Genomic DNA, 72,089 nt, shown 5'->3' with positions numbered 1-72,089 from the left:
CATTCCTTTGTGGCATTGTCATCTCTATTGTTAAATTAACCACTTTTAGTGTATGACTGGATTAATTTGTGAGAACTGGTGATTGTCTAATGGCCCTCAGCCTCCGTATCCCACTCCTGTCCTGAATAAGGAGCTTTGTATCTAGGATTTTCTTTCCTATACCTGGTTGAAGGACTTATGTCAAGCATTTTTACCCCCACCTGAAGTTTCTGGTCTGTGCATCCCAAATTTTCTACTCTTAGCCTCCATCATTTAGTTATAAACTCTCAATCTTGGTCTGTGTGCATGTTTATGAGTCTGTCATTGTATAAAGTTTCATTTCCTCCAGATGTCATTACTAAATCAGTTTATAAAATCTCTTAAAAGAGTTCTGTTTGGTTTAGTTTATAGTGAGTCTTATGCAATTTCTAAAGTTCCCAGATACGTAGGAAATTGATTTTCTAATAGTTTCATTGGGGACACACACACACACACACACCCCACACACAAATATATTTACCTAAATAATGTGGACTTAAATTCACATTTTATCTATAGATCTCTATGTATATACAGATTTATCTATATATAAAATCTATATAGATAGATAGAGATCTATCTATATATTTATGTCAATCAACTCTAATGGTTTAAGAATTTCAGTTCACATTATTTAGTTATGTCTTTGGCACATAAGACTAGTTTAATAGTGCTGCTTTTTTTTTAAAGATTTATTTGTTTATGCATACAAGAACTGGGGTACAGGCCAGAGGTATGGGGGGGTGAGAGGTTTCACCAAAGGCAGAGTGGGGAACAGAACAGGCAGATTGTCTGAAATTCACTAATGAGGGGAGCAATGGGCGAGTCAGGAGAGGTTTGCTGTGCCATGTGGGTATCTCCCTGGCCGGCCAGGGATCAAACTCATGCTGCAGTGGTTGTGGACTGCTTCATAGGCTGCATCTTAACCCCTTGCGCCACCAGGGAGGCCCAGTGCTGTGTCGTTTAATAAAAATGGCTATGTCTTCTGAGTTGTTAATCTTAAGTATAATACTAGCATATATTTTTATTCTAACTGAGCATGTTTTTCCTAAACTTACATAGATTTGCTGATTAAATAAGTTAGCATACATCTACTAGATGTTTAAGATTATGAAAAATGTAAATTTGTGCTTAACCAAATTGAATGATTATTCTGGTAAACTGCATTCAACAATATTATGTTCTGTAGTATGTCAGCTGGAAAATTGTTTCTAAGATATTTCAATAAAAGCGTGTACTCTAAATTGAGTTAAGTAGTGGATATTCATTAGATACCAAGATCATTTCCAAATAGGAGAGGAAACTGAAATATTAAATTGCAAAGCATAATTTTAAGCTTAGGTAATTCTTGTATACTTTTTGCCTTTCAATTTCATATGATACAAAGAGGGTATGTATTTGGATCTGTTCATGAATGCACTGAGTTTTGCAACTTTGAGATCTTGCAAAATCTCAGCTGAGCGACTGAGACCAGCAGTACCTGGGGAACCAGAAAGGCTGAGACACGGGACAGTGATTTTAAACAATATAGGAACAGAAGGAACAAAACAGCTTCCAGAATAATAGAAGTGTTTTACTGAAATGTTGCTGAGCTAGCCACCACCTAGAGTAAGATCCGGTTACAAGATAATTAGGGAACAGAAAAACAACCACCATGAAATTTCCTGACCCCTAGTGCCTAATCAATAGTTAGGCACATTGGGCAACAGGAAGTCTGACAGTAAACAGTCACGGACAGGGCTGGAGTAAACGGGCTTCCTCCCTTGGACACCCTCCCTCTGTCAGTTCTTTCTTCTTGCTTCAGGAAATCCACACTTGCTTGCTCTCATGAATGGTGTGCAGCTATTATTCATCAACCGGCGCACACACCCAGACCCACGAGCTTCCGTTCTCCTAATGATATGGCTATAAAAAGTTCTGAGATGTCTGTAAACTCTGCTAGTCTGTTAAAATGTACATGCATTACAAATGATTGCAATTATCTAACTTCTGTGTTTTTCTGTAACGTAGAAGAGACTGTGGCTAAAAACTATAACCAATATGTGAGTGAGATGCTACTCAGAGCAATAGTGGCAGAGGGGAGTTACTAGGAAGCAAGGTAGGTAGGATGGGCTTTTGTTTACCAAAAAAGTAGGTTAGTGCTAGAGTACAATGGTTATACATTGCAGGTAATGGATAGATACGGAAACTCTGTTTTCTCTGGTGGCTAGTAACATGATTTCCTCCTTCTCTGGCAGAAAAACCAGTTTTGATGCCTACCTGTAATTTGGACTGAATCCTGTTACCTTGCAGAAATCATTTAACACTTTACAAATGTTTAATTCTTCCAGATTCCTTCAATATCTGAGTATAACTCTATAAACTAAGTTTTTCAAATTTTGTCCCTCCTGCTTGACTCAGCACCATCAAGAGCCAGCTGAACACAGAGCTGCAGATCCCTTTCCTGTGCTGCTCTGGCTCATCCCTGCCCTCCAACTGTAACAGGTGGTCCCCAGGAAAGGGGGAGGTTCCAGGTTCCCTGCCCCACCCAAGGGAGGGTGGAGCTGAGCAGGAGAGAAGAAGCTGCAGAGGAGACTGAGGAAGGAAGCAGGATGGAGCCAGAAGGAGACCTGGAGGAGGCGTGTGGAGCCTAGAGACATGTGAAGAAACTGCGCTTGTCTTTTTGGTCGTGGACTGGGTGACACAGATGTGGGTGAGACCCGTGGGGAGGTGACAATGGCAGCTTTTATCTTGATTTTGATTTTGCTCTTTTCCTTCTGGGCTTGTCTGGTTGTTTCTGGCCCTTTTCTGTGGGTCCCCACTGGAAGATGCTTTAGACTTGTGGCAGGCTTTGGGGCCTTGTTCTGGGCCAATCCCATATGGATGGACTTTTACCCATGAGGGGACGGGTAACTTTGGGTGCTTCATTTAGAAACTAGATTCTTTGCCTTTTCTGTATTGTTTCTAGTTTTATTAAAGTTCCTTCCCATTGAAGTCTCATATGTTTTGTGTTGATGTGGTGGATGGCAGAACCCTATATATAGAATAGGCAGGTTTGTGGGGTTTGGGCTGCCCCTCTCCTTGCCCTGTAACACAACCCCAGGAGCTCAAGGTGCCTTGTGAGCTAAAATGACTTCATATCAAGCTGAAGGACTCAATGACTCAGACTCATCACCATAGCAAACCATGCAAGGGGGGGATTTTTCCTTAGACAAGTTTCTGTCTGGCCAGGGAGGAAGCTTGGCAAAATACTGCATCCTGGATGCCTTTACATGAGAGGTTCCAAAGACTGGACAGCACTTCCAACATAATCAGCTTCAAGGAACTTAGTGGGTTCCACCTTCTTGTCACTCACCGGACAGGTTCAACTCCTGAGTCTATTTGTTTTGGTATGGATTTCATATTGTTGCTTGCAAATAAAATCTCACAAATAGTAAGATAAAGAGTTTGTTAGAAAATTAAAGTGAGAATTCAAACCCAGGAAGCAACTGACAGATTTTACTGTGTGAGGACTGTTCCATCTGAAAGGGAACCGCTAAGAAAAAGAAATCTTCCCTGTTAAAGAGTCATAGACCTGAAAATGTAAAGTAAATAATAAGTTTGCTTCCTTAATAAACATATCTAAACAAGGTCTGGCAGCCTGCTAGGCTGATTGATCTCCCAGGCCATCCTGGAAGATCTGTATCCTTTCCCTTTTCCTGTGTCAAGAATTTGTATGCTGGGGCCTCCCCGGTGGTGCAGCGGTTGAGCGCTGGGTTGCGAAGCTGCCCGCAGCCTCTGCAGCGCCTGTTCGATCCCCGGCTGCTCCCGCCCACCAGAGGAAGGTCCCACATGGCGCGCAGACCTCTCCTGCCGCCCGCTGCTCCCCTCAGCAGTGTACTTCCGTCCTTCTGCCTGCTCTGCTCCCCGCTCTGGCTCTGGTGAATTCTTTCACCCTCCCTCGCTTCTGACTGTACCCAGTGATTAAACAAACAAACAAACAAACAAATAAATAAATAGAATTTGTATGCTAACTAACCAACTTTATCAATGTAAAGTGGTTGAGTATAAAAGAAACTCTTTGTTTCTAGACCAGTGCTCAGACCGTATGGGACTACCCAGGTCTGAGACCTCATGCGTGAGTAATAAAGCTTTCCTGACCTCACCATTCCTGAAGTACCACTTGTTCTTCCCCTGCCTGGGTAAAAGGCAAGAATTTATTTCTGCAACACAACAAACAGGAATTTGCCTTTAGTTTATGTAGGTAGGAACAGTGAGTCATTGACATGACAACTGTAATTAGAATTTTTTTTTTGGCGTAAAAGAACTGGGGTGTAGGCCAGAGTTGGGGGCAGGGCTGAGAAGATTCACCAGAGAAAGAGTAGGGAGCAGGACAGGAGGGCACACTGAAATACACTGCTAAAGGGAGAAATGGGTGAGACAGGAGAGGTCTGCTGTGGCATGTGAAGGTTAGCTCCCGGGCCAGATAGAAGTCAAGCTGTAGCTGTGTGATAGCGCTAAGACTTAACCCCTAGGCCACCAGGGAGGCCCAAATTATTCTTAACAGAAGGGATCTCTAGTTCTAAGTTGTACTGATCTAAAGATATGTTGATATTATCTATGCAAAATCAAGCAATGCAGATTGAAATTTCTTTTTCAAAAATGCTCTGTAGATATGCAAAGGCTGGACATCCAATGCTAAATCTTCTTTATCTGGCTCCTGGGTCAACAGTGGGGGTGAAAAAGACTGGTTTTACCATGGGCATTAGATTTTGTATAGCTGCTTTAGACTTCAAGTCTGTCTAGATGGTCTTGCTCTTCTGTCTGCCTGAGTGGACTGGTTAATTTTCAGCGCATATTACAGTTAAGTTCACAGTATTAATATTTCCCTTTTTCATTTCAGGCATTCCTTTATTAAGATATCTAATACCCAAAACTTTAAAATAACTGAACTTTTCCTTTCACTTCTCCATAAATTATTCAACTTTTCAGTAACAGTGGCCAAAAGAATGCTTAAGAGATTATTTTTTAGACTGCTTGACCCTACTCTGGAAGTTTATTCTCACCAATGAGTTGTTTAGTAAAAAATAATGTTTATCTTTTAAAAAAAAGATTTATTTATTTATGCATACAAGAGCTGGGGTACAGGCCAGAGATGTGGGGGTGAGAGAATTCACCAGAGACAGAGTGGGGAGCAGAACAGGCAGATGTACTGAAATACACTGTTCAGGGGAGCAGTGGGTGAATCAGGAGAGGTCTGCTGCACCTTGTGGGTAGCTCCCTGGTCGGGGATTGAACTTGTGCTGCAGTGGCTGCAGATAGCTTTAAAGTGCTGTGTCTTAATCCCTTGCACCACTAGGGAGGCCCCATATTTGTTTATCTTGAATAAAAGCCTGACAATGTTGAACTTTACCTGAGCCCTGTGCTTTTAGAGCAAGTTAATAAATCCCCCAAACTTTCGTGTTCCATAAAACAACTTACTGCAAAGAAGCCCCCTTCTCCATATGACATACAGAAGACTGTCCACTCTTTTTTCAGGACTCCCAAATGAAATGTCCATGCAGGAGGCCGGAATGCAAAATCCACCAGGGAACAGGAATGCGGAAGCCTGCCTAGAGGATTCAGACAATGAACCTCACCCCCCCACAAATCTTCTCAGACAAAGAAACTCTCCCCGTCCTACAGGTCCTACAGACTTTTTCCCACTATATGAACCCAGTCTCCCACCTGACCTCTCCTCACCCTATAAAAGCCTGCATCCCCCTGACAACGTGTGCGTGGCTTCACTGACCCCCACCTTGGGTCCACGAGGTTCGCCCGGGGTGCAATAAGTTTTCCCTGCCTTTGAGAAATTTAGCCTGGCTCTCCTTTTCTTTACCACGCCGAACCTTTCACCAAAAGAATACAGGAAAACTCCAAGGATTTATACTGTCAACCTTCATCCTCCAAGGCCAAACATCTACCTTTCCCTTTCTATTTATTTATTTGTTTGTTTGTTTTTTGTTTATACAAGCACTGGGTACAGTCAGAAGTGCGGGAGGGTGAGAGAATTCACCAGAGCCAGAGCGGGGAGCAGAGCAGGCAGAAGGACCGAAGTACACTGCTGAGGGGAGCAGCGGGCGACAGGAGAGGTCTGCGCGCCATGTGGGACCCTCCTTTGGTGGCCGGCAAGCAGCCGGGGATCGAACCGGCGTCGCAGAGGCTGCAGGCAGCTTTGCAACCCAAAGCTCAACCGCTGCGCCACCAGGGAGGCCCTACCTTTCCCTTTTTATATAAACCTGCTGAGAAGGCCAAAGAGATCCCTCTACTTTTTGTTTTATGATTGATGTAACTGAGATCAGAACTGTTTGTCCCTGCAACTCTCTGTAGAGTTTATTGTATGATGTGGCCACCAAGGGAATCAGCAATAGTGTTACAGGGCAGGGAGAGGGTTGCCTAGACCCCACAAACCTGCCTGCTCTAAATCGGTTCTGCCATCCGCCGCAACAACACAAAACCTATGAGACTTTAATGGGAAGGAACTTTAACACAATTAGGAAGCAATACAGGAAAGGCAAAGAATATAGTTTCTAAATGAAGCACCCAAAGTTACCCGTCCCCTCATGGGTAAAAAAGTCCATCCATATGGGATCGGCCCAGAGCAAGGCCCCAAAGCCTGCCACAAGTCTAAAGCATCTTCCAGTGGGGACCCACAGAAAAGGGTCAGAAACTACCAGACAAGCCCGGAAGGAAAAGAACAAAATCAAGACAAAAACCGGGGCTTCCCCGGTGGCGCAGTGGTTGAGCGCTGGGTTGCGAAGCTGCCCGCAGCCTCTGCAGCATCGGTTCGATCCCCGGCTGCTCCCCGGCTACGGGAGGAGGGTCCCGCAAGGCGCGCAGACCTCTCCTGCAGCCCACTGCTCCCCTCAGCAGTGTACTTCGGTCCTTCTGCCTGCTCTGCTCCCCGCTCTGGCTCTGGTGAATTCTCTCACCCTCCCGCACTTCTGACTGTACCCAGTGCTTGTATAAACAAAACAAAACAAACAAACAAACAAATAAATAAATAAAAAACATGCCTCTATTAAAAAAAAAAAAAAAGACAAAAACCGCCATTGTCACCTCCCCACTGGTCTCTCACCCACATCTGTGTCACCCAGTCCACGACCAAAAAGCAAGCGCAGTTTCTTCATATGTCTCTTCGCTCCATGTGCCTCCTCCAGGTCTCCTTCTGGCTCCATCCTGCTTCCTTCCTTCCTCAGTCTCCTCTGCAGCCTCATCTCTCCCTGCTCAGCTCCACCCTCCCTTGGGTGGGGCAGGAAATCTGGAACCCTCCCTTTTCCTGGGCACCACCCTGTTACAATAGGACCAGCTCCCCAGTAAAGTGGCTCCTTAAATGACCCAACGGTAGGAGTGCTTGATTATATAAGGGGGGAAGGAGTGTGAGGAACATGTGGGGGCTTCCCATTTCCAGATCCAAGGAGGATCTGGGAGCCTGAGTCAAGGAGTTTGACTTTTCCAGCAGGGTGTTTCTCAGCAATCAGATTTTTTTGTTGTTGTTGTTATTGATTTCCCCCCAATGCTGCTATCAACCTCAGAAGGCTACAGACAATTTTTTTAATTTTAATTTTATTATTATTATTTTTTACTTTTGTGTAGAAGAACTGGGGCATAGGCCAGAGGTGAGGAAGGTGAGAGGATTCACCAGAGACAGAGTGGGGAGCAGAACAGGTGGATTTATTGAATGAAATACATTGCTAAAGGGAGCAGCTGGTGACACAGAAGTCTGCTGTGTCATTTGTGGATTAGCTCCCTGACTGGGAATTGAAATCAGGCCATAGAGGTGATAAGCACTGAGATTTAACTCCTAGGCCACCAGGGAGCCCTAGAGAATTTTTATTAGGGAAGTAACACAATCAGTTTTTCCAAATTTCTGGAAATGTAGTTGGAGTAGACTATAAAGAGGGAGAAGGGAGTGCAAAGGGTCATAAAAATTTAATCTGATGATTTCTAGTTTTTGGTCTAGGGGAGTTCTTGCTGCAAAATGGAAGGGATCCAGCTACAATGGTAGATTTTATGTGTCAACTTGACTGGGCTGAGGTAAAACCTTTCTGGGGGTTTTTGTGAGGGTGTTTCAAAAGAGATTATCATTTGAATTGGTGAACTGGGTAAAATAGAGGCCCCTCCCCAAAGTGGCTGGGCCTGTGGGTGTCATTCACCCCGGGGTGGGTGTCATTCACCCAGTAGAACAAAAAGACATCTCTTCTTGAGATGACGGTTCCATCTTGTCCTGTTCTGAGACACTAGAACTCCTGCTTCTTTGGACTTTTGGTCTCAGAAGGGCACATTGCCCCCCTGAGTCTCACATTGCCCCCCTGGTGTTAGACTGAACCACACCACCAGTTTTTCTGGCTCTCCAACTTCTTGGCAGTAGAATGTGGGGCTTCTCTACTTCCATAACTACACAAGCCAATTTCTGTAATATCTCTCCTCTTACATGTCTATATAAAGCCTGTTGGTTAGCCCTATTATACTAAGTATCCACAGAGAAGAAAACACATTGTTTAGCTAACCAACCGAGACTTCCCTGCTTGCAAAACAAATCTGACTGTAAATTACTCCCTCTGCAACTTTCTCACAGCTTTTTTTTTTTTTTTTTTTTTTTTTTTGTGGGACCCTCGCTGATGGCCGGGGATCGAACTGGTGCTGCAGATGCTGTGGGCAGCCTTGCAACCCAGCACTCAACCGCTGCGTCACCAGGGTAGGCCCTCTCAACGACTTCTAATGCAAAACTGTGCTGAGATAATGCGTCCTTTGGATCTGAGTTGCTCACCCGCTTCCAAAATTGACTGTTAGAAAAGTATAAAATGATTGAGTTACTTTGTTAACAATAGGGAAGAGATTAACGTGATAAAGTTCATCAGATGGTTTAGATGTTTTAGAAAATCTTGAGAATAGTCTCCCATTCAACCCCTCCAGCTTCATAGTATTTTACAAGGAAAGTAACCCACATTCCTTTTACTTGATTTCCTACCCACCCTTAACTACAGGAAATTATTTGAGAACAGTGGGAATGTCATTTTTCTGATCCAAATTTTCTACACAGAAATACTTTGCCTCTTAATAATAGACATTGTTCTCCAAAGAGGTTTTATTCAATGGTGTTTGTTTTTTTTTCCTCCCAGATTATTACTATTTTCTCTTTATTGATTTAAAAAAACCTTCAATTTTCTCCTGAGTTAAAATTTCAATCTCATTTATTGTTGAACTAATAGGTATTAATTTTGGGTTTTGGTCTTGGTTCCTTCATTTTTTCTAAGTTTAAGTTATACCACATAATGTGATATATAGGAAATGATTAACACAATAAGGGATTTCTTGCCTATAAAGATGCACACCTGATGTTACTGATAAAGAGATTAATGAGGATTAGAAAAATCACTATAACATCAATAATGGTAAAGGAAGGATTGATAATTTCAGAAAACATTTTCCTAATTGGCACCATATTTTACTGGGTGGTTTGTTTAAAAAAATTTTATTTCTTTTAGACTAAATTACCTCATGGCAAAAGGAATTATTTGCTAATCCAATAAAATGATTGGGAAATTTGACTGGGAATATTTGGAAAGGCTTATATGAAGGTTAACAAGCCTGAATAGAAATGATTATGCTCAATATTGGTCCAAAAGGAAACTTACATTATGAGAAAATATTCGTCCATATTTTATAGTATAATTTTCGTTAAAAGTTACTATAAAGTTAGAGTAGAAATTTAAAGCCCATATGCTCTAATTTCTGCTGGCAAAGGCTCGAGTTAGACTAAATGTTGGTTCCACCTGGAGAACCATTCAACTAAGCACACGTGCCAGAGAGGGCTGGAGAGGGTCAGGGAAGTGAGTTGGACACACGCTGCCCCCTGGTGATGTTTCCTCCTCTCCTCTTGCCTGCAAATCCGCCAACTTCACCATCCCAAACACAACAGAAGTTTTCAAGAAACATGGAGTATAGAGCCCCAATGAAATCTTGGGGCGTGGGGTAATTGCTCATTGTCGGAGCCAACATTTTTGTTGCAGAGCTGAAGGGCTTGTCTCCAGCTCCAGTCAATGTTCCTATCATTGGCAGTGATGCTAGGAAGACCAGTATCCCCCCAATCTCCAGGGGCACAACCAAGGTGACTTAGTGCACAACCAAGGTCAAGGAAAAGCTGGAGCAGGCTCTTCCACCTGTCCACAGCCTATGCTGGAGCCAAGTTTGTCCTCTTCTTTGTGGATGCGATGAATAATGCAAAGAAGTCATTGAGTTGTCAAATGTTCCTTTGTGAAGTCCTGAGGAACATTGTGCCTACTTTTTTTTTTTTTAAGACTTATTTATTTATGCATACAAGAGCTGGGGTACAGGTCAGAGGTGCAGGAGCATGAGAGAATTCACCAGAGACAGAGCGGGGAGCAGAACAGGCAGACCGAAATATACTGCTGAGGGGAGAAGCGGGCAAGGCAGGAGAGGTCTGCTGCACCATGTGGGTATCTCCCTGGCTGGACAGGAATTGAACCCGTGCTGCAGAGGCTGCGTGCGGACAGCTTCACAGTGCTGCACTCAACCCGCTGCGCCACCAGACTGTGCCTACTTTTCTACACCACTGCTTCTGGGGATGAAGGGCTGGAGAAGAAACTTGATATGGGCAGTCTCCCCCTTTTAAGAGAAGATGACAACAAAGGCCATTCCTGAGCTGAAGGCCTCCATCAAGAAAGAAGAGAGGGCCTCCCTGGTGGAGCAAGGGGTTAAGCACCACACTATGAAGCAACTCTCAGCCTCTGCAGCACAAGTTTGATGCCTGGCCGGTCAGAGAGAAACCCATATGGCGAAGCAGACCTCTCCTGTCTTGCCCGCTGCTCCCCTTAGCAATATGTATTTCAGTCAGTCTGCCTGTTCTGCTCCCCACTCTGTCTCTGGTGAATCCTGTCTCCCTCCGCATCACTGGCCTGTACCCCAGCTCTTGTATGCATAAATAAATGAATCTTAAAAAAAAAAAGAAAGGAGAAGTTTGTGAAGAACGTGAAATGAGAAAGCAGTTCATGAGCAGTCCATGTCCCTAGCTTACTTAGGCATCACATCACTGTAAAGCCATTTCAGATATCTTTATTTTCTTGATGGTGGGTATTAATGTTACCAGGCCTTGGGGCCTCCCTGGTGGTGCTAAGGGTTAAGCACTGCACTATGAAGCTGTCCGTAGCCTCTGCAGCACGAATTGGATCCCCCGCTGGCCAGAGAGCAACCCACATGGCGAAGCAGACCTCTCCTGTCTCGCCCGCTGCTCCCCTCAGCAGTGTATTTCAGTCAGTCTGCCTGTTCTGTTCCCCGCTCTGTCTCTGGTGAATCCTCTCACCTCCCACATCTCTGGCCTGTACCCCAGCGCTTGTATGCATAAATACAATCTTTAAAAAAAAATGTTACCATGCCTTCTAAATCATGGTTCAGTCTATTGGTACAGCAATAACAGTAGTCTTTTTCTTAAAAAAGAAGTTTTAAAAAATACCAGGGGAGATGGTGGCACAGCGTTTGAGTGCTGGTCTGCGAGGATTTATTTATTTATACAAGCACTGGGTACAGGCAGAAGCGCGGGAGGGTGAGAGCACAACAGACTGACTGAGGTACACTGCTGAGGGAAGCAGTGAGCGCGGCAGGAGAGGTCTGTGTGCCATGTGGGACCCTCGCCTGGTGACTGGGGATCGAAAGGGCACTGTAGAGGCTGTGGGCAGCTTTGCAGCCCAGCGCTCAACCGTTGTGCCACCAGGGGAGGCCCTCTTCTTCCTCTTTACCTCCTTATGTCCTCAGAGATAAGCACCCAAATTAAGGAAGCCCTGAATAAAGGGTGATCATCATCGTGGACAAATCAGTTAATTGGTAAATAATGATACAGGAACAATCCATAGACATTTAAGAAAGATTTTTATTTTCTTGGCACACAGACAATAAAATAACATTTGCTCACTAGATAGAGCAGTTGAAGACATAAAAGAAATGGATGACAATCCACATAAGTTGTAATATTCCACGGTGATGACAGGCCTCATGTTTCCTGTATTATCTTTAAAATTTATTAAATTAACATAGCATACCAGTTAAAATGGCAAGCTTACTTCTCATGTTAGAGTAAGATTGATTATGATTATTGAAGAAGCAAGGCACAGAATCATAATTGAAATGTAATATAGGGATACCTCATCCAACAGCACTCAGGAATGAAGCATTCTTTGAATGTTCTTTAATTAAATGACACTTAACCCTCTAACTCTAAAACTATGTTTTTAACCTACCTCTGATGAATAATGTGTTACATGCCTTCTTAAGCTTTATAATAGACCATGCAGATTATAACAATATTCTTTCATCACTATTCCTTATTAGGAATATGAACCACTTCATTTTCTAGTACAACATGATATTCTAAAAAATTACTGAGGTGGGTAGTTGCTCTACTATAGATAACACATTATGGCAAGTTCAACTCTATCTATCTATCTATCTATCTATCTATCCATCTATCTATCAATCAACTATTCATCCATCCAACCACCCACCTAATTGCATTTGTCAGCCACTACTTCTTTCTCTTGTTAAATGTGCTGGTTTTCAGTCACTTTTCTTACCACCTTTAATACAGAAGTTAAAGCATAGCAACATAACTACATAAAACCTTGATGACCAATGGTTCTCTCTCTCAAGGAAGGTCATTCTTTTTAACTACACAGGCTTATACACACTGCAATGAAGGAAAAAGGAAAACTTGGACATCAATGTGTTTACTATAGTGGTCAGATTACTATCACAACTCTCCTTGAATTCGTGGGATTTAATCTGTTTTGATTTGAGAAACCAATAAAGCAAGCTAGCTGAAACTGCTTTATTAGTAGAATCAACTTCTCAAAGGGTGTGCAAGTCAACTTATGGTAAATTGAATGAGCTTTTAAGCATGGATATTTGACATCTGAACCATTAACATATTTTTGCTTGCCAGACCTTTTTAGTTTACTTTTCTTCTTTATTTTTCTTAATAGTTGGGTATGTGATCTCTAACTGAGAAAAATGTTGATGTACCATCATTTTATTAACTATAAACATACTAGTGAGTAACATTAAATAGTAAAGAAAGGATTTTTGCAACTATTTCCTTTCAACTAAAAGTAAAGTGAACCAATTTAAGTGTTTTTATGAGACAAAAAACAGTAGAAGCGTAAAAAACAATTTCATCTAAAAATAAGAACTATTTAAAAGTGTCAACTCATATAAATGTTATAAATCTTTTTCTTTTTATTACTTTTTCAGAATAAAGTGTCTTAAAATAACATGAAAACCTTTTTGAATAATTTTACTGAATTTAAGAAACTGCTGAATTCATGTATATATATTTATTATATAAAGATTGTTCTTAATGTTAAACTTTTCCATGTGGGTTTTATTAATAGGAAACCAGAATCTACTATGATCTACTAATACTTTTACACAGAAACTAAAAATAGTTGTAAATTTTAGAAAATTAAACAGTATTTTTAAATTAAGGTTCTCATAAATATGCCCAACAATTTGCATTATGAAATGTAAACATTTCATAATAGGAAAATGGAACTCAAGATTAACTTTATAAAACTGTTTTAAGGAAATAAACTCCTAATCCTTTGTGTTTTTTTTTTTAAACTGTCCTATGCATCATTAACACAAGTAAATTATGTTAAATATAATGTTGGCTTTCATTATATTAAAAAATATTAATATATCATAGAAGAAAATAAAAGCACATTATGAACACCTGTGCTACATTTATGAATATATATTGTAGGTGAACACTTCCATGATTCAATATCCATTTAATATTTGTTGAAGGCAATGTGAAAGATGCTAGGAATACTGCAGTAAAAGTTGAGACTATTAATTAACGACAGCCAATTTAGTATGTATTGTCCCTGAAGAAAATATATACCCTAATTTAAAGATTCTTTTAAATTTCTTTCATTATTATAGTCTTATATTTCATTTTTACTTATGTACAAGTAGATTACATGAGTTTTCTTTTTCAAATGCTGAATTTGAAATTCTTTATTTCTAGATATGTGAAATACTTCTGGAACACAAAAGAAAAAAGTTCCATTGGTGATAATTTTTTCTTTTGGATTCAAATCAAAAATTATTTCTGTACATTAAGAAAAAAAAGAAAATCAATGCTTTTAGAGTCTCATAATTGGGCATCTATATTATATGAATGAGATTTTAAAAATGTCTAGAGTCTGTGCATATAAAGCATTTACATTATATTATGAGTGCTCGCTTCAGCAGCACATATACATTATATTATGACCTTGGATTGCATAATACATGTGTGATTGCATACTTAATAGATATCGATGAACCAACTATAAGTCATAGAGTGTTTCAAGAATAGCACTAATTGACCAGGCTTGCGTTTCACAGCTGAAAGGACAATATTGGCCATTCTCGTTGGTCAGTTCTGGAAGTCCTTTCCAGGGGGATCTTCAAGGAAGAAGAGACATTTTATGAAATATAATCTAACACAGTCCTGTTTAGATTAACAAAACAGTCAACACAACTGGTGATTCTGACTTCTAATTTTGAAAAGTCATAATTTAGTTGTTTGCTACAAAATAAAAAGGATGTCCTAAAAATATATACTCATTGATATTCAATCTTTGTGATTTAAGACTTTGAAATACAAAGGGATTCCTTTATGTAATAATAACACAGAAGAAATTGCCATTCCAAGTAATACACCAATGTAGAGAAAAATATCTTGTCAGACTAGTTTTATTCCTTTTGGAATAAGTTTATATGACTCAAATTGTAATTATATAGATGTATTATGTTTGATCTTAACAAAATTATAAAACCAATATGAAAAATTAAGAAACACTAAGAACTATGCCTAGGAAAAAAGTGCAAATTAAAAACAATCTGAATTTCTACATCAATTTTTAATTCTATAGAATGATAATGCAGTTAGAATTTATTGTGCATTTGTTATGTTCTAATGTGCTTTTATAACATTATTTAATAGCATTATTTAATGCTCACAGTGAGCCTATATGGTGGATATCATAATCGTTCTGATTTAGAAAGTAGATAAGAAAGGTTTATAGAGGTTAGTGATTTGTTCTAGATCTCACTATCAGAACATAGCATTATTAGCTATTAAATTTATCCTTAATTTCATACTTAAGTCCCTAAGTATGAACCATTAATTAAAAAAAATTAAATACCAAATTCTGTGATTTTTATTTTTCAGGTTGTGTTGGGGGAACACATTTGTTTCATTATTATGCTTTGCAACTCTTGGTCATATTACATATACCTTGACAGGTATCAAATATTTCATAATAAAAATGGAAAAACAACTCCCTTAGCAAAATATGGAAATATTTTGGATAATAACTAATAGTAACAGCAGGTAGGTGCCCTATTTAAAAAACCTCCACAAAAGAAATGGAGTATATAGAAAACCTATTTTTCTAAGTGGCCAAGCTACTTCAGAGAAAAATGTCAAATTGCTGAAGTCAGGCATCACGGTGTCTGTAATGAGCTGAATTATGTCCCCCTCACAATTCAAATATGAAAGTCCTAAATCTCAATACCTAATAATGTGAATTAGTTTGGATAGACGGCTGTTGCAGTACAATTTGTTAAAATGAAGTCATAATGGAATAGGGTGGGCCTCTAATTCATTATGATAGGTGACCTTACAAAATGAGGAAATCTAGGCATAGACATGCATGTGGGGAAAAGGCCGTGGGAAGATGGGGGTTATGCTGCCAAACACAGTCCTGGAACTACCAGAAGTTAGAAAGAGGGCTGGCTAGAGATCCTTCCCACACACCTTCAGAAGGAGCGGTAGTTTTTAAGACATTGAACTTGAGGCAACAAAGAACAGAATCTCTCAGAAGCACTCATTATTATTCTCTTCTTCTGCTTACCTTTGATTTACTGTATTTATCTCTTTCTAGTTCCTAAGGTAGCTGCTGAGATCATTGACTTACAAGCACTCTTCTTTTCTAAATAGGTGCTTAGTGCTATAAATTTTCTACTTAGTGCTAAATAAGCAGTATTCCACAAATTCTGATATACTGGTTTTTTAACTCTGTTGAAAATACTTTCAGGATTCTGGCCTTCAGAACTGTGTGATAATAAATTGCTGTAGTTTAAATCACTGCTAATAATATCAAAATATATCAGCTAGATTTTAAAACTCAAGGACAATTCCACATATATAAAATCACATAATACCAAGTCTTCAAATTAAAATAAATGACAACCTAAAATAATTAAGGGAAGGTGAAAATTACATTACAGAAATTATGTTACAGAGTAAAGCTTTCACATTTCTTTGGGTTACTGGGAGAAAACAGAAATGAATTTTAAGGAAGTGTCATTTATTTAATATCTAATAAATTGACACTGCTTATGAAAATCACATGTCCCTTACAACTTACCTCTCAAGATGAACATAATGTCGGGAAAGAACATTTTTAACCAACAACATGGTCTTTGCATTAGTCTCTGGACCCATCAATTTGGAAAAATATAATTTTGCTCGAAGAAAATACCCAATGGGCCACAGCCACTCCTAAAAAGATGATTCAGTGAAAAAAAGCTGTAAATATTTAAAATTATTTGAAAAATAACTTTATCTGAAAACTTAGAAAAATAAAATTCTTACAGGTCCTTGGTGATAATTGAAACCTTTAGCAAGATTGTAGTTGTCATTGTCTAAGGCATTGTCATAAATTCCACAGTAAACCATATCACTGCAAAATGATTAAAATTTAGGTTAAAAAAGAGATCAGACATTATATAGAACACATTAGAAAATCTTCTCAATAGCAAAAGAGAAATATTCAAATTATTTTGTCGTCTAATCCACAGAATAAACTCATTTATTAAACCTTAAAATTAGTATACTCTGAGTTCAGAGGAACTTAACACAGTCATGCATTGCTTAATGATGGGGATATAGTCTAAAAATGTGTCCTTAGGAGATTTTTGTTATTGGATGAACATCCTGGAGTATAAATCTACAAACCTGGAAGTTATAATCTATTATACACTTAGGCTATAAGGTACAGCATTTCTGGGATCACCACCATATATGCTGTTGATCAAAAAACACTGTTACCTGAAGCATGACTAATGTACTAGGGAATAATTAACAAAAATTTACTGGCTAAAAAAAAAAAGTGTTCATGTATCTTGCCTTCAGTAAGTTAGCCTAACACTAAATACTGACTAGTTTACAGTCAATTATTTCATTAGATCTCTAATGTATTGTAATGATTAAAATATACACAGAAAAATTTGAATTAGTAAACACTATAAACTTTTATGAATTATTATATATTGGAAAGGCTGCTTTTAAAATTTCTCCATGAAGTTATTTTAAAACTTGTTAAAATTGGTACATTATCAGATTACAAATAGTAACTGAATATACACAAAATTTATACACACTTAGAAATGAAACAAAGAATTGCAATAGATAATAAAAAGATAGTGATCTATAGTGGGTTTAACTAAATTATTACTTTCAGTGTGACAGATAGAACTTGACACACAAGTAATATTTATGGGTTTTTCTTTTGAGCAGTGGTTCTAAATTCTTCTGAAAATGTGGAGGTCACCTCAGAATTCAGGTTAAGTACATGCATAGAAAATTTTGCATCTCAAGACTTAAAATGAGTATACAGAGTAAGTTAGAAGACCTACAAAGGTTCTGTAGACATAAGGTTCTGTCTTATATTGATATAGAAAACAATTTGATGAAAAGTATTTTAAAGAAAAACAGTCAAAGGAAAAAAAAAGGTTATTAGAAACTCAAGAAAGAACAAAAGTTGAAAAGAAAATATACAAATAAATATAAAATAAAAACAAAACTATTAGTTTAAATAAAAATAGTGGTAAAATTACATGGAAAGGAAGGAACAGGGTGGTGGTAAGGTGAGGATAGAGTTAAATCCTTAGTTGCTAGAAAAAAAATCATTACTCATTATTAAACGTAGGCTAAACTCAAGGGCACTGTACTTAAAATACTGTACTAAATGAAATCAGTTTGAATGCAATTTTAAGGAATTTATTGATAAGCAAATTATGGTTGATTCAATATAATGTCAACATTTTAAATACTTATATTCCAACTTACTCTGGATCCAAAGTTTTCATGCCAAGGGGACCAAGCAACTTTTTTTCTGCAATCTCCAAAGCTTTCCAAGCTTTTTCTGTAGTAAAGAGCTCAGGGGCCTAACAAATGCCAAAAACAAATACACAAACTTTTAAGGTCATAGAAGAACTAGGTTTACCCATACTGGAACATAAACTATTCAATATAAACTTGGAAAGAATGAAGACTATTTAAAAATACAGGATGGGTTGGAATTTGAGTGCAGACACCTAACCAGCTCGAAACTTGGATTCTTTGCGGTTACTTAGAAGCACTGTTCTTAGCACCAGAAATTAGGAAAGCTTTTTAGAGGTGAAGATTTCCTCATGCCATTTCAAGAAAGTATACTAGCTGCAAAAGGAAATTGCCACAGGTACAAAGAAAAACACATTCAAAAACACATTCACTCTTTATAGGATTTATACTAGCTTATTTTATATACATGTGTTACCCATTTTTTGCTTCTGGGATTATATAAAATATTGGAGAACTTATGCTTCAATAGCATGAATAAATTTACTTCTGATATGGAATAAGAAAGAAAAAAGCAATGGTGTCTAGGAATCTGTACTACATTTAATGGTTAAATGAAATCAGATGGACACTGACCCAAAACTACCTTCTTGTAGCTTTGCAATTTTAATTCTACTATAATTAAAAGTACTATGTTTAGTACTCTTTTTGACCTATTTTATTATGCTTGTAGTTTATTTTTAGACTAGCTGAAATTAGAATTCTTAGCTATATAGAAGTAATTACAGCAAAACAACAATGAAAATGCAAAGTAAGTATAAGTAAATATATTCACATTAGTTTACTAGTCCAGAGCTTTCCAGCCAGTATGCTGAGGCACTGGTCATGGCAAAGGTGCGCTGTAATACAGATGCTTTCCTTTCCTTTCTTTTTTTTTTAAATGATTTATTTTAATTTATTTATGTATAGAAGAATGGGGGTCCAGGCCAGAGATGTGGGGCGGTGGGAGAGAAGGTGTGTGTGATATGATTCTCTAGGGACAGAGTGGGGAGCAGACCAGGCAGATCTACTGAAATACACTGCTAAGGGGAGCCACAGGGGAGACAGGTGAGGTCTGCTGCACCATGTGGGTTAGCTCCCTGGTCGGATAGAACTCAGGCTGTAAGCGGTATGATAGCACTGAGACTTAACCCCTAGGCCACCAAGGAGGCCCTGGAATACAGATGCTTTCAAGTACAACATACTAGTTAAGCTAATTTGAAAACAAATGGGAATAAAGAACTTGATAAGCCCTATCACAATATCACTGAAGTTTGAAAATAACAAATCACTTACTACAACCATCGCTATGGTAAAATTAGGCCTGAGTTGGTAGTCACACCAAGGGCTTGAAGCTCCATAACTATCTTTGTATATGCCACGTTTGTGAACCAGATTAGGATGCTTTTCATTAAAATCTGAAGGGTCTTCTGACACATAAAATAGCTTTTCAAAGTTTTCTTGTATTCTTCTGTTCCACTCATCATATGAGACAGTCACAACCTTTCCTGAAACATGATAAAAAACTTGGTTATTTTAAGCATTTAACTACCTAACCCACATACATTTAGTTATAGCCAAAGATAAATACTTAGGCAATAAATTAATTACTTTTTTTAAAGTATCAGGGTCTTATGAAGAATACGAGTCTGAAACTAAAAACTGTCTGTCATTATATTACCCAAAGGATTATACTCTGGCAAAATATTCCAGATTTATCTTTGCATCACTCTTGGTAAAATTATCTTTTTTGAGCACTGAAAATGTGTCTAAACTGAAATGTGTATAAGTGTAACTAACATACACTGCATTTCAAAGATTTAGTACCCCCCACTAAAAAAAGGGTAAATTAACTCATAATACTTTTATCTTGACTGCATGTTGAAATAGTATTTTGCATATATTGTGTTAAAAATCCATTATCATTATTAATTTCTTCTGTTACTTTTTAAAATATGGATATGAGAAAGCTTAAAATTACGTCTGTAGCTTACATTATGTATTTATTAGGCAGCACTGTTGTAAAAAAAGAGATGTAAGATTTCAATTTTTCCAATAAAAATGCAATTTGCTCACTGTCACACTGAGGAAAAGAAAATACAACAAATCAGTAACTATGATGTTTTTCATATCTCGAAGTTTCTATAAAAATATAGTTAGTAACCAGATTTGTTATAACTTTCATGCCAGGAAATTATGGTCTTACTTTCCTCTTAATTTTAAAGGTTTTCTAATATCAGTTCATTGAGTCAAATGATGGTTACATGGTAGAGGGAGAGGGAAGGGAATAAAAAATGATGATTTACACAGACTAATCCTATACATAATACATTTGAAATTTCTCTGCAAATAAAATGAATAGCTTACCATGTCTTTTTATTGTGATTTCATGATAAGGGAAAATATTTTTTTGAGATAATTCCAGCAACCAACGAATGGCAGATTTACTCAAGCCCACAATTTCCACAGCAGACCCATCTCTAAAATTAAAAATAAATTAAAAAAAAACAATTTTTTTATGTTGTGAGTTGGGCCATTAAGTACTGCAGTAAACTAAATAAGCACTGAATAAACAATTTTGATGAATTACAGAACATGTATTATAGGACATGTATTATACAGACAATTATCTATAAAACAACCCCCTCACTTTATAGTAATGTATATTGCACAAGAAATCTCTCCTTGTACTCTTTTTATTTTTTTAAAGGTTTATTTATTTATGCACACAAGATCTGTGGCACAGGCCAGAGGTGGGGTGGTGGTGGTGAGAGGATTCACCAGAGACAGAGTGAGGAACAGAAAAGACAAACTGACTGAAACATACTGCTGAGGGGAGCAGTGGGTGAGACAGGAGAGGTCTGCTGTGCCATTTGGGTTGCTCCCTAGCCAGCCGGGGATCGAAGTCATGCTGCAGAGGCTGCAGATTACTTCATAGCGTGGTGCTTATCCCCTTGCGCCACCAGGGAGGCCCTCTCCTTGTACTCTTTTGCCACTGTTTATTAACATTTTCAAAAAATTCTATAAGTAGAAAGGGGGAACATGGAGTAAAAGGAGATGGCAGCTGGAAAAAGGTAGGAATAAGGAATCAGAGAATATTGAGATAGAGTGCCAGAGACAAGATAAACATAGAATGCAGCACTGGAGAAAGTCAGGGAAGATGAACATAATAATTTGAAAGTTTATTTTTAAGAAAAATGAAAGGGAAGTAGGGAAGTACAAAATCTAGCAAAATATCAAAATAAACAGGTTTTAAAAAGAATCTAAAGGGCCTCCCTGGTGGTGCAAGGGGTTAGGCACAGCACTACGAAGCAGTCTGCAGCCTCTGCAGCATGAGTTTGATCTCCAGCCAGCCAGGGAGCAACCCACATGGCGCAGCAGACCTCTCCTGTCTTTCCCGCTGCTCCCCTCAGCAGTGTACTTTGGTCAATCTGCCTGTTCTGTTCCCCACTCTGTCTCTGGTGCATCTTCTTACACACCCACCCCCACAACTCTGGTCTATACCCCAGTTCTTGTATGCATAAATAAATAAATCTTTTAAAAAAATAAAAATAAAAAGACTCTAAAGCATTTAAAAACAGCTACATTAATTCATATTTTCTTGATAACTGACTGAAAATAAGCTTAGAATAAGAAAATAGAGTCTCAAGACTTGATACTGTTCTAAGCATTTGAAATCATAGAAGGACATGATAGAATGAAAGATAAAAAAATTTATGGGAAAGAAAAGGTTCAGAAAGGATAGCATAAAAGAGAGGACAGTTGATTATCGTCCATATTTACAAAAGATGGGTATAAAACAATGCTCACTCTGAAAGCACTTCAGGTTATAAAAATGCCTTAACCACGGGATAATACAGAAACACATTTTCCTTTATGGTGTTTATAGAGAATCAACCCATGGGAACTCCCAGAAGAGAACAGACTAATATTTGATGACTATTACTAAAAGATTGTATATGCATATTAGGGGAGAGAGAAAGAGGGAAGGAAAGGAGGCAGATTTTGACTTCATGGTAACAGAATACAGGATTCCACAAGTACGTAGTTTTATAAAAAAAAGGTTTAGTTATATAAGAACTATAAACACTACCTTGGAGTGGCTGGGATTCCTCTGTTTCTAGCTTGGTCACTTTCTCCCATTTTATCCATCCATGTGCCACAGTTAAAACGATTTCCTCCATAAACAAAACCTGTTTCTTCATCAACCCCTGCAGTTATATTAAAGCCTAAAAATATAAAATAGAACGTTTATAAAATTTAAAAGAGATGAGATAAACTAGGATAACTGCTAAACAGCGTAATCTGGTAATTCCATAAAAGTTGAAGACGTGCATATTCTATCACACAGTAATTTCATTTCTAGATTTATTCCCTAGAGAAATCCTTGCCTACATGCCTATGGGGAGATGTATAAGAAGACTTTAGATAGGCCTGTTATGGATTATTTTTTTCAAAACAAAACAGAAAGATCCGAAGAAAATATGGCCAAATTTGTTAAACATCTGTCTAATTTCAGTACTAGGTTTTGAAGGAGCAATTTATATTATATTCTGTTAGTTGACATATTTTATTATTAAAATGAAAAACTAATATAACCTCACAAAAATGTGCATAAAATATAAAATCTATTTCTATTTATTTTTCTCTATGAAGGCTCAAATAAGTATCAGTGATTCATATCAGTTCAGGTGGGTATAAAATTTGTATATCACCACTACAAACAATAAACTAAAGAGAGCTTGAGTTATCATTTAAAATATAATTTAGAACATACAATAAGTAATTTAGATTTTTGAGTCTACATCAAAATTTGCCAAAGTTAGTGAGTATCTGAAATATCTAGAATCACTTAAAAAGCTTAAATTTTATGCTAAAAACGATAGTTTAAAAATAAAAGCAGAGCAAAAAAAGTCCATTATCCTATAACCCCAATGAAACTATTACATTTATGGATTCCTTTAGTCTTTTCACATAATAATAAAATTTTCATAAATATTTCAAATCCAATTATTTCTCATGTATTAGATGTGACAACTATATACTTTATTTTTTTTTTATAAATTTTATTGTTATATTCCCCATACAATTGCAGCCCCCCATTCTGACCCCAATCCCTCCCCTCCCGCCCCCGCCCCCCTAAAAGTGTCTCTGGTTCATAGTTTTTTGTTGATTTTGATTTTCACTTTCTTATAGTTATTCATTTTCCTGGTCCCTTATTTAAGTTTTCTAGATTCCTGCTATGAGTGAGACCATCCGGTATTTTTCTTTTTCTTTTTGGCTTATTTCGCTGAGCATGATCCCTTCCAGCGCCATCCATGTTGCAGCAAATTGCATGTTTTTATCTTTTTTGAATGCTGAGTAATATTCCATGGTATATATGTACTACATCTTCTTGATCCAGTCATCTATTTTTGGGCATTTGGGTTGTTTCCAAAGCTTAGCTATTGTAAACAGTGCTGCTATAAACATAGGGGTGCAGGTGTTCTTTGGAATTGATGTTTCTGTGTCCTTTGGGTAAATACCTAGGAGTGGAATTGCTGGATCATATGGAAGCTCTATGTTTAGTAGGTCCAGAAATCTCCACACAGCTCTCCATAGTGGTTGGACCAGTTTGCACTCCCACCAACAGTGCAGAAGAGTTCCTTTTTCTCCACACCCTCGCCAACATTTGTTGTTGCTAGTTTTTTTAATATGTGCCATTCTCACTGGTGTAAGATGGTATCTCATGGTAGTTTTGATTTGCATTTCCCTGATGACAAGTGATGTTGAACATTTTTTCATATGCCTGTTGGCCATTTGCATTTCCTCTTCAGAGAAGTTTCTTTTAAGCTCTTCTGCCCATTTTTTGACTGGATTATTTTCTTTGTTGTTGTTGAGTCTCATCAGCTCTTTGCAGATTTTTGTGATCAGTCCTTTATCATTAGTGTTGGGTGCAAAAATGTTCTCCCAGTTGGTGGGGTTTCTCTTTGTTTTTGTTATTGTCTCTTTTGCTGTGCAAAAGCTCTTTAATTTGATGTAGTCCCAGCTGTTTATCTTTGCCTTCACTATCACTGCTTTGGGTGATGTGTCTGTAAAGATGTCTTTGATGTGCAAATCACGTAGTGTTTCGCCTATATTTCCTTCTATATATTTTATGGTTTCAGGTCTTATGTCTATCACTATTTGCAGACGATATGATATTATACATAGAGAACCCCAAAAACTCCACAGAAAAGCTAATTCAACTCATCAATCAGTTCAGTAAAGTGGCAGGATACAAAATCAACACGCAAAAGTCAGTAGCCTTCCTATACACAAACAATAAATCTGAAGAAGAAGAAATCAAAAAGACCATCCCTTTTGTTATTGAAACAAAAAAAATCAAATATTTGGGAATAAATCTAACAAAAGAGGTAAAGGACCTATACAAAGAAAACTATAAAACACTGTTAAAAGAAATAGAAGAAGACACAAAGAAATGGAGAGACATCCCCTGCTCATGGATTGGAAGAATAAACATTATTAAAATGGCCATCCTTCCAAAAGCAATATACAGATTCAATGCTATTCCAATCAAAATTTCAATGTCATTCTTCAAAGAAATAGAACAATTATTGATGAAATTCATATGGAATCACAAAAAACCCCAAATAGCCAAAGCTCTCCTGAAAAAAAAAAGAAGGGAATGGAGGCATCAGACTCCCAGACTTCAAACTATACTACAAAGCCATAATCATCAAAACTGCATGGTATTGGAACAAGAACAGACATATAGACCAATGGAATCGAATAGAAAATCCAGAAATAAACCCACAGATTTATGGTCAACTAATCTTTGACAAAGGAGCAAAGAATATGCATTGGAGCAAAGAAAGTTTGTTCAATAAATGGTGCTGGGAAAACTGGGTCGCTACATGCAAAAGGATGAAGCTTGACCACTACCTCACACCATACACAAAAATCAACTCAAAATGGATTAAAGAACTATACTTTATTGTTTTTAATAGTTAGAATTTGTAGGGATTTCTAAATTCACTCCAGTTAATGTAAACATCTGTTAAACATACCAGTTGTTTCTTTTTTGTGATTACAAGCAATGTTATGATCAACATCATTATGTGATATGAATTTTTTTGGTATAATTTATTTCATTTCATGAACAATAACAGTGTTTTATATCTTATAAAATATGCTTGGATTCTTAGTCCAAATTGCCATAAAATACTAAATTTACATTTATAATGCTGTCAGTAATATATTCAAAACTAAAAACTGTCAATGTTACCATCTGTTTTGGGTTAAATTATATAATCGTCAAAACCTTATGTTGAAGTACTAACCCCTAACCTCCCCTAACTCAGAATGCTGAAGGTACAGCATAGATAAAGTTAGGGTGGGTGGCAGAAAAGGATTATGTAATGTCTAAAATTGACAATGGATGGACATCTACAATACATAAAGTATTCCTGGAAATAAATAAGAAAAATACAGGAATGCCAAAAAGACAAGTAAAGGCAAAGAACATGAACGAACAACTTATAGAAAACTTTCCCAAGAAGACAGTAAACATATAAATACTCATACTCAGCAGTGACAGGAGACTTACAGTTGCTTTATACCTTTGAGATTAGTGGATAATGCCAAATTTTGGCAGGCTCATGAGTATATAAAGACCTCTATGATTGTTAGAATATACACTGGTATAGTAATTCTGGAAAGAAATTTGCTTGTATTTAATCAAAGGCTGTAAAAGTATAGCATATGTGCTAGGTGGTGTGCTAACTACTTCACCTATGTTAATCCTTTTAACACTACCAAGAGCACTGGAGAAGACTTGAATTGTTTCCATTTTTATTGATAAAAAATAAGCAAAATAAACCAGATATAAAAAACCAAATATTATATAATTCTACTCACATGAAGTATCTTGAGTAGTCAAATTCATGAAGACAGAAATAAAATGATGGTTCCCGGGGCATAGGGGAGCAAGAATGAGGAGCTATTGTTCATTGAATACAGGTTTTCAGTTTGGGATGATGAAAAAGTTATAGAGATGGATAGTGATGATGGTTGCAAAACACTTCCGAATGTACCTAAGGCCACCCAATTGTTCACTTAAAGATGGTTAAAATGATCTACTTTATGATTAACATGGTAAAAATGTTATGTGCATTTTACCACACACACACAAATCCTTAATAGGCAAAAAACCAGCAATCCCATTTGAAAAAGGACAAACAAGAACAGACATTTCAACAAAGAAAGGATATGGGTGGTAAATGAGCCCATGCACGGATGTTCAACCCATTAGTTATGGAAATGTAAATTAGAGCCATAATATGTGGTGGCCTAGACAACTATTTGAATGCCTTTTATTTATTTATTTGTAGGTTTTTTTTAAATTTAAATTTTATTTTTATATTCCCCATACAATTACAACACCCTTACTTTGACCCCAAGCCCTCATTTCCCCACCCCCACCCCCCCCATAGAGTGTCTCTGGTTCATAGTTGTTTGTTGATTTTGATATTTTCTTTCTTATAGTTATTCTTTTTCCTGGTCCCTTATTTAAGTTTTCTAGATTCCTGCTATGAGTGAGACCATCCGGTATTTTTCTTTTTCTTTCTGGCTTATTTCGCTGAGCATGATCCCTTCCAGCGCCATCCATGTTGCTGCAAATTGCATGTGTTTATCTTTTTTGAATGCTGAGTAATATTCCATGGTGTATATGTACCACATCTTCTTGATCCAGTCATCTATTTTTGGGCATTTGGGTTGTTTCCAAAGCTTAGCTATTGTAAAGAGTGCTGCTATAAACATAGGGGTGCAGGTGCTCTTTGGAATTGATGTTTCTCTGTCCTTTGGATAAATCCCTAGGAGTGGAATTGCTGGATCATATGGAAGCTCTATATTTAGTAGGTCAAGAAATATCCACACAGCTCTCCATAGTGGTTGGACCAGTTTGCACTTCCACCAACAGTGCAGGAGAGTTCCTTTTTCTCCACATCCTCGCCAACATTTGTCGTTGCTAGATTGTTTAATATGTGCCATTCTCACTGGTGTAAGATGGTATCTCGTAGTTTTGATTTGCATTTCCCTGATGACAAGTGATGTTGAACATTTTTTCATATGCCTGTTGGCCATTGAATGGCTTTTAAAAAGCAGTGTTAATACCAAATCCTGGCAATGGAATGGAGAAAACTGACCTTTCCAAAAAGTTTGCTGGTGGGAATGTAAAATGGGTCAATCACTTTAGAAAACAGTTCAACAGCTTCTTATAAAATAAAATATGTACTTCCCATAAGATCTAATCACATTTTTGGATGCTTATTCCAAAGAAATGAGAACCTATGTTCACACAAAAATTTGTTTATGAATGTTCACAGTAGCTTGACTGAATTAGCCAAAAATAGAAACAACTCAAATGTCCTTCCCAATTTAAAATCTCCACAGGTGAATTACTTCATGAAAGGGAGTAATACTTGCAATAAAAAGGTATAAACTGTTGATACATACAACACCTTGCAAGGACTACAAGGAGAATTATGCTTAGTGAAAGAATTAATTTTGAAAAGCTACATACTATAGGATTTCATTTGTATACATTTTCAAAAAAAAAAAGACAGACTATGGATGAAATCCTAGCTCTGCCACTTAGAAGCCATGTAACTCTGAAGAAGCTACTCTGCTTTAGTTATGATATCAATAAAAATGGAAACAATTCAAGTCTTCTCCAATTTTTTTTTAAGATAATCTTTTTTTTTAAAGATTTATACATTTATTTAAGGAATTTTTTTTTTTTAATAGAGGCATGTTTTATTTATTTATTTATTTGTTTGTTTGTTTTGTTTATACATGCACTGGGTACAGTCAGAAGCACGGGAGGGTGAGAGAACTCACCAGAGCCAGAGCGGGGAGCAGAGCAGGCAGAAGGACCGAAGCACACTGTTGAGGGAAGCAGCAGGCGGCAGGAGAGGTCTGCGCGCCATGTGGGACCCTCCTCTGGTGGCCGGGGAGCAGCCGGGGATCGAACCGGCACCGCAGAGGCTGCGGGCAGCTTCGCAACCCAGTGCTCAACCGCTGCGCCACCGGGGAGGCCCAAAGATTTATACATTTATTTATACAAGTACTGGGTACAGTCAGAAGCGCGGAAGGGTGAGAGAATTCACCAGAGCCAGAGCGGGGAGCAGAACAGGCAGAAGGACCGAAGTACACTGCTGAGGGGAGCAGTGGGCACAGCAGGAGAGGTCTGCGCGCCATGTGGGACCCTCGCCGGTGGCCGGGGATCGAACTGGTGCTGCAGAGACTGCGGGCACCTTTGCAGCCCAGCTCTCAACCACTGCGCCACCAGGGGGGCCCATTCTCCAATGTTTTTGGTAGGGAATAACAAGGGGCATCCCTGGTGGTGCAAGGGGTTAAGCACAGCCTTTTGAAGCAATCCACAGCCTCTCAGCACGAGTTTGATCCCCGGCCTGTCAGGGAGCTACCCACATGGCACAGCAGACCTCTCCTGACTCACCTGCTGCTCCCCTCAGCAGTGTACTTCAGTCAATCTGACTGTTCTGTTCCCCACTCTGTCTCTGGTGAATCCTCTCACCCTCCGCATCTCTAGCCTGTACCCCAGCTCTTGTATGCATAAATAAATAAATCTTTTTTAAAAAAATTATTGATGTCATGAAAAAATAAGTAAAAAAAAAAAGGAATAACAGAGGTAAAGTAGTGAGAACACCACCTAGCACATAGTTAAGCACTCAAGTCACTAACAATTATGAGATTATAAATGCAACTACCAGCAATGTTACAAAATTGGCTGTTACAAAATGTTACAAAACACAGAATTTTATTTTTACCACGGTTCTAAAGTTATTACCTTCATCCTTCATGTTTCGATCTATCTGTGGGCCTGCATTCCTTTCCCGGAACTGTATTCCCTGCATGTGTCTTTGCATCGCTTCCTGTATTACTTCAAACAATGGCTGATCCTATGTGAGACATAAGAGATTTTACTGCCTATAGAAATCACATTTTTTAATCTTCTTCCCAAATCCCACAAATGAAGGTATTGTAAAAAATAAAATTTTCTTTTGGAGGGAGAAGAGGGGACTGGAGTGGGGTTAGGGAGAACAGCAGCTCCTATACACCAAATAATATGGTTGACTTGGCATTAGAATATTTAACATACCGTAGTTTTGACTATTAATGTCTGTGTCATGAAACACATTCTAATTTTACTGACATATGCAACCAATTTTGTGAGCTCAAGAGATTCTGTTAAAGTGAATTATTCAGCTAATAGAGAAACTAGCTTATTACAGAAATCTGGATTTTTAATTGGGATTGCTGTTTTTACTCATCCACACATACAAAAATGGGGATAAATTATATACTGAAGTGGCACTTTAAGTAAAAATGTTTTGCACAAATATTCTTTAAAACTTTATGATATAAATATTTTGGGGACACAAATCCATGCTAGCGTGGAGGTGGCTTAGAAGTCCCTGACAATAATAAACTACAACAGAAAGGCAGATCAGAAGCAGCAAAAGTACAGCATCATTTATATTTCTGATTGGGAAAAAATGCTCAAAAATTCATTCTCCACTGTTCATAAGATAAACTGGATTGGCCAGTTTATTGCCTGGATTGGCAATCAAGGGATTCCACAACCTGGTTAATACCCTTTCTACAAGCTGTTACTACCTTACAAACTAGACTGAGCAGTATGTCTTACACTGTGCTTCAATCCACTCCTTTTATCTTTGATGTCTTCCCACAACTTCCCTCATGTCCGCTGAAATCCTACACACCTTTTAAAGTTCAGTTCAGGTGAAATTTTAGCTGTTCTGAGCTCCTCCCTGAGATTAATGACTACACAGATCACCTCTCTTGCTGTTATGACATGACATAGCTCTCCCCTTATACCTCTTTTTGCAATGACCATACTATGTACACATCATTTCTTGTACCATGTTGTAAGCTCTTTAGGCAAAGAGCAAGACTTATCTTTGCAATCTTTCATGGTACCAGCAGGTACTATCAATATCAGTATTTGAAGAATATTGATACTTAAGCTTTGCATTCTTAATTACATGTATTTTTATGTTAGAAGCTAAAATTTTTCAGGAAGAAATTATTTTCAGGAAGAAATTATTTTAAGGAAGAAATTATTTTTACCAGTGTGCCGGCAGGCAAGGGAACAGAATCATCTGTAGGATACATTCTGGAAACGGGGCACTTCAGAATGTCTACACCGTTTGGAACCATTTTACAGTAATCCTGAATACACTGTAGCCACCACCACACAGCATCTCGGCAGTTGTATCTGGCATAAGTTCCTTCACCCAGGAGATTAGGAATGAGACCGTGTCTCAGGGTTGCAGCAAATGCTAAAATAATATTCCTAAAAAAACAGAATTAGGTGCAACAACTGACAGGAAAACAATCACTTAAAAAAATGACAATAAAAAGTCACTTTTGATGACAATCATTTCAGATGCATTTTCTCTCCTGCCCTTTTAAAAGTTTTTTTTCTTGTAGAAAGTAATCATGATATGACAGAAAAAGCAGTGAACTGAGCCAGAATCCTTGATCATAGCCCTGTTTTTTTCTTCTAATAATCTGTGTGACTTCACCTTTCTGGTATAGTTTTTCCATCTATGGAATTAGGGATCGGACTGGGTGATTTTTATGGTCCCTCACAGGTTTAGATTCTATGTTTGAAAATGGTATTTCAAAATCTAAGCAACTACAAACATGAACTCTGTTAAATTTCAATAATAGGTACCAACAGCAAAGCAGACATGTAAGAAAATAAAAGAAGTAAAAGCTGACCTTGAATAGCAATTCACTTTTAAAAACTGGTGGAAGATACTTTATCTTTTAAATTGTTATTCTATTATCATATATCAAATGACAACTTGGTTTGTAAGATGTCACCTCATAAGGCGGCAGAGTTGGGAGCAGCATAGGACGAAGGAAAGAATACTCAAAGTCCAAGTAAGAGAGAGGCCTAGAGGGGTTTACACCTAAAAAAGTGCAGCTCTAATCTATGGGCATTCTCATATTTATTTAGAGAAGATGGGCAAGTAGGTGGTGGAATGTACATTCGTGGAAGTACATTATCGGGGCTGCATCATTGTGCGGTGCAAGTTAGGGTGGAGTGACCAGGGGCTACTGCTTGGGGGGCTCCATAGTTACCACTCATCAAGGCATACTACTGCTAGTTCCTATTACTACTGCTAATCCTTACTAGCAAGGCATTTAGCGGATCTTGCTAATCTGGTCATAATATCTGCCTGCTGTTTTCAGCAGATACTGGTTTCCCAGAATGTTCCTCATACTAGGACTTTTGCCCTGGTGAAAAGCCCCCATCTGACTCTACATTTTAGTTTGACCAGCAGGAACTGGGATCCCACACAATGCTTTTAGTTTGAGGCTTCTGAAAATCGTCTGGAGCCTCTATAAAAACAGATCTCTGCCTGCCAACTCTGCCCTCCCCACCCACTTGTTTGGATTCAGCAAGTCTGGGACAGGGACAAAGAACTTGTATTTCTAACACTGTTGATTTGTAGAACACAGTCTGCGTGCCACTACTGTAGAGCTTTTCTTTTCTACCCCATTAAATGAACTCATATTGTTGTGACATGAAAGAAGAAAATTTTAAGTCTAGAAAGCATAAAACTGGAAGTTACAAGGACAACAGATAGTGGATAACTTGACATACAATTTTTTTTCTACATCACTCAAAGAGTCAGCAATGCCTTTATGTAGGATAAAAAGAAGTAAGCTTTCAAATTTTGTCTAAAAGTTCATCTGAGTTCTTACACCTAATTCAGGCACAGAAATCTTACTAAGTAGGAGTGATAACAGTAATATAGTCATGCATTTCTTTTAGTTTCCTTAAAATAAATTAGCAAATGATGAAGATATGTAATACGAGGTACTAGAACTTAGTCACTTTAGCTATTTTCAATTTCAATTGAAATGCTATGATCTTATTAAATGACATGTTAAAAAAAAAACACCCAAGAAAAACATACCTCCCCAATATTGAGGCTAGAATAATGCATAAGAAGGAAGGTGGAAAGAACATATGAAAATCATTCAGACATAAACTTGCATTGCAACTTTTTGCAATCTCCTACCTGGCCTCTAAATAGCGTCCAGTAATCAGCAGTATACCTCTAAGGGCAATAAAAGTGTCTCTTCCCCAGCAGCGGAAAAGGCCAGAAGAAAAATGAGGTAAGCCTAACAGAAAACACAATAAAGTAATATATTAATCTTAATAATATAAACAAACCCATGAACTCCATTACTACAGACTAGTTGCTCTAAACCTGGAGGACAAAGATGGAATATATGGAGTCAGCAAACTCTCTAAATTATCTGCAAACTATAAGTCTACCCTTATGTCAACTTTTGTGCAATGAGTCACCATATATATTATTAGATTCCTGAATCTATGACCCAAAAGAGATTAAGGAACAGTGTTAGAGAGGAATGCTTATCTGAATTGATTTGAACGAATATGTTAAGCCCAGGTAAACTTTCTTTTAATAAATTAAAATTAAAATCAGAAATCAAATATTGATATCTAGAGAAGCAGTTAACATAATAGTAACGATGTATTTGAAAAGACGCTACCTGCAATTTAAAGGTAAGAAATGAATCGAATATGATATGACTACTTTAATGATATATAAGTGTGTATTAAGTTATCGCTTGAGGCAAACCAAATTTCCCATTAATTCAAATGGGAAACCACTTTTAAGTGTTGTTTTGTAACCAGAGCCACTTTTTACAGATGAAAACAAATATTTCATGTGCCAAATAACTTGAATATTCTAGATAATTGAAGTCTTTATGCATGAGATATAACACTGTGATTGGTAGATAAAATCTAAAACCCTATTTTTTTTTTTTTAAGATTTAAAAAAAAAATTTTTAAAATTTATTTATACAAGCATTGGGTACAGTCAGAAGCGCGGGAGGGTGAGAGAATTTACCAAAGCCAGAGCGGGGAGCAGAACAGACAGACAGAGGAAATACACTGCTGAGGGGAGCAGCGGGCGCGGCAGGGAGGTCTGCGCGCCATGTGGGACCCTCGCCCTGGCAGCCGCAGTAGAGGCTGCGGACAGCTTCCCAACCAGCGCTCAACTGCTGCGCCACCGGGGAGGCCCTAATGATAATAATTTTGATGATGACAGCAGGTAAAACAAAGAGCCCATTTTGTGCTAAACAAAATAAATAGGTATTTTAACCTATTTAACCTTTTGTATCAAATGTGAGTATGGATACTATTAACTGTGAGTTTAAGTTGGTATGTCCTAAAATACAGGGAGTTTGTCAAGAAATCAAAAGTACAAAATACTTAGCATTGACATAGGAAATGCCTGTACTTACTCTTGATCCCTAAGAGTATACACATCTAAGAGAACATAGGTCATCTATCTTTTTGCTTTGCCAATTACCCTGAAAGCTTGTAACTTTATTTTTTTGGCATAACTATCACCAAGGGAAGGTGTATCTGGCGTTGGTGTTCATTTTAAAACAACTTCCAGAGGGACTCCCTGGTGGCCTATGGGTTAAGTATCAGCCCTATCATCTTATAGCCTGAGCCCGAGTTTGATCCCTGGTCAGGGAGCTAAACCACATATGGTACAGCAGACCTTTCCTGTCTCACCAGCTTCTCCCCTTGGCAGTGTATTTTGGTAAATTTGCCTGTTCTGCTCTCAAGTCTGTCTCTAGTGAATCCTCTTATCTCCCACAACTCTGGCCTCACCCCAGTTCTTATACACAATAAGTAAATAAATCTTTAAAAAAAAGAATATTTATTAAAAAAATAACTAGCAAAAACCTATCTCCAAATCTGTATATAGCCCCTTATTTTGTTGGTATGGACTATAGAAAACTCTCCCTTTAATGTTAAAAGCAAATACCCTGAATTCTTTTTTTTTTAAGATTTATTTTTACTTATACAAGAACCAGGGTACAGGCCAGATGTGCGGGAGGATGAGAGGAGTCACCAGAGACAGAGCAGGGAGCAGAAAAAGCAGAATGACTGAAATACACTGCTGAGGGGAGCAGTGGGCGAGACAGGAGAGGTCTGCTGCGCCATGTGGGTTGCTCCAAGGCCAGAGGGGATTGAACCAGCACTGCAAAGGCTGTGCACAGCTTCACAGTGCTGCGCTCAACTGCCTGTGCCACCAGGGAGGCCCTTTAAATTCTTTTTATATTTATCAACTTAACATTTTTAATTTCCACTTTTGCGTTATACTACACATGATGGATAAGTATACCAGATACCATAACTTACACAGGTTATCATTTATGATATCAGTGTATCAGTACATCTATTTTGGGAAGATTTAATAATAGCAGTGTAAAATAAAAAATGCTGAAATCACTATTTTATGCAATAGGATTCTAAACAGTAGGCTTTAAAATGAAATTCTGCATATCAACTTTTTTCTCACAGTGGCCCAGTCTGGGTTTATAAGCATCTGCATGGATTCATAGGGAAAAGATCAGTACCAGAATAAGAGCAAATAGTTGAGTGAAAATTTAAAATACAATTATATAATTAAAACATTCAAAGGTTCATTTGATCACTCTAAATGAAAAGTGAATGTCTTTTTTAGTTGTTGGTTCCCATACTCTTTTGCCTTTTTGTCTGAGTGATGCAAATGTAAGGGTTACAGAGGAAATCACATAGACAAAGTCTGTCATTTTACTTATTTTGTTTATTTAGATTTATTTACTTGACTCATTTTAAATCTACTTGCAGGAAAGGATGCCAATAAATATAGCTGAAAGCATTTGACTACAATTAGACTGCTAATAAAAATTTGTTTGTTTGTTTTGTATTTTGGAACTTGTTAGAGGACCTTCACTTGATATGGTGGTTGGGAAAATTTTTTTGAAATTGGGAAGGAGGGCCTCCCTGGTGGCTCAAGGGGTTAAGCACCGCACTATGAAGCAATCTGCAGCCTCTGCAGCATGAGTTCAATCCCCGGCCAGCCATGGAGAAACCCACAAGGCGAGGCAGACCTCTCCTGTCTCTTCAGCTGCTCCCCTCAGCAGTGTATTTCAGTCAGTTTGCCTGTTCTGTTCCCCACTCTGTCTCTGGTGGATCCTCTCACCCCCTGCATCTCTGGCCTGTACCCCAGCTCTTGTATGCATAAATAAATAAATCTTTAAAAAAAATAAAATTGGGAAAGAAGTATAATATAATGAAATTAGGACAGTGAAAAAAATCTAATTAAAAATATAATATATGAATCCAACAAGAGGCTAATATCCAAGATCTACAAAGAACTCATATAGCCCAACAAGAAAACAAATAATTAAAAAATGGGCAGAGCTAAATAACAGCTTCTCCAAAGAGGATATGCAATGGCACATGAAAAAATTGTTCATCATCACTTATTATAAGGGAAACGCAAAATCAAGACCACAATGGGATATCACCTCACACCTGTGAGAATGGTTCATATCAAAAAGACCAAAAATAGCAAGTGTTGGTGAGGATATGGAGAAAAAGGAACACTTTTGGTGGAATGTAGATTGATTCAGTCACATGGAAAACAGTCTGGAAGCTTCTCAAAATATTAAAAATAGATCTACCATGTGATACAGCAATTCCACTTCTAGATATCTCTCCAAAGAATATAAAAACACTAAGTTGAAGGGACATATGCACTCATATGTTCACTGCAGCACTATTTATAATAGCCCAAATGGAAAAACCCTAAGTATCCAATGGCAGATGAATGGAAAAAGAAGATACGGTATGCATACACAATGGAAACTGCTCAGTTATAAAAAAAAATTATGATTTCTTGCCATTTGTGACAATATGGATGAACTGGAAGGGATTTCCTTAATAAGTCAGGAGGAGAAAGAACAATCCTGGATGACTTCACTTACATGTGGTATGTAAAGAAATAGAGCTAAGGAACAGACAAAACCAAACCAAAACCACCCTTGGAATCTCACGGCAGAATTGAGGTTACCAGATGGGAGGAGAGATGGCAAGAAAGAAAGGAAGGGACTTAATGGAGTGCAGTGGAGGATTATTGGGGCTTTGGTGGTGAGTGTTGTGTGGTAACGTACATTTGCAGAGATGTGAACCTATACCCCTAAACATATACAATGTTGAAAACCAATATTACCTCAATAAAAAAATACCAGAACCTAATATGAGAAGAGTTAGAAAAAAGAGAAACATGGAGAAGAAAAGGATTAACAGTCACAATAAAGACACATAGAAGTAAATGCCTGAAGCACAGCGATAATTAATTAGGAAGGTTATTATTTTTAAACTTGAATATCCATGACATTTTACAAAGCAGTAATATAAAATCTTGGGTAATATCATTGCTCCTGTTTTTAAACAATCATTTCCCCCTAACTTTTCATCTTTGAATAAAGCTCACGTACACATCTTAACCTTGTACATAACTTCTTACCTGCAGCTATAGATACACAACATTGCTCCTTTTCTTTTGTGATCTCATTTAGCCTATATGGTACATCCATAAGTGAAGGTGAAAGAAGTGGCAGAGAAGGGAATTTTCCTGCTCCACACATTTGGACTGAACCCAGTGCAAGGTGTTTCACAAAAGTAGAACCGTTCTGCACAAAGCTGCAATAAAAGTAGTAGAGCTTAAAATATTACTTGTAGAAGTACAAAATATTTTAATATTTCTTTAAGGAATTTTATTTATTGTGGCAAAAATACCTTCTTATATTTTAGGTATATATTTGTTATTTTGTTATAGTATTATATCTTATTAATACCTTATTATATAGAATACTGCTACAGGCATGACGTTGGAGAGCAGACTCTAGAATTTATTATCTTGTATAACTGATACTTTATACCCACTGAGTAAGAATTTTTTTAGCAGTGTTATTTTACCTTCATATAATCTCTTTACACAAATGTCTAACAATGGTAATAGCTGAAAAATATTTCAATTTATTTAAGCTTCAAAACTGCTTTCATTTCACTCAATGCTCTAATTGGTTTTAACCCATGGCCTGATTTTTGACTTTCTGAAATTATACTCCAATCAATTTGGTCACTCTTTACTGGCACATTTTGATATGCTGTTTCATTTTGGGAAAAATTTTCTTTAATGGCAAATTTCATTTACAATAGCAGAAATTTTTTCTGAATGAAAAATTAGAAAAAGAACTGTATGTGTATATGCATATTCTAAAAATTGTATCCATTAACTTATGGCAAAGAATAAACAGAAATAATACACAATAATTAAATTTTCTCATACACATGTATTTTTAGGTTAATGGACGAGATTTTAATATCTAAGCTTTTTTTGGTATGCTCTAGATTAAAGGATGCTAATAAATTTACTACTCACTTACAAACCTTTTTTGCTCTATGAATCTATGAGAATTCTCCATGTTTTTTTTTTCTTTTAATAGGTGGTTTCTGCACAAACATGCCTATTTACTCAAGCTTTGTTGGATATACCTTGACATCTGCTTCCATGCTATATCCAGAAGAGTGGTGTATGCACCAATTAATATAGCATCGAAGTAACATGGGATAAGGTAACGTGGGATCTGCTTCAGGTAGAAGAACATAGCCTGCAACCATTTACCAACCTGTTATAAAAATAATTTTAAAAGTTAATTTGGTGTGTTTACAGGCTAGGTGTATTTTAAGAGGCAAATCCAAACATGCAACTCTACTATCTAGTACGCTATCAACCAGATTAGAACTGACAGATGATGAAGGGAGGAAAATGTTTCAGTCTAGAAAACAGTGTAAATACTATATATGACACAGTAACATAGTTCTTTTTGTGCCCTTTTTTTGACTAGAATATAGCTTTACTTACTTCAGCAATAGTTCCCGATCGTGCAATAAGCCGGCTACTGACATAGTCAATCATCCAATCTCCAGATCTCAAATTATCACAAAAGGGATGTCCCAAGTCATTCTTTGGCCTTATTTCTGCCAATACAGACATCAATCCTGGAAATTCAGAGAAATATCTCAGATTATTGGCAGAAGCAATTTGTCCCCATAGTCTGAGCAGCTATGCAGGTCTAATGATGAAGGTAGACACACAGTTTGCATAGTCTACAGCAACACTTCCCCTGGATGGAGACAAGTATGGTGCTAGCTTGAGCCAAGATACAAACACAGGAAGGGAATTATTGTGACAGAATCTATGCAGAGCTTTCTGAGATTCCCATCTTCTGGGACTGGTCTGACTGTATTGGATTTTAATGTTATTATAATCAAAGAAAAATGGCATGGTTTCCCTGCCCTAAATCACCTGGTGGAAGGAAACTGATGTGTCTTTTCCTACTGAAAAGTGGTAGAATCATTAAAATTCTGGCAGGAGTTCCATAGAATGACAGAAGTGGTTTCAGAGTAAATAAGAGAACCTATGGTATAATAGTAAAGGCTTTGGAAGGAATCTGAACTATAATAGTAGGTACTTAGAATTAAATAAAGTATGGAAGGGAGGGATATAGGCATACCCTCAAGTAATACTCAAATACAAGTATGAGAATTTCTATGTATACATAGCAGAGTCTGATGATTTTCACCTTTATTTAGCTAGAACCTAATTCATTTTACTATGTAAATAGTATGTTTTGAGAAATTAACAACATATATGTGCATATATGTATATATGTGCATATATATATGTATACACACACACATATATATCTCTATTTAATATATAGCTTTTTCCCTTAAGGGATTTACAATTTTCTTTGGTAAACAGAGCTTTTAAAATATTAAAAAAGTCATAGAAACCAATACAGTATAAAACAATGTTCCACACGCCCTAGTATTTTCAGGGAAGGTAAATATTATTCAGCAAACACTAGTTCTGCTGCTGAATAATAGAATGACATGACGGAACACTGTTTTAGAAAAGGACTCTGATGATGACTATTGGGATGGAATTATTTGTGGAAGAGAGAACAAGAGGTTAGAAACTGGGTCGTTGGTTTTGCAGACAGGACATAGTCCTAGTATTAGGTGATAAATATGGAGATAAAAAGGATATGTTACACCAAGGACAATACAAGAACAAAAAATCCATGAGTCAAAATTTTTAATTAAACACTGAAGATAAAAGGAAAATCAAAAAATGGATCTCTAGATTTCAACTTGACTGAATATGTACTATAATAGGAAGAGGGAAAGAGAATTTTGTTTAGGGGAGAGAAATGTCAATGAAGTGGTTAAATCTGATTTAATGTGAGGCTACTATTAAGAACCTGCTGGAAATAGCCTGTGGGCTGCTGGAAATATCAAACTTTCAGAAAGAAAAGGGATAAGTATACAATAAGAAATTAATTAGTAAGGGCAATTACATTTAGAAAGTCTGTAAAGGCATACCATGAGGAGGTAGAGAGATTAAGGAACTACTCTTTTAAGACAGATAAAGGACAAAGACGTTCACAAAGCATGTTTTCAGTCAAGCAAAGTAGTTCAACAACTCAAGAGTGAAAAGGGAACATATTTTGCTGAAGACTGGTAAGATATATTTCTTTATTACTCATGGAACAAACCACTCTGTTGAAAATGAGAATGTTTTAGAAAAAAATAGAATGTCATAGTATAAAAAGTTTGAAAAAACTTACTAAGAACTTCTTATGGGCTTGGTTTTGCAAGGATATGAAAGGCAGAAAAGAAGTCCCCCCACCCCATTCCAGACAAGCAATTTTTTCACTTATTTTTCTCACCTAAGGTACTTAGTGGAGCTAAAACTACTGAGTACTTAATATTAACCAACATTGTCTCTAGGTTGTCTTAACTCATTTAACCCTACTTGTAACCCCTTGTGGTTGGTGCTATTATTTTTTATTTTACAGATGAGAAAACTGAGCCACTGAGAGGCTCAGTTTAGTTTGCTGGTATAATCCTGAGAGTCTGATTCTAAAGTCATTTTTTAACTATAACAAAGATTCATTAAAAAAATACTGTTCTAGGGCCTTCCCTGGTGGCGCAGTGGCTGCCGGCAGCCTCTGCAGCACCTGTTCCTTCCCTGGCTGCAGGCGAGGGTCCCACAAAAAACAAACAAACAAACAAACTATTCTAATCACTAAAGTAAGATAATGAATTTCAAAGGCCAAGTATAAGGCATAATAAGTTAATGCAATGGGTGTCTGGAAAACTATGAAATTATTCTGAAAAATAAGAGTTGCGGAAGACTTTGTGGAAGATGTAAGAATTGAATTGGCCCTTAAAGAAATAAGATGGAGTTGAAAAGGAGACATAATATGTGGGAAATAATATGAAAACCAGGAATACAAGTGTGATAAACTGAATTTCTTAGATAAAAGTATAAGAAAATACTACCAAGCTTATGGATTGAACTGACAGTTAAATATTAAGTTCCTGTATCTCATAACTTTATGTAACATTTTCCTGTAAGTGCTCTTCATAGGATAAAACAAATATACAATGAAAAAAATTTCTAAGAAGATGAATAAATTATACTTACAACTAAGACCCATTTGAGGACCAAGTGAATTATCTCATTTAATCTTTAAAAATTTCTACAAACTAGGCATATTATCGTGTCTAGTTTTATATTATGAAACAAATTTCTTATTTTATGAAATTATGAAAATATTCACATTTTATAGAGGCAGAAACTGGGGCACAGAGAAGTTAAATCACTTGCCAGAGGTTAATCAATAAGCCCCTTCCCTGCTGCTTCCCTCCATAGGGCCCTGCCCACTTTCCTTACAGAGAAGATTGCAGATTGTGTCCACAATTGCGGATTGTGTCCAGTCTAGGACTCTTTTCCCATTTTCCCCAGTGTCTGCCTGCTGGAAATGTCTGCATCCCTTCCCAGAACCCAATGGTATCATAAACACATATCCTTTTCTTTTCTTAAAGAAAGAATTCCAAAGGGTAGAGCTCTAATTTGAACCTAAGAAGTTAAACTCTGAGCCCATACTCCTATTTCTATAAAGAAGATACCACATGACCCTAAAAATAAAAATCTCAATAGCTTAACTATTCTTATACTTGCCTACCTTGAAGACCTGCATATTTAAGAGATGACCAGTTTGGTATGTTATAGCATCCGCCACCATCTTCTTGTTCTTCTGATTCACATCGGTAAAGTACCTGATTTAGCTCAGCCAAAGTTAACTTAGAGGCAATACTAAGAAATGGAAAATAAAGAGAATTGGTAAATACTGTGTCACTTGCTGTCAAAAAGAATAAAGTGTAAAATCTGAATCATAACCATAAAATGTCTTAGCAGTGTATGTTTTAGGAAATTAGCATTTTAATACACAATATAAACAATATATATAAAAATAACAATTAAAGGACAATGTGTACTTAATAATCAACTAAAGTAACATTTTTTCCACATCAAGGAAATAATCAGTGCCAAATTTTAGTAATCAGAAGTACTCCAGAAAAACTACTTCAAGTAGTTTGGTTGCTATATCCTTTATCTTATGAATTTACTTTTCCAATCTTTCTAGACTGGACTTAGCTTTTTCTCCTTCCTTATGTTCTCCTATGTGGGACACCTATGCTAATTATCTTAACTCAAAAAAACTAAGAAAGAATGAGAAAAAGGAGAATCAAAAGTCACAGTCATCTTAGAAATCATATAGTATTCTGTCTTTCTATTTCTCTCCTTTTTCCTTTTCTCCTAAGGCTGTACTGCCTTCAGGTGGTCAAACATTGTATGTGAAACACTGTTCTAAGTGTTTTACATAAGTAATTCTCATAACTGTGAGAGGCACTATAATTATATCTTTAGGTATATTGCCCAGGGCTTTCTTTCTCATAGCTAATAAGAATCCAAAATTGAATTCACACCCAGGTAGTCTGGCTCCATGCTCTATGCTCTAATCCTTACAAAACCTAAGAGGTAGGTAATAGTCTAAGACCCATTTTCCATTTTCTGAGATAAGAGTCAAAATAATTCATCTAGGATCACAATGACAATATTAAAACTGGAATTAAACACAGCTCTAAATCTCAAAACCTATATTCTTCAATATAGTATAATTAGTAATAGAATTATATAGAAGTATATTAGCAATGGAATAAAGACTTATGCAAATGGGGACTGATTAAATAAATTATGGTATAGCATATAATAGAATATACTTTAGCATTAAAAAAATGTGTGGAGAAAGATGCATGAAACTCAGTTTCAAGTAGTTCAAAAAACTGTACATGTATATAGATACATTAATAGGTGTGTATGTGTATATATGTATCTACATATAGAAAATGTGTTTAAGTGGGAGAGAGAAAGTATGAAAATATACATACAAGTGATTTAAAACAAGAGGGCAAAAAGTTAATGATAGCTGCTGATAGCTGCTGCATATATTGCTGGCCCAAGGGAAATCCTTTTAATAACAAGGATATAGAGGACCCTTTAATAGCTTGGATCAGGCTAGGGTAACTTAACAGCTATGAAAGTGTCAAATCTAAAATTAATGCATACTTACGAAGCAAAGGGAATTTTTAATATAGGATCTGTGTTTTCAGCAACAAGGCTCCCAGATTTAAAATGAGGACTGAACTGTATCAGATGGTTTCGAAGAATTCCAACAGCAACTTGTGCATGTGGATCAAGACTAACTCTGAAAATGTTAATTAAAAAATAGTTAATTTTTAGGAGTAATTTATTCAAAATGAGCAGGATAAGTGAACTGTTTTAAATATAAGTAAAATGATTAGTTGAACTCTAATTACATACCTGAAGATAATAACACTTCCTGGAGACAAGTTTTCAAATTCAATTTCTTGAATATATTCATTCAATCCTTTGGTGGCAACTCCAGCTTGTTTAACAATTTTACTTTCATTAAGCTTAAAAAAAAATTCATAAAATCATAGAACAAAATAATTCTAATGTCCTTAAAAATTTTAAGATGAAAGTCTATAAATACCTGAATATGTTCTCTAATTTCAACTGTGATATTTGGCATTCCATTGATTGATTTCTCATCCTTCCGATAAGGTTTTACATCTCTCTCTGTAGTTCTAGCTTCAAGAACTACTTCTTCAATTTTGCCTAGGAGCATACAAAATTTTAAACAAAATGTTATATTAAACCATGAGAAATCAGGAATTGCTAAAGGGGTTCTATATAATTTAAAATTGAATATGACATGTCAGTTAATAAAAGAATACAAAACTGATTGATCAAGAAGGAAGATGGCATCAGAGCAGGTTCACTGCTTTGCTCCCAGGCGAATAAAATAAAATAGTCCAGGAAAGCACTGGACTCAGAGGATCCTGTGACTTGGGCAAAACTAGAGCACCTCCAGGCCACTGGAGACCAAGAATCACCACACGCAACAGAAGAGACACTAAGGAAATTTAACTCTAAACAATAAAGGTGGTTGGAAAGAGGTGCGGGCGCACACACTGATTCATATACTGCTTTCATGATAGAGAAGTCCTGGGAAGGGCAGAGTTGCTCAGTGTGGACCTAACCGTGGGGAGAGACCTGCAAAAGTGCTGGGGTGATCCAGGACAGGGCCTCATGTGAAGACAAAGAGTAGAAAAGCACTACTCCCTCCCTATAACTCTGGAGAAACTGCACTTGGAAAATTCTGAAAATGCATCTGTGAACTTACATGGAAAACTTAGATAAGTTATGAAAAATTTAAAATTCTTTTTTTCAACTTCATTTAGACTTGCATTGTATTGTAACATACAGGAACAATGTACTATGACAGTATAATCTAATATAATAGTATAGTATAATCTTAGTAATTTCAGATTGTATTACCAGGGATGCACATTTGAGGCACTTCCTTGGGGTAAAATGAAGTCTTGGGATTCCTGAAAGCAGTTCTAGCTACAGCTACCACAGACTGATGGATACTAGGTGAGTGTCTTGTCACCGCCACTATGTCTTCATCAACCTGATCCACATACACCTGAGAAACAGAAAGAAAACAGCGTTCAAACTGGAAGACTTATTCTGAAATTGAATCTTAAGAAATTTAGACAATTTGGTTTCTTGCCTGAATAAAACCCTTGGCCCCAAGCTCTTGATGAAGTTTATTGATAGCACACCTGGCTGCAATAATTCCACTCTGGAAATTAACTTCACCTGTATTTGATGGTGAGGCTCCAGGATTCCACTTAGTATAAAACCGTTCTTCAGAAACCACTGAAATCTGAACAAAGTTAAAACTTAGTCATGTATACATTTTAATTACAAGAAGACCTTCTGGTAAAAATGTTCAAAGTTGGCCATGTGCATTTAAAAAAACAACACAAACAAACCTGATGAGGCACTAATTCATCATAGCCTTTAGTACTTCCACTAGCACAACACGCCATAGACACAACTGTGGCACTTGGGAGTGCATCGTATGCTGATCTATGCTAGAAAATAATGACATCAACAAAGGTTATTTTCTTTCAAATGCAAAGTGCCACCCCACTGTATAATGAAGTCAGAGGATAATTATATGAATATATTCTATAGGCTACATTAATTTGCTTTAAAACAAATGAGAAAACATTCTAAAAACTATGTGCCACATGTGCCACACTTATAAATCAAAGGCAATACTTTGAAGTATAGGGACATTATTTCACAGACATCAAATAAGTAGAAACAGATTACATGCTTACCACAATAGGACACTCATTATCATGGGTAATATCCATAAACAGGGCGTGTGCAATAGCTGGAATTAGAGGCCTCAGACAAGGCTGAACAAAAGATCCAACAGGTTCTCCTCCATAGCGGTAAACTAATCTGCCTTCTTCATGACTATTATATGCACTCATTGCCTCTACAAAACATGACAGACTATTTTAGCAACCTTTATTAGTAATGTCGAAGAAGAGGTCGAATTTCTTATCATGACCACATAAATATCAAAAATGAAAACTGTTTGAAATATTTAAACAAATGCCTGTTCGCTTAAGTGACAAGAAAGTCTATAAATTAACCAGAGAAATGGCTCAGAAAGGTAAAAGGGAACATGTTGTTTATTAGCATGCTGACTTTATAAAATCTATGGGAAAAAACCTAAAGATTATATCATATATACAGGCAGGAGATGAAAAAAAAATTTATATATTTTCAACCAAAAGATTGTTTTGGATGTGAGTTATCAATTCGTCTCATTGCTATTTCAATTTGAAATGAGATTTATTACCCACCCCAGAATGGAAAGTTTAACTATTGACAGATTATTTGTTAAATGAGAAAATTTTGTATGGAATTTCATAGAATATCAACTATGTTGAAAATTATTAAATATTGTATATAAAGCTTTTAAATTTTTTTATTCTAATTAAACAAAGGCTAAGGTTTAGATGGGAAAATCATTTCAACAAGCCTACCTCTTATTAAGGAACTAATGCCCAGTCTAGTAACAAAGATATTGTCCAGGTCTTCACTTCCTGTGAACAGTTCAGCTACTACATATAAATTGGGTTGCAATTTCCTAGCAGCATCTAACATGTACTGCAAAAAGCACAGTCACAGATGTAACAGAAAGAGAAAAGCAAGATGGGGGGAAGGAGAGGAGGCAAGACTAGGCATGGATTTGACATAGGAAAATACATAGCGAGACAAATTGGAAGTTCAAGAAGTAATTTCACATAAATTGTACATGTGTAAGAAAATATGAAACAGACCAATGTGCACAGAAAACAAGAGAATGTATAGAGAATAGCACAGTTAAAAAAGCAAAATTAGATTTTGCAAGGATATACATACAAAGGAAAAAGGAGGGAAAAGAAGAAAAATGTTAATGTTACATTAAAAAATATCAAACATAACACTCCTACTCTACTAGGCTTTCTCATTATTTTATGTGTTTGTTTTTAATCACTGTAATCAGACTACTAATTTTCAGGCAGTTGACTAAACCATTCTTGATAAATTCCCTGCCTGTGTATCATTTAGCTACAGCAAAGATTATGTCTGATTGACTAGACTGAAGCCAGGTTTTCTTATAGATGATAATAAACTCTTAATCAGAAATCAGGTCAGTTCATAAAAATATTTTTAGCCTAATGCTTATACGAAAGCTTGAAAAATACTTCAAATTCTATCAGCTAAAAATTAGGATTCTAGAGGACCTTATAACAAAGTTAAGCAATTTAAGTTCTCATATTCTGTTTGTCATAATGTAATATCTTATAAGTATATATATTTTTGCTGTTGGTAAAGTCACAACAACAACAAAAAAGAAAAACCTCTGTCATTTTTGGAGCTAAAAATGTTCTGCCATTTTGATTAATATTCACTATATTCCTTCAAATCAAATACATTTTTTAACATAGGACTTGAAATATATATATTATAAAGCCTATTTAAATTTACAAAAATAAATATTTTCAAATAAGGGAAAGTTCCACAGAATACTAAGTTCTCACTAGGAAGTTATAAACAGAATGAAAATTGTCTTTACAAAGCTGTATTAGGTAGAAGATAATGCTATAAATGCTGGCATTGCTTCAGAATTATTGTCAAAAACTCAAAGAGGGACAGATAATCTTTGTATTTACTTATATTTTAGTAAATTAATAAAAATTCAATCGGTGAGGCTAAAAATAGCTCCACTGTACTGTAATGTTAGTGTTTAAACGATCACTCTCATGTGTATTAAGTTACTCAACCTCACAGAGTCTACTAACATACTGAAAGCAGCCCAAAAATTATCAGAATAAGACTTTAATATCTATGTATTATTAAAATGTTTACAATATTAATCTATTAACAATATTTTAATATGTCAATATAATTTATTTCAGAGACAGTATGATCTACTTCCCTAAACTAAAATATTAACTTTTTAAACATTTCATAACCCAGTATTTCATAACCATAGTACTGAAAGATTATATTAGAATTATGCAAATCATGCAAATTTAAGTGCTACCACCATATCAATGCTGTTATTCAACTAGCAAAAGGAAATATATATCTGTATACCCCATTTAAAGAAAGCTAGGGAAAAATACTGAATTTCTTAATAGAGCTGAGTTGTTTTTCTGTACCTCGGCTACATGCAGAGGTGTTGAGTGGCAGTTATCCAGGCGTACTCCCTGGAAATAAGTCGCAGTTATTTCTGTGTATTTTTTCATGTGTGCCCAGAGATAAGGACAGTCCTCTGGTTTATTCCCATAGCGTAATTTAACACTGTCTCCCCAGCAAATAAGTTCTCTCCTTAGGTAAACTTCTGAACCTGTTAAGAAAAGGGCTTGCTTTCAGTGGTTCAAGAAATAAAATGAAAACAATTACTTCAATGAAACATTTCTTTTTAAAATCACATCGACCATTTCTACCACAAATCATATAGTGATTAAAATTATGGAATGGATATTTTTTAAAAACTCAATGTTTATTTGTAACTCATCTATTTTGCTAATAATTTAGCTAATAGACTCTTTTAAAAACCACCAAATAAAATAGATATTTAAAAGCTATTCTGTTTGAAGACATAAGGGGTAGGAAAAGAAATGAAAGGAAAGGAGAAGATGAATCTCATTCTTTTACCCAGCCTCCTTGCTCTCAAGCTGTATGCAACTCTGTGATGAAATAGTTTAAAAATAAATAGCCTAGCTGGGGGAAAAAATAAACAGTTTCTGTTTTGAACTTGCTATCAAGCTTTCTTTCCCTATCCACAGAAAAGTTAACTAAAATGACATACCTGGTTCAGCAAAGTTTCGAAGAGGATCATCTCCCATTACCCATCCATTATGTGCCATCAGAAAGCAAGCCTTATTTGGGAGATGAATCAAAGATTCTTCTGCAGAGAGAGTCATTTCTTCAAATGGGAAAGTAAAATATCTATGAAGATACAATTAAATATTAAATACCTATAGACTAACTCCTTGGGGAGAATTTGAATTAGCAGTGTTAAAATTAAACTTTCTATATAATGAAAAGAATACATAAAATTAGTTTAATTTCACTACTAGTAAATGCGCTGCAGAGGCTGTGGGGAGCTTCGCAGCCCAGTGCTCAACCACTGCGCCACCAGGGAGGCCCTGAACTCTAATATAGGTAAAAAATCATCAGAAGGGCCTCCCTGGTGGCGTAAGGGTTAAACACTGCACTATGAAGTTGTCCACAGCCTCTGCAGCACGAATTTGATCCCCAGCTGGCCAGGGAGATACCCATATGGTGCAGCAGACCTTTCCTGTTTCGCCCGCTGCTCCCCTCAGCAGTGTATGTCAGTCAGTCTCCCTGTTCTGTTCTGTCTCTGGTGAATCCTCTCATCACTCCCTGCACCTCAGGCCTGTACTCCAATTCTTGCATGCATAAATAAATAAATATTTAAAAAAAATCAGTAGACTTTTCGAGTAACTCTAATAGATTCTGAGAGTTAGCCTAGAGCACATCCAGTTAATGGATATTTTAAATAATAACTATACAAATATTTATTTATTTATTTAAAGATTTATTTATTTTTATGCAAGAGCTGTGGTACAGGCCAGAGGCATGGGAGGGTGAGAGGATTCACCAGAGACAGAGTGAGGAGCAGAACAGGCAGACTGACTGAAATACACTGCTGAGGGGAGCAGCGGGAGCCACTAGAGAGGTCTGCCACGCCATGTGGGAATCTCCCTTGCTGGCCAGGAATCGAACCCGTGCTGCAGAGGCTGCGGACAGCTTCACAGCGCTCAACCTGCTGCGCCATAGGAGAGGCCATTTATAAATCTTTAAAAGTGATTAATTACTAAGTTCTTTACAAAGGCTTTTATACACTGAATTATCTAATCTATGCTGTATTTACTTATAAAGGAAGGATCTAAATACTTGCTCACTTTGACTAACATCATATTTATTAATAAATTTGCAGAAATATTAATGCAAATAATTATAAATTTGTTCATACTGATAGCAATTTCTCAAACTAAAGACTTGCCTAAAAAAATGAACAAATCAAAACCTCCATTTCAATTTAGTAAATACATTGAAGTTACGCATTAAAGGACCATTTAGGTTAATTTGAAAAGTTAAATACAATCTTCAATTTTTAGCCTTTCATGAGAAGAAAACAAAAATGGAATACCTGGTCACTAAAGGATATTTTCTAGTGACAGGTCCTAGTTTAGGACCATGGCCGGCCAGTCGTTCATAAAACACATTTCCCAAAAGGCAATTCACTGCCTAGAAAACATTAAATTATGTTATAGTAACAACAACAAAAATCCAGTATTAGGACTCAAAGGTAAATAATAGTTCAAAAATAGGTAAAACCTGTTCCTGATGATAGTTCATGACTCGACACTTCTCTGAATTCAATTCCTCAATTCTCTTACGGAACCAATTACAGCATTCATCGATGGCGGCTGTCCCACTGCTAGAGAAGACAGAGCAATACAAATTTAATACTTAATGGTTTACCGAATTCTGTATCTAAGAATTTTCTAATGAAAGTCACCAAGGCTTTAAATACCATTATTAGGACTTCAATTATGCTAAGGAAATTTTCCAATTTTAAAAGTTTTTACACATATGTATGGGAACATGTACAGAACATTACACAGAAAAAGGGAGAACACGTCATGTGTTTGAAATAGTAGAATTATGGTGAATCATCTCAGTTCATTCTCCAGGCTTTTAATAAACTGTGAAAACATGATTACCCAGAAAGGTTTATAAGTAATATATTCATTTCATAGGAAAGATACAAAACATACTCATGTGGTATGAAAGTTGCTAATGCAATGTTCATGTCTACAGTACAGCCAAGTCGTTTATAGTCAGGATCTTGAATAATCTTAAGGTGTTGCTCTGGGTCAGGTTTGGTTATTATTTTCCTATTTCCTGAAAAAAGGAAAAGATATCTTAATGTAAATATCCACAAGAAGATTACAACTGTTACTGGTTCCCAATATTTTGCATTAAATTTTTCACGGAAAATGAAACAAATGTTTATTTCATAAGTGTCCTTCCTCACACCACCTAAAACACACACGTGTACATGTGTGCGCGCACACACACACACACACATTGGAGGGAAAGCAAGAGACTGACTAGAGAAAATAATATTGCAGAAGAAAGGCCATTTATGATAAACCTACAGCTAACATTCTCAATGGTGAAAAACTGTAAGCTTTTCCACTAAAATCTGGTACAAGAAAAGGATGTCCACTTTTACTATTACTATTTAACATAGGATTGAAGTCCTAGTTAGAGCAATTAGGAAGAGAAAGATATAAAGAGAATCCAAATTGGGATAGAAGAAGTGAAGCTATCATTATTTGCAGATGATATGATAATACACATAGAATAGCCTAAAGATTTCACTAAAAAACTAATTGAAAGAAAAAACCCAGCATATAGTGGTAGGTAAATAAATTAATTTACAAATATCAGTTGTGTTCTTATTTGCAAACAATGAGCTAGAAGAGCAAGAAATCAAGAAAACAATCCCACTGAAAAGATTTAAATACTGAAGATTAAACTTACACAGGAGGTAAAGGACCAATACAACGCAAACTATAAGACACTGCCAAAAGAAAAAGATACAAAGAAATGGAAAGATATTCTCTGCTCATAAATTGGAAGAATGGCCACCTTACCCAAAGCAATATACAGCGTCAAAGTCTGAGCTCTACCACTGGCTACATCCCTACTACCCATTGCACAGATTCTATGCTATCCCTATGGAAGTTTCAATGGTATTTTCTAAAGAAACATAACAAATATTACTGAAATTCACATGGGAGCATAAAATACCACAAATAGTGAAAGAAATCCTGACAAAAAAGGAAGAATGGTGGTATCCATAATTCAAACTATACCACAAAGCTATAATAATCAAAACAGGGTGGCACTGGAACAAAATGAGACACACAGACCAATGGAACAGACTTGAGGGTCCAGAAATAAACCCACACTTACACTGAAAGTAAAGAGTATACACTGGAGGATGGAAAGTCTTTTCAATAAATGGTATTAGCAAAACTGGACAGCCAAATACAAATGAATGAAATTAGACAATTGTCTCACACCATATACAAAAATTAACTCAAAATGGATAAAAAAACTTGGACGTAAGACCTGGGCATAGGCAAAGAACTCCATCACATAGGCTTCAGTGATGTCCTTGTGGATTTGTCTCCAACAGCAAGAGAAGACAGCTTATAAATAAATAACTGGGACAACAAACCAAAAAGCTTCTGCCTAATAAAAGAAATGATCACTAAAACAAAGAGATACCCTACTGAATGGAAGAAAATATTTGTACATCATGCATATATGATAGTTAAGATCTACAAAGAACTCTAAATAACAAATAATCCAATAAAAAAATAAGCAGATGAGCTAAACAGACACATTTCCAAGGAGGACCAACAGGACCAATAGGCACATGAAAAAAATTTGTATCATCACTTATCATCATAGAAATACAAATCAAAACCACAATATGATACTACTTCACACCTGTGAGAATGGTCCATATCAAAAAGACCAGAAACAACAGTGTTACAAGGATGTGGAGATGAGGAACCATTCTACACTACTGGTAGGAATGTAGTCTGTTCCAGCCCCTAAGAAAAACAGAACTCAGATTTTTCAAAATATTAAAGGTATATATATCATATCAATTCCTTGGTGGTGGGTGTAGTGGAGTAGCTTACACCTGAAGGGAATGATCCTATAACACTATATCACAAATAGTGTTGTAAACTAAAGTTGCCTCAATAAAAAAATACTTAAAAAAGAGAAATCACCAATAGGTCAATATGAATAAGATAAACAACCCCGTTAATTGGGGAAAGAACATTAATAGGCAACTAATGGAAGAAATATAAATAGCTAATAAAAGATGTTTTACTAATAAGAGTTGTAAATTAAAATAAGGAATGTTTGTCTGATTGACAAAGATTAAAAAATGAATGGTACCTATTATTGGTGAGGGTAGTTTGTGATGATGTAAATTGGCACAACTTGTGTTGAAAAAGCAACATAATAGTTTATAGAAACCATAAAATGTCCTCTACATGTATCTATTACAGCTCTCAGCTTCCAGGATCAGGTTGATTTTTTTTTCCCTGAAATTTTACTGATTTTCCATCTACATACATACCTATATAATTTTGGGAATACAACCTCACACCTCCACATGTACACATAGCTCACTCACCCTTCACCAAATTTCCAGTGCCACAACCCATGGTCTTTCCTCTACCCATTGCCCCTGGTTACCTCTGGGTAACCAGTATATTTTTCAGATTGTAGAAACTACAAAATCAGAGTTTTAGAGGATCAAAAATAACCTAAATAACATGTAATAACAGATTTAATGATATGTTAACCAAGAGAAAAGGATTAACCCTTTAAGACAATATCACACTTAAAATTGATAAGACCAGACTATGCATATCCTTTACCTTGAGTCAGAAGTCCTCTAAATTGTTCAACTGCTTTGTGAACATCTACTTGGAAAAATTCCCAGAGTTGAATCTTTGGATAAACATCCTCCCAAATTATTTTTCGAATGCACTGAAAAATTTTAATAATTAAAAAAAAAATTTAAATTTTTTTCCTAAATATTACTTACAATACTAAAACACAGAAACTGCACATTTAACAAAATTTTGTTATGCTTTAGTGTGGTACTCCTCTATACATACTGACATTCATTTGATGGTCATTTTCAATTAATGCAGGCACTCCTTTTTCTTTGTATTTCCCTTCTGCAATGTCACAGGATAAGTGCCAAAAGGCTCTGTCTAAGACCCAGGCAGGCTTTAAGTGTGGAGAATTCACAAGGTTATATGCACATTCTGGATGTTCCTGGATCCATTTACTATTAGTAGCTTAAAGGAAAAGGAGACAGAGAGAGATCCTATAATTAAATTGAAGTAAGTATCTATGTTAAGTCTTGAGGTGGAATAAAATAAAACCTATCACTATTTCCTTATATATATATATATATATATATATATATATTTGATATCAGTAGTTCAGTAGTTTATAATGATATTCCAATATGAAAAAATTTTCTTTGGTTGTAATATTCTGTCACCCACTGTACCATACATTTTTCTTTTCTGTTGTAGGAAATTTAATGATGGTAGACAGCAAGCAACACTGATTTCCTTATGCCATTGTAGTAATAACTTTACTTTTGTATAGGAGTTAAGGGTCTTGTCCCTGACCTGTTCTGAAATGCTCCTTCTTAGACCGAAGGACATATAGGCAGGTGGCCTTGTTTTAAAGCAGAAAGTTAACTGTGTCTTACACTCTGGGTTAAACTAGCCACTGACTGGCTTTTAGGTTCTAGGGCAGAATAGCTCTCCTTTTCCATTTATTTCCCCAAGTGCTTCATTTTTCTTACTTATGCATTGAATGAGAGGACACTTCTTCAGTCCCACCTAAACTCTAGGTTCTCTTACCTGTCTTAGGACTTAAAAACATCATTTATACCTGTTTACCTACACAGGAATTTCTTCACGTGTGTGTGTTTGGTGGGGAGGTGGCAAGGGTAGAGATTCCGTCCTCTGGACCTTTAAATATACTTGTATCTCTCCAAAGCTAAGAATACAAACACATATTGTGTCTAGTGTGGTTTCTCTAACTTCTACATAGTCTATTAGTATTAGGACCAGACATCCTGAAAACACAACCTATATCTGTTGTTTCTACTTTTTCCCCACTCATTCCTTTCCCACTGCAAACTATTCTGCATCCAGCAATCCAGAGATGACTCCAAGCCTCCTAATCATGACATTTAGTACCTGATGGACAGCAGTGCTGGAGGGCAGTATGCAGTATGTTAACCAAAAATCTGATCATATGTCTACATATATCTTTATTGAAAATGTGAGATATTCCAGGCACTGTTTTGGAAGCTGGGTTATTCTATAGCAAGTGAGAGAGGTCCCTGTGCTCATGGAGCTTTTAAATAGCTTCAGAGTTCCCAGGATTACTTGGGAAACTCCTTTATAAAAGATCAGAAATGTTTCTGTTATTGTTAAATGATTGGTACCACTCAAAATTACTGTCATTTATGTATGTAAATTAGAGATTCTAAGATTTTTTTTTACATTGTGGCATACACTGAAGATAGTACTTGTCAGATATACTGTAGTAAATTGAAAGCTGATCATGAACAGAGGTTTCTCCAGGCCTATCTAGTTTCTCTGACAGGTGAGGATCACTAGATGGGAAGTTCTAAATTATTTTGTAGAATTGTATGTATTAGTGAGGAATCTTGGGATCCAAAACAGGTTACATTTAATAAGCTCTTTTAACATGTAAAAGATGTAATTTTCAGATTTAAGTTCTAGGAGTTTCCAAGAATCTTCTCTCTAAATAAGTCATTCTGTTCTGTTCATATATGCCATAGTGACAAAGGTGCTGCCCTGGTAGTATTTGTTATCTGGACTAAAAAGTATTAGTACTGTAAATTAAACTATGTGATCAATATGTCCCTGATAATGATCACTTTCCTGTTTCTATAGGTGTCATGTGGAAATTAGTTATATAATAACCATATCTTTGTTTTCTTTGAAAGAAAATTTTACCATATCAGAGAAACTGAATTTAAAGTGTAGGACACCTAAACATCATTAGCTTTTTCAAAATTCTTGTTATATAAAATAACAGGAAATGAAATAATCAGAATACAACATTCTCACCAAAATTAATAGAAAGGTAGTGAAGCTCATACCAGTATGATTGTAGACGACATCAGTAATACAAAGAATATTCCACTCCTTTTTCAATTTTTCCACTAGCTGTCCAACATCATTCCAGGTATACTTTTCATTAGGTCTTGAAAAATCAGGATTTAATTCTAACTGATCAGCAAGGGAGTAACATGACCTAGACAGTCCAAGCGTCTGTAATGGGGTAAAATGAATCATGTTGTAACCTGCAACACAAGAAATCAAAGATCACTGTAAGAAAATGAAAAAAACAAACAAACAAACAAACCCAAAAAACCTAAAATTACACAAAATAAAAATTTAAACTTTCTTAAGTAATTCTGGGTAGCCAGGTCAATGTGCTACTAGAAGAGAAGTCAAAGAATTGGGTTAAAACCCTAGCTGTACTGGGGCCTGACCCAGTGGCGCAGCGGTTGAGCGCTGGGCTGAGAAGCTGCCCGCGACCTCTGCAGCGCCGGTTCGATCCCCGGCTGCTCCCGGGCCACCGGAGGAGGGTCCCACATGGCGCGCAGACCTCTCCTGCCGCCCGCTGCTCCCCTCAGCAGTGTACTTCAGTCCTTCTGCCTGCTCTGCTCCCCGCTCTGGCTCTGGTGAATTCTCTCACCCTCCCGTGCTTCTGACTGTACCCAGTGCTTGTATAAATAAATAAAAATAAATCTTTAAAAAAAAAAAAAAAACCCTAGCTGTACTGTAGTGACTTTAAAGAAATCTACTTAAATCATTCAGGATATCAGTGTCCTCCTCTATAAGACAGGAAAGGTGAGATATGTATTTGGAAAAACAATCACACAGTGCTTTGTTACTATTAAGGGTTCAATTTATATTTGTTGAATGGGTATATTTACACGTAGAAAATATATTCTATGCAAGTAAATCAGTAGCCCTTTCTCTTACTTTTAATGTCCACAGTACTTTCACTCTGTTTTAGTTACATCAGTGAACTTCCCACTTCTTTCTTATGGCTACACCATAATAATAGTGTCTATATCACTATTTTAAAATTGAAAGTATAAAATTAATATTATCCTTTATTTAAGAGTAAAACATAACTTGTTTTATTTTATTCTTGGTATGTATGATAGCACATGCCTACCACAAGGAAGATAATCTACGTTTGTTGAACTAAAAGTATACATAATGATACATTTCCCATCACATTTAATAGTTTACTATAAATTTTTATATTAGAAATCTTAGAAACAATAACTATCTTATTTTATGAAAGAATTCCTTAATTTATTAAGGTGAACTATATAATTTGCCGTTTTTGTAGATTAAATATGGTCAATATCAATAATTTCATATAATTCTATTACTAAATACACAAAATTATAAAGGAGAATCAAAGTTTTGAAATCTGTATCACAAAGAAGAATTATTTATCTTTAAAAAGAAGGGAAAAGGAAAAGAAAGTTGACATTACCTGATTCTTTTGCAACCCTAAGTCTGCTTTCCCATTCATCAAAGGGTCCCAAACACTTAGCTAAATAAGTCTGGAGAGTAACACAGTCCAAGGGTAACACATGGTTATCAGCACCAATACGTAAAACAGGATCCACAACTATGTAACCCCCGCCACTTTTCTCATTTCTAAGAGAAAAAACAAATAAACCTTTCAATTAATACAGAATAAGAAGAGTCCTCACCTAGTAGTCTAACTGAAAGGTGAATGTCCCATTTAGAAATGTATTTATTTCTAAGAATTTAAAATCACTTAAAAAGTTGCAACAAAGCTTAATAGAAAAGCCATGTTTTGTCCTTTCCAAACTCTACATAATTATATAACATATAAAATATCTAAAAATGGGCCTCCCTGGTGGCGCAGCGGTTGAGCGCTGGGTTGTGAAGCTGCCCACAGCCTCTGCAGCGCCAGTTCGATCCCCGGCTGCTCCCGGGCCACCGGAGGAGGGTCCCACATGGCGCGCAGATCTCTCCTGCCGCCCGCTGCTCCCCTTAGCAGTGTACTTTGGTCCTTCTGCCTGCTCTGCTCCCCACTCTGGCTCTGGTGAATTCTCTCACCCTCTCGCGCTTCTGACTGTACCCAGTGCTTGTATATATAAATAAATAAATCTTTAAAAAAAATATCTAAAAATGTTGATATAATGACAAGTATACAAAAATCTATCAGTAATAACAAGGGTACTTAAATGAATAGTACCCTATAATCAGGTTACAAGAAATGTCTACAAATGACTATAAAAGGCAAAAAGCCACTACCTAGAAAAATACTACTACTTTGAGTCTGCAATGAGCCTTAACAGTTACAGTTTAGAAAAAGAATAAACATATTCTATTTGCATCTCAAGAAAGTCCTGTAAAAACTACACTGCCATGGTTCACACAGTAATCTACACACATTAGTTAATATGAAGTTATAGAATAAATTAACTTTTTATCTTTCACATACAGAACACTTGACTTACCCTTGAAGGAAGTAATACTGAAATGACCCAGCCTGTTGAAGATGAAGTTTACAGTACTTGTCAGAATCATCTTCTCTTCCTGTTGGGTTTTCCCATTCCAGGGAATGGAATTTTTCTCGATTAAATGTTTCTCCAGGAAATGGATAATTTGTATATACAGTAACTGCTTTTCCTTGTAAAGTTGGGCCTAGTCGAAACTGTAGTTCAAACCCTAAACAAAAAGCACATTTTAAAAGACTTACTGTAAGACTTACATGTTAAAAAATAGTTGTTTTATCTAAAATGTTACAAAACTATGGTTTTTCAACATGTTTAAAATTAACTCCAAATATGTAGTGCTATTTCTGAAATAACTGCATCCCAATTTAGCTGCATTTTATTTTTTAACAGGCATAGTAAACATCAGCGAACTACCTGCTGTGCACTGTCCTTTTTCTGTCCCCTGGAAAACAGATTCCTATTCATGTGGCACTCTGGGTTTCATGAACCCCTCAATCCCTTTCAACCCTCTTTCCCGACCACTGAACTGACTGCTAAGAGGTGGGTATCTAACCAGAGACCTTCTCTAGTATTTTTGAAACTGCAAAAGAGAAAGTGAGTTTCTCTGTGGCATCAGAGTATGTGATAATATGTAATACTTGTCAAGTAGCAGGGGACAACTATCTCACCATACAGAGAAAGCCAGTCTTCCCTAGAGAGGTCAACCTTTAGAAAGACAGGTTTTTAACAGAGGCATCTGAGCCCCTGATACCAGTCATTCCTAATGTCTGCTCAAATCCAGTGATGTGGTAATAACAGGTTAACAAGTAAATGTGTGGGGTTAGGGTAGGCTGTAGGTAATGAGGAGGCCTGGTTTTGTAGTGTCTGCTGACTTCCTGGTGGAAACGGCGTTAGCATGGTCCATCTGAAGCAATATGATGTAACTAAATATGGAATTGGGAGGAGATATACACAATCATCAACTATGAGTCAGCCCAAGTGAATTCAACACACTATTGCCTATATCCTTACTCTTTATGGTTTAGTTATTTAAGCCTTTCTTGGAATTCTGACAGCCAAAACATTTTCACTTTGTCCAATTTAGTCTATTTTTATTAAAATATATCTGAGACTTCTATATGTTGAAGAAATAAATTCTAGCTTTTTACCCAGGCAGGGGAAGAACAAGCGGTACTTGAGGAATGGTGAGGTCAGGAAAGCTTTATTACTCATGCATGAGGTCTCAGACCTGGGTAGTCCTATAAGGTCTGAGAACTGGTCTAGAGACAAAGAGTTTCTTTTATACTCAACCACTTTACATTGATAAAGTTGGTTCGTTAGTATACAAATTCTTGACTCAGGAAAAGGGGAAGGATACAGATCTTCCAGGATGGCCTGGGAGATCAATCAGCCTAGCAGGCTGCCAGACCTTGTTTAGATATGCTTATTAAGGAAGCAAACTTATTATTTACTTTACATTTCCAGGTCTATGACTCTTTAACAGGGAAAGATTTCTTTTTCTTAGCAGTTCCCTTTCATTTACTGTGTTACAAGTATTTTGCCAGAAAGTGAAGACAGCCTTAACTCATCACAATTACAATTTTACTTTAAGAGGTTTAGTTGGTTTAAAGAGGCCTTAGCATGCCTGGTGATGCCAGAAATAACAAGAAACTCAGTATGGGGGGACTGAAATAAGCAGGGGAAGACCCATGATATGAGAAAAGAAAGGGAATGAGGCAGGCAAATCAAGACTTGCAGGCCACTGTATTTTGATTTCTTGCCAGAAATGAGGAGCCAGTGAACAGTTCTGAGCAAAGGTATGATGTTTATTAAAAATATCAGGTTGAAGATGTCAGCTTCTGGTCACAATGAAGTAACTAATATTAGGCTTGCCCTTTGCTTAAAAACTAGAAAAATATATCAAACAACTATTTTCTTTCTTTCTTTTTTTTTTTTTAAAGATTTATTTGTTTATGCATACAAGAACTGGGACACAGGCCAGAGACAGAGACAGAGTGGGGAACAGAACAGGCAGAGTGACTGAAATACATTGCTGAGGGGAGCAGTGGGTGAGTCAGGAGAGGTCTGCTGTGCCATGTGGGTAGCTCCCTAGCTAGCTGGGGATTAAACTTGCGCTGCAGAGGTTGTAGCTAGCTTCACAGAGCTGTGCTTAACCCCTTGTGCCACTAGGGAAGCCCCCCAAACAACTATTTTCACAAGAGATAGTGAAGGATTGTAATGCTTGAGAAAAGCATGATCTCTAGCTTTCAAATTGGGGGAGCTTTCTGAATTGTGACACAGGAACATGAACAGAAGTCTCACTGAGTTCAGGAGACAGAAATTAGGATGAGGGGAGGCTGAAGAGACCAGAATTTTCAGGGCAGATTATGGCATAGAAGGGAGCTACACAAAGAAGGAGCTCCACATATCTACCTAGGATCATCTAGGGCCACCCTGAATTCTAAGCTCTATATGAGAAGGGTTCCGCTCCATGAGTTCGGGAGAAGAACAACTACTAAGAGCAGTTAATTAAACAATTCACATGTAGGGCTCATGTAGGCCTGACAGGCATTATAATTTTTGAGCAGCAGAGTGAATAAACCTGGTTAATCACCTGGCACATTCAAAAGTCATGCCTTAAACAGTTGAGCTCAAGTAGCCCTAGAGTAAAAACTGTAACAGGGTGGTCCCCAGGAAAGGGGGAGGTTCCCTGCCCCACCCAAGGGAGGGTGGAGCTGAGCAGGAAGAGGAGAAGCTGCAGAAGAGACTGAGGAAGAAAACAGGATGGAGCCAGGAGACCTGGAGGAGGCGCGTGGAGCCTAGAGACACGTAAAGAAACTGCGCTTGTCTTTTGGTCGTGGACTGGGTGACACAGATGTGGGTGAGACCCGTGGGGAGGTGACCATGGCAGCTTTTATCTTGATGTTGATTTTGCTCTTTTCCTTCCGGGCTTGTCTGGTTGTTTCTGACCCTTTTCTGTGGGTCCCCACTGGAAGGTGCTTTAGACTTGTGGCAGGCTTTGGGGCCTTGCTCTGGGCCATTCCCATATGGATGGACTTTTACCCACGAGGGGATGGGTAACTTTGGGTGCTTCATTTAGAAACTAGACTCTTTTTGCCTTACCTGTATTGTTTCCTAGTTTTATTAAAGTTCCTTCCCATTAAAGTCTCATATGTTTTGTGTTGATGTGGCGGATGGCAGAACCCATTTAGAATAGGCAGGTTGCGGGGTTTGGGCTACCCCTCTCCCTGCCCTATAACAAAACTACTATAAATCTATCGTATCAAAGCTTAAAAAAAAAACCCTCCAAATCATTTCACTCAGTGCAATATAGAGAATTTGCTGGAATATAAAGAAAGAAAATAAAGTAACACAAAATAAACCAATCCAAAACCTAGAAAAATGACTGAAAATTGAGGCTACCACAGGGGTAGGGTTGAAGGTACGCGAGCAAAGTGGGGAAGGAAGCCCAATGGACTATGGTAGACTATGGTACTTTGTTAGTGGGGGTGGGGTGGTAACACACATCTGAAGAAGCATGAAATCATATACAGTGTTGTAAACCAATATTATCTCAGTAAAAACCAAACAAACAACAAGCCTCCAAAGCTGATCCACAGATACCATAAATGGTTGCTAAAATAAAACTCACTACTCCTTTAAATCTAGACAATAAAAGCCAGAGTTTACAACTACATAACATTCATAATAGCCAGTATCCAAAACTAAAAAAATAAACTACTAAACAGAGAGCGAAGGCAAAGGGATTGCCCACACAGACATCTGGGGTAGACCATTCCACAAAGAGGAAACAGAAAATCTAAAGGACATGAGCTTTCTGATTCTGACAAAGATGGCATAATAGACTGGATTTAAATCACTCCTCCTTCATGTTTCCCCCCTCCCCAAACATGAAAGAAAGAAAACAACAATAACAACAAAACAGACACAATATATGATGGTGTCAAGACTTTGGATATCAGGCAATAAAGGACAGCGATCCCAGAGAGATGAAAAATAAACAAGGCAAGCGCTACTATTGCTCCTGCCAACTACCTTGAAAGAATTTCTAAGATGAGGCACAGGGAGGAGGAACCCAGGCAGAGCTCAATTGATTTCCTGAGCTGAGGAGATAGAACTAAGAATCTGTGGAAGCAAAGAATCTTATATTTCTCAGCTTGAGTTTTCAGATGAGGGTAGTGAATTAGGTGTAGAAAGCTGCACAGAGAAAGAACTCTAGAGATCTGCAGAAATTCTCCCTTAAGTATTGAGCAGTGTACTCAAAAGTGCAGGAAAATAACTGTGAGGAAAATAACTAAGATCAGGAATAGTGCTTGTTGCCACCAGCTGAACTGGAAAAACTCAAAATTCATGAGGCGCTGGGTAGAACGTTCAAAAGGATCTTGCTTCGGGACTGGGGAATAATGAGTTCAAGAAAGGGCATAGTTAGTTGTAGACTGGTTTAACAAATCATAAAAGTAAAACCCAAAAGGATTTATACATAGATTTTTTGAAATAATTTCTGGAAAAAAGTATGGCTGAAATCTGGCAGCAAGGAGAGAGGTGGAATTCACACAAATATAACACTATAAACAAATTTCAAAATTGCTTGGCTAGTGTAAGACCAATTGAGGTTGAGACAAAAAAAAGGAAAAACATTTTATTACACATGCGTAATTTTATAGCTGAGGAAAATTTTAAATTAGAGCTCTAATTATTAAGAGACAGATTGAGAAATAATTGCTTGAAGAATTAGAACATGAAGTAAAATACTTAATGACTATGAGAATCATAAATATCTACATCTTTCCAAGAATGATCACATTTGTTATAGAAGAAATAGTATCCTTTTGAACAAGTACAGATAATCAGATTAACTGCCTGGGCATATTTAAATAACCTGTCTCCTGTCAAGTTTATACAAATATTGTTTTTATAATTACACAAGGATTCAGAGAACTTATGGTACAAAGGTTAAAACTTACCCAAAACCTCTGAAACAGTATTTGGATTAGCGATCAAGCATTCCCAAGATATAGTTATTTATTTATGTAATTGTATGGTGTTTTAATACACTATAGAAATTATAAAACATAAAAATAAAGGATAGTATGTAAATAAAAATATTTTTTTAACCCAAAGAAGATGAAAACTGTAATATGAAGAGATTTATGCATTCTTATGTTCATAGCAGCATTATTCACAATAGTCAAGTCATGGAGCCAAGCTAAGAGCACAACAACAGATGATTGGATAAAGAAATTGTGGCGTATATACTCAATGTACTACTAGTCAGCTAACTAAGAAAAGATGAAAGAATGTTTGTTGGGACAGAATGGATGGATTTTGAGATAATTATATTAAGTGAAATAAATCAGAACATAAAGGACAGTTAATATATGACTTATCTGTGGAATACAAATAACCAAAGAACACAAATTGGCAAAGCACTGCAAAATAATCTGTGACTTTGAAAAATATACTGGCTACCAGAGGGAATATGGGGGAGGTAAGGGGACATAGCAGAAGGAGGGGGATAGATATTGGATGGGAATTTTGGTGGAGGATGAAAGAAGCATGTGCATATTTGGAGAAGCGAAAACGTCTTCCCAAAGTTATATAGATATGTAAATGAATGACCTATTAACAAAAAAAGAGAAAAACAGTATTTTAAATAACTATGTTTATATATTAATTCAGAAAAAATCCTTTAGTGCTCACTAAAAATTAATATTGATAACATCAGTGAAAGCAATGGGATAACATGAACTATTTTTAAAAGCCCTGGTTTAATGCTTTGTGATAAAGTAATTCAAAGATTCCAAGTTCTATTTATTCTAATATTCAGTTTTAGTTGCCTCAGAGTTACAAAAAATACCAAAGATACCCAAATCAAAATGTCAGAAGATCTTGGTAGCTATGTTGACTCCACCATATTAATTTTTCAAACTCATTCACCAATTATGTAAAGATTCTTTTGAAATGTGGCCAGTAAATTTGGATTTTCCCTGATATACAGCAATTGTTTTACACACTAAATAGATGCTCCATATTTATATATTCAACAGATAATCTGAAAACTGAGTCATTTATGTGGGTAAAATCATATATTGGAATTGTTACTAAAAATACACATTCAAAGTGCTCTTGGCTAAAGCAAGAGTTGGCAAACTGTGTATAGCCTACTCTGTTCCTGTAAATAAAGTTTCACTGGAACACAGCCACACCCATCCATTAGGTACTATCTGTGGCTGTTTTCATACCACAGTGACAGAGCTGAATAGCTATAACAGAAAGTGATGACCTGCAAAGTTGAAAATATTTACTATCTGAATTTTTACAGAAAAAATGTGCTAAACTCTGCTCTATAGCATCAATTTTCAACAAAAAGCAGTGAACTTTCTCACTTGTGTTTACCTCACAGTTAGTGTTTACTTTTTCTGAAAATATTTCCCACATACAGACCACTGAAAGCTATGTTTCATTCCTAAAAAGGACAAATCTCAGTGAATTTCAAACACTTTCTAACTCTTTTTCAATTCTGACATCTCTTGAGGTAAAAGAGGTACTTATGGTTACTCTACTCTTGTTACAAAGTATTACGAAGTGCAGCCTCTACTATTTAACATAATATAGCCTGCATATTTATTTAACCTGGTTTAGGTAAAAGTATAATTCATGGCAACAATCTGCAAACCAGTGTTGGTGTGACTGTCAATCCCTTGCAGACCTACAATCTCCACTCTTTTCTCAGAGCACATCTTTTTGTTTATAACTCTCCGACAAACTAAGTGTATCAGTGTCAATTCATACATGGCAAGTTCTCAAATAATATCATTTTGCTATAATGCTGATGGGAAAAAAACCTAATTCCTGGCCTAAGCCACTGCCTCTGTAGAGTTTACACATTCTCTTTCTGTCTACATGGGTTTTCTCCAATTTCCCTCCACATTCCAAAGATATGCACACTCACTGGTATGTCTAACATGCCCCATTCTGAGTGAGTGTGGCATGTGTGTGATGCAGGTGGCAATGGAAAGGCATCCTGTCCAAGGTTGATTCTGCCATGTAAGCTGAGCTGCCAGGCTATCCTAGACACTGAACTAGAATAAGGGGACTGGGAAATGAAAAAAATGCAAATTATTGTTTAATATTAGCAGTATTTTGGGTCTTTATTGAGAAGTTTGGGATGGCCATGTGATGAGAAATATTCTGTAGGAACTTAACTCTTGCTTATATCAAGAATCCTATGGTAAAATAGATTTCATCATGTCATTTTGCTTAGAGTCAGTTTCCAAGAACCTGCTGATGATGCTAAGGAGTTACTATATTAGAAAAATATAATTACTTTTTAAAAACTAAAATAGGTAGAAAGATAGAAAGATAAAGTCTATATTTTCTTTTAATATCTCAGTAGATCAGTGTACATCCCCAAGGGCACAGATCTGTAGTCAAGTTATTGAAAATAAAAATTTTTATATACAGTAAATGAAACATCAGAACACCTAGTGTATGTCAGAATCCATAATTAGTTGCTCAGTTTGCTAAAATTAACTTAACTAGTACATGGTGTGACTATCTTGTTCCTTTTCCTACTTCCAGGAAAACTACTGTATTTGCGAATTCAACCAAGCTAGTTGAAGAGGGAACTGTGAAGATTTTAAGGATTATGTGGTTGGATTATGTGCATATTAAAATGAGTCATTAAATTATTATTGTAAACTAAATTTTTCAATCTTGTTGCCTCCTCCCAATTTATATAAACTGGAGCTCCTAATCAGGAAACCATTGCAAACATTTTCTTCTCCCTCTTTTTTATAAAAATTGAAAATTGAACAATCTATATAAAAGATAGAAGAATTTCATGTTTAGGAAATACTGGTTTTGTTCATTATTCTGCTAAATTTTATAGGGAATATGAGAAAGGCAATGATAAAGCTAGAAAAAACAATCACCTGGTCTAGATAGCCTTGGAAATGAAAAGAAATTCTTTCTTGAAGTGAAATTCATACACATGAACATGGAGAAAAGCAAAAAGGAAAGAAAAATGAAGAAGGACTTGGTGACCAACTAAATATGAAGGAAGCAAAAACCATCAGCGTTTTTGCTCACATTTAATTGATTACCATATCCCAAGAATTTTAAAATGTCTCATACTCTGTCTCCTCTTTTACAACACTGATGTAATTAAACCCTTAGCTTTAACCAGACATGATTTTTAAAATAGCCTTCTTAATGATTTCTTATCTTCAACATCCCTTCTCTTCAATTCTTCTTCCCCGTTACAGTTATTTTCTGTAATAACATGATCACATCATTACTGCACACAATAATTTTTGGCATGTTCCTATTTATGTCATTTGGAAGCATTTACTGGTGTAACCAGAGTTAGAATCAACCACATAATCCTTAAAATCTTCACAGTTCCCTCTTCAACTAGCTTGGTTGAATTCTCAAATTTTGCTAGCTTTAACTGGAGTTTTACTAACCAGTCAGCAAGGACGTATTGGCTTTTACACACTGCACTAGGTTTTTTAAGACTGTCTTCATAGATCTTAAGCTCTTTTGGACACTGATACACTGTAGTATTGCTGTGTACTCACTATGAAATCAGAAAGCAAAGAAAGGAGATTTTTAAAAATGAGTAAAGTTTAATTGAGGAAGTAGAATTTTTTTTGAGAGGTAGATAATACACAAAATGACAGGGGATTTAACAGATATATAGGAATTTGACAGAAGTGGAGATGTAGCAAGCTTGAGAAAAGCTACTACAGAGGGAATTAATAGAGGGGAACTATAAAGATGGAGGACACTAATAATGGGGAACAATGGGGTTCCTCATTATTTCCATTCCAATCTTGACTAGAGAAGTTGGAATTTCATAATAGTGTCTTGGAAACCACGCAGAGTTGTTAAAATTTTATTTTATAGACATCAAGCAATAAAAAGGAAAGAGATTGCACAAGAAGATTATTCTAGCATCCCTATTTAGGCATGTGGAAGAGAGAGAGAGACAGGCAAGCAGAGATATTTGGAAAGAAATTATAGGGCTTATAGAGAGTTTAAGAAAAGAAATTATCAAAGAGCAGTTTCTAGGTTGGAAACTATGAAAATGGAGACATCACTGTAACAAATAGGGAAAACAAGAAATAAAGAAATTCTGAGGAGAGGAGATGGTTTTGGACATGTTAGGTTTAATCACATCCAAGTGGAGCTATCCCAATACCTAATACTGGTATGAAGCCAAAAACCCAGGGTAAGAATAGCAGGCAATGTGATCTATCAATGCTTTATATTTACTTAGAACTTTAAAAACATGTTATTAATCTTGAGCCTCAACAGCCAGGAGAGTAAAAAAGTAGAAATTAATACCTTCCTTTCACAAATAAAAGACATTAATGCTTAGAAATAAATTATTTCTCAAAGTCAAACAATTTGTAAGTGGCAGAGTCAGGGAAATTCTGGTTCTTTACGCTTGCCATCATACTGGCTGGCTTCCAGGAGGCAAGCAAAGCTCAAGGCCCTTCCTTTAAAAGGAGTCATCAGCATGGAGGCAATAGCTGAGACTCTAAGAATGTATAAATCTTTGAGGGCAGGAGAATAGGGAAGGAAAAAAAAAGGATTCCTTGCTGATACACACACTTAATTACAACGTGGAAGGAAAAGAGACACCACAAAGTTGACAAGAATACTAAAGAGGATAGGACAAAAATCAAAACCAGAAAAATGCCGAGTCAGGAAAGCCAAAAATGGAGTTAGTACTTAGTGATCTTAAATGTCAAAGTTGGAAGAAGATGAAGATTTGGCATGGAATAACACATTTGATGGCTAAATTGTTTTTCAAAAATTAAACTCTTGAAATAATTGGGGAAAAATATTCCTCAAAATGTTTACTACTATCAATGTCCATTTGGTACACCAATAAAGGGGACTGTATTTTATTTTTCATACATCAGACTTCTTTCTCACAAGTTTTATTAATAAAATAAGTGTATTTTCCAATGTTGAAACATTTTAATTCTAAGAAAACAATCTATTTATCAAATTTATCAATCTATTTATCAAATTATAATTCAGCCTCTAAAATCACAACTCAAAAATATGTTAACATAACCTGATCAGTTACTTCATTATTCAGCTTTTTCTTTCTCCATATTTGGGAAGTCTTTGCTAAACATATAGTTTACATTTTGCTGTGATGTATTTATGAATTCAAAGTTTCAGCAGAAGAAAAGAAAGGCATTAAAAAGAAAAACTATAGGTATATCCAATGTAAAATTACATATGAAATAATTTATCAAGTTTTATTTTTTATCAAGTTTTAATAATACATGCTGAAAGAAATAATATGGTCATTGTTCTGATAGAATAGGCAAACTTTGTCTAAAGTGGATGTTAGCATAAAAAGAAAAGTGAACTATTTTATCTTCATTCTAACATGACAAAGTGTTTTCAACTAAAATCAGCTTTCATCAGTGGTATTTTTAGATCACAGAACAGATTTTACACAAATCAAGTTTTAGAAAGGTCCTTAGAAATTATCTAACAAAGTCTTAAAAAAGCATGACAGTCAACAAATTAAAATTTTAAAAGACAGAACTAAGCAAACAACTTGCTACTGACCTTGCTCAAGTCTGAAGAGGGTTTTTTCCAGCCTTTCCATTTCGTTCAGAAGTAGAATTCTAATCTGTTTACTGTGCTCCATTTTGGCTTCGAGAGGATTTGAACTCTTTCAGAAGAATTAAAAGAACTCCAAAATCCAGTGGGTTACCCCTATGAGACAAAAAGGAATTAAAATAAAGAAAATAACTATTCTCTTCAACTCTCTAAGACTGACAGCCAAACTTACATATTCTAAATGAGTCTTAACCCTAGCAGACCACTGACAAAAGCCAAATGTTACAATGAAGACCAGAGAGGACAAATTGAGAGTTTTTTCTCCCTTTGAGCACAGCAAGATCGAAGTAAAAATATTGTATTATAGGTACTTAGAATGAAAAACAAACAAACAAACAAAAAAAACAACCAAACAAACAAAAACCAAAAACCCTAAAGCATTCTCAGAGAAAAACAGTAAATTTTGGAAATCATGGAGTTGGGGGCAGAAAAATTCCAAATGATTTTGAAGACTCCAAATGACACTTCTGCTCACAAGAGATTAGTGTGCCCCAAGATAACAGGTGGGAGATCTCCCCATCCCAAATTCGGGTCAGAAGCCACCAATGAGGAGAGGACACTGGGGGGAAGCAGCTGCTGTCCCTGGAATAGCAGCCGCCACCGAGGATGTACAGACAGAGCTATAGATAGAAAGAAGGCATCCCCCGGGGGGCAGCGGCATTCCTTGCACTTACGCCGATCAAGTTATACGTGCGCCCTCGGGGACACCGCAGGACCCGGCGCCCCGAAATCAGAATACGGGGAGAGCACGGGAAGGAAAGCAAAAGGGGAACGATGAATCGCTTACTCCGGCACAGAAAGGAGCCCCGACGCAGGGCCGGGCGCCCTGAAGGGCAAAGGGAGGGGCGGCCGCGATCGGACGGGGCCGAGGCCGCAGCGTGAGTGGCAGTCGGCTCCTGCGTGGCTCCGCCTCGAGCCGGTGCCCAGGGAACCCCAGGACCCCGCGGGCCGCCGGCGCCCACCTCCGGCCGGGCGCGGACAGCTCCCTCCCCACTTCCGGGACCGCGGCCCGCGCGCCCGCCCGCGAGTCTCGCGAGAGTGGGATCGCCGGCCCGGGGCGCGAGGCCGCGGCGGCCCAGGCTGACGGCTGCCCTGCGTCACGCGAGGGGCGCGCGACGGCCGGGGCGCACCTCAGAGTTGGGGGCGCACCTCAGAGTTGGGGGCGCCTCCCTGCCACAGCCTGCGATTTCATGGTTGAACCAAAATCCTGGGGTAGGAGACGGCGAGCTAGATGGAGCTGCCCGGCTGGGTGGTTTTGTGGAAGGGCTGAATGTTGGAAGGCAGGTGCCCTGGTGTGTTGTGTCTGTACCACCATCGATTTTTGATCTTTGTTTTTTGGTTTTTTTCCCCCCCCACAAACATGGGCTACGGTGTCTTGGCCTAAGTTCTCTGAGCCTTGATTTCCCTGTGTCTAAAATAAGGGGCCTGGCTACAGTCTCTTGATATTCTATCTCGGGTCCAGCATCTTCAACAACACAGACAGGGCACATCCTCCCAAGCAGACCGGGTGGTGGGCACATCCTCCCGAGTAGACTGGGTAGCGGGCACATCCTCCCGAGCAGACCGGGTGGTGGGCACATCCTCCTGAGTAGACTGGGTGGTGGGCACATCCTCCTGAGTAGACCGGGTAGTGGGCACATCCTCCCGAGCAGACTGGGTAGCGGGCACATCCTCCTGAGCAAACTGGGTGGTGGGCACATCCTCCTGAGTAGACTGGGTAGCGGGCACATCCTCCCGAGCAGACTGGGTAGTGGGCACATCCTCCCGAGCACACTGGGTAGTGGGACATCCTCCTGAGCAGACTGGGTAGTGGGACATCCTCCTGAGCAGACCTGGTAGTGGGCACATCCTCCTGAGCAGACTGGGTAGCGGGCACATCCTCCTGAGCAGACTGGGTAGTGGGCACATCCTCCCGGGCAGACCTGGTAGTGGGCACATCCTCCCTGGCAGACTGGGTAGTGGGCACATCCTCCCGGGCAGACTGGGTAGCGGGCACATCCTCCTGAGCAGACTGGGTAGAAGGACTGGGTAGTGAAGTGTGGCCAGTCTACTCTGAGAGTGCTAATAGCGCTTGAGTTTACCACATCTGGTTGTTCCTAAGTAGGTAGACTGCATAGACGCGAATATTGCCCGAGATTAAAGATCTGTATTACTATGGCTGCACATATCTTAGGTCAGAAATTAGCGACTTGGTGCAGAAACCAGAGGAGATTTTTATGCCTGAGGGAAAAGGAAAACTCTACATCCAGGACTTTGAGGACAGCTAAGAATCACGAGAAAATGGACAAAAGGTTTGGGGGTGCAAAAGAATCTTTAATTGTGAAATTACTATAGGTGCAAGAATTGGTTGAAAAGATCTGAAGCGTTCGCTTCAGTAAATTCTGAGAATGGCTAGTAGCAAATGGTCCAGAATGGAGTTTAAGAACCCACTGTGCATCATTATTCATCAACTAGTATTTATTGAGCACCTCATATTGTCAGGTACGTAGGTGCTAGGAATACAGCAGTGAAGCAAAGTCACTGCTCCCTCAGTGCTCCTGCTATGTATTGTGGGAGACAAATAAACAAATTCAATAAGTAAATTAGAGGATAAAAAAGGTTGTAAAATACAAATCAGAGAAGAGAGAAGTGGGGAAGAGTCGGGAGGGGGAGGTATGCAGGTCTCACTAAAATGAATGAAGAAATTAGTGGTAATTGACATTTGAACCCAAATGGAGAGCAAGGAGAGACATAAGAAGTAAGGGAAGTGCAAAAGCGCTGAGGTAGCAGCACACTTGGTAATTCAAGGAGGGCAACTGTTGTTGAGTGAAGAGAGTGCTAAGTAATTAGGACAGAGAGATGGAGGGGGTGGACAGCCAGTTTCTAAGGTTTTGTAGTTCATTGCCAGCACTTGAATTTTTACTCTGGGAAAAAGAACCATTGGAGGATTTTAAACAGAGAGGTGTGACATAATCAGATCATCCCTTTTAAAGGATTGTTCTGTAGCTCTATAAAGAATAACTGAATAAACTGTAGGTTGTGATGAGGAAGGAAGCAAGACCAGGCCAGTTTTAGGAAGCTTTTTCAGTTGCCCAAGCAAGAGCTGTTAAGTTGTGTACTATCTTTCTCTCTCTCACACACACAGTGCACGCATGCGTGCGTGTGTGTCTTGGAGAAAAGATGCTATGGTAGTAAAGATAGTGAATTTTGAAAATTGGATCTATTTCAAGATAAAACTTTAAGGATTTTCTGGTAGAAAGAAAGTAGTGAAGGATGATTCCAAGGTTTTTGGTGTGAGCTACCAGAACAGCACTGTTCAATAGAAATGTAATGTGCCACATATAGGTGCATTAAAAAAAGTTAAAAATTTTTATTTTAATAACATTTTATTTAAATCCACAGCTAAAACTAAAACATTATTTCAAGGTATAACTAGTATATATTGTGCTATGTCTTAGAAATCTGGTGTGTATTTTATACTTGCAGGATGTCTTCATTATGATAGCTACATTCCTCATGCTCAGGCATCACAAATCTAGTCGCCACCATGGGAACACTGAAGATGAAGCTGTCATTTACCGAGAGAGGAAGGAAAGGGAAGAAGCAAGACTGAAAGGTGAAATTTAGGAGTTTGGTTGTACACTGTCAATAATCAATGGTGATGACTATCTACTTGTTTGAGATGTCAAACATCCTAGTAGACATACTGCATTATTATTTGTAGCCAGGCCTCTAAAACTGTGTTCTTCAAAATTTGAGGTACAACCCATTGGAGGGTTGTACAATCAACTTATTACTTGCAGCCAACAATTTTTATTACTAGAAAAGACATGATTTTACTTTACCTGGTAGGATTATTTCACAAAACTTCTGTTTCTATTGCTTATGCTTTGACATAATGTGTCATGTATTTCTACAGGGGGATGTTAAAAACCAGTTGGAGAGCCATTGCCCTTTGGTGTATGCTGTGCAAAATCATAATTCATGATTATGTAATAGTTCCTGGGTTGAATCCCAGCTTTGCCACACACTAGCTGTGAAACTTTTGAACATACTCAACCTGTTTTTGCTCTGGTTTTTCCAAATGTAAAATAAGGATAAAAATAGTGCCTACTATTAATTAAATGTGGGTCTAGAACTGTGCCTGATACATGCCAACTGTTTGTATAATAATAAATGTTACTGCAGAGTGGGAGCCCTTACT

At 37.0% G+C, this 72,089-nt stretch overlaps 1 protein-coding gene across 6 annotated transcripts; it reads right to left on the bottom strand.

Moving 5' to 3' along the window:
• Nucleotides 1–14,360: 14,360 nt before the first annotated feature.
• On the bottom strand, nt 14,361–68,075 carry AGL (amylo-alpha-1,6-glucosidase and 4-alpha-glucanotransferase; the record flags this gene model as incomplete). 6 transcript variants are annotated; one of them, XM_084243671.1, is made up of 33 exons in its annotated part: nt 67,853–68,075; nt 57,251–57,461; nt 56,251–56,417; nt 54,830–55,033; nt 52,792–52,973; nt 52,545–52,656; nt 49,845–49,971; nt 49,402–49,504; nt 49,214–49,311; nt 47,846–47,985; nt 47,193–47,380; nt 45,528–45,651; nt 44,808–44,971; nt 44,454–44,555; nt 44,189–44,344; nt 43,951–44,101; nt 43,103–43,227; nt 42,910–43,022; nt 42,659–42,793; nt 41,210–41,340; nt 38,035–38,171; nt 37,665–37,798; nt 36,634–36,809; nt 32,308–32,410; nt 30,338–30,563; nt 29,034–29,145; nt 22,275–22,410; nt 20,549–20,661; nt 19,478–19,689; nt 18,152–18,249; nt 16,676–16,763; nt 16,449–16,582; nt 14,361–14,478 (listed from the first exon to the last, which is right to left on the bottom strand). In XM_084243671.1, the coding sequence occupies exons 1-33, from the start codon at nt 67,932–67,934 to the stop codon at nt 14,361–14,363; spliced, it is 4,602 nt and encodes a 1,533-aa protein (XP_084099797.1). In that variant the 5' UTR covers nt 67,935–68,075. The 6 variants fall into 6 exon arrangements, with proteins under 6 accessions (XP_084099797.1, XP_084099798.1, XP_084099800.1 ...); XM_084243672.1 differs by having other exon boundaries at nt 38,035–38,150; XM_084243674.1 differs by lacking the exon at nt 54,830–55,033.
• Nucleotides 68,076–72,089: the final 4,014 nt, after the last annotated feature.

The sequence above is a fragment of the Talpa europaea genome (genome assembly GCF_964194135.1).
Source record: "Talpa europaea genome assembly, chromosome: 9".
In the NCBI taxonomy this organism is placed as follows: Eukaryota; Metazoa; Chordata; class Mammalia; order Eulipotyphla; family Talpidae; genus Talpa; species Talpa europaea.
This window is presented reverse-complemented; position numbering and strand designations above follow the sequence as displayed.